The 72089-nt window shown below is 31.0% G+C and overlaps 2 protein-coding genes across 2 annotated transcripts; both read right to left on the bottom strand.

Moving 5' to 3' along the window:
- Positions 1-33922: 33922 nt before the first annotated feature.
- Positions 33923-43510, bottom strand: LOC139485965 (uncharacterized). Its single transcript, XM_071270641.1, has 8 exons — positions 42925-43510; positions 41517-41697; positions 41039-41124; positions 39199-39399; positions 37609-37748; positions 36716-36891; positions 34974-36079; positions 33923-34559 (listed from the first exon to the last, which is right to left on the bottom strand). The coding sequence occupies exons 1-5, from the start codon at positions 43364-43366 to the stop codon at positions 37744-37746; spliced, it is 915 nt and encodes a 304-aa protein (XP_071126742.1). The 5' UTR covers positions 43367-43510; the 3' UTR covers positions 33923-34559; positions 34974-36079; positions 36716-36891; positions 37609-37743.
- Positions 35289-37540, bottom strand: LOC139484254 (protein PML-like). The gene is made up of 3 exons (XM_071267989.1): positions 37458-37540; positions 36716-36891; positions 35289-36079 (listed from the first exon to the last, which is right to left on the bottom strand). Exons 1-3 carry the CDS (start codon positions 37538-37540, stop codon positions 35289-35291), a joined length of 1050 nt encoding a protein of 349 aa, XP_071124090.1.
- Positions 43511-72089: the final 28579 nt, after the last annotated feature.

The following is a 72089-nucleotide window of genomic DNA, read 5'->3' as shown; positions in this document are numbered from 1 at the left end:
GTCGACATTCATGATTGGAAAATAATGATTTTCCTATAGTTTGCACACACATTTATCCGTGTGTTACCCGTTAACTTAAAATCGTTAACTAGCCGTCTTTTTCCATTCTGGACACCCTACTGTATTGGAAGTAATCAGGAACGGACGAATTGATATACAAGGCACGATGTGGTAAAACGAACATATTTAACAGAACTGAAATGACTCCCCGTTCATATCAAACAAATCATACCGTAAATATTCTTGTTTTTATTGTATATTTCCAACAGACTAAGAATTAAAAAAAAGTGAATATTTTTTTTCTTCTTCAAAACAACACGCTGACGCAAGCATACGATAATAATTGAAGTGGTAATACAATTTAATATGCATATAGGTCGTATTTTGATATTTGGAAAACTTATCTTAGAACAAACAAATCGACTCTCGTATGAAATAAGTATCCACCGAAAAGATATGCATGAAAGTGCCAAATATGCACATCACTCTATCAGAAAAGGATAACAAAAAATGTTGAATAGAAATTCTGTCTTAAAGCAATAACGATTTCTTAAGAAATCCACAAAATAAACTCTAGCAGTATACTTAACAAGCTGAGAAAATGGAAATGTGAATGTGCATTTAAAAAACCCAAATGAAAGTTATTTTTAGCAATAAGAAAACAAAAACCCATAAAAACCTCCATTTGTAACATACATTAATGGATGATTGCTATGTTGGATTACATGGAGAAGTCAACAGGACAAACAATCAATATTAACTACTTTAAATATTTTCTGTCCATTGAAATTGAAATGAATTATTAATAGTTTGTCAGGAACATATATCTTATGCTTGCAGCAATCAGTTTCCATACTGAAACTATCATTGAACCATCAAGATGTTTTTCATTTTATCTGCACGATTTCCATTTGTGATAAATATTGTAGTTGGACCAGCGATTTCTTATCTTGCTATTATAATGAATATAATTGTGTTTATTGCGCTTTTTGACAAAAGCATGAAACGGCCGTTCGCCATTCTTTTGCAAGCACTTGTTATAGCAGATAGTTTAACAGCCTTGTGCATTTACGGACTAGAGCCCGTGTTTGCTGTATTGTACAGTTCAATTGGAAGCACCAGTAATGTATCTAATTTAACAGATCAATTAGAACCAATACATAGAATCCCTTCAAACAGCTTTAAGGAAATTCAAACATTTGTAACACTACACTATCCTTTTTGTGTCATGCATTATTACAGTACACAACTAGTTGATACGTTCCATTTCGTTTTAGTTTTCCTTACAACTTCTTTGGGATTACAAAAAGTGAGCGTAATATTTTTTCCAATTTGGAGCAATATTAACCTCAAGGCACGAGGGTCTTATATAGTTGGTTTTGTGTGTTTCTTTATATCTGTGGCGTTCCATTTTCCGCGGGCGTTTGTAATCTCATTCGAAACGGATGGTAATAGTACATGTATGATCTCCGAACCACTCTCTATGTGGGAGAACTATATTTTAGCTTATTACCCAATGATTGCGACAGGCATATTAATCATTGCCTTAGGAATAATGCTAGTTTCCACAGACTACATCATCACCAGCCTGTGTAACAGGAAAGGGATACGGGGACGGTCAACTATTTCAGTAAACGAAAAAAGATCCTGCGTGCTAACAGTAATTTTAATGGTCGTCTTTCTTCTATCTGAAATACCAAGAGTTTATATAAATACTGCATTATTTAACACTTTTAAGTCAGACATCGGTCAGAAAGATGTTGTATGGAACCACATTAAAACAACAATGGAAAGGAACATTTTTTATACTTCAATTATGGAACAGAGAAGTTAACGAAATCAACAGAACTTAGATCTAACTATTCAATTATATTAGAAATAGAGCAAGAAGAAGAAAGTAATATGTGTGGTCCTTATAACATGACTGGTATTATGTCAGTGACTAAATTAGAATGGTATTTGAATCCAATAGAACTTTATTTTAAAGAAGTTACAGATATTGTCAACCTATCAATGAAAAACGCTTATTTGGACACTTACGATGTTTACAAAGATAATCTTTATTCAAATCAAAAAGAATTGTTTAAACAATTGTTTGAAAAAATCAGCAATATGACCATGGAACCAGGACACACTTTTATGCAGCTCGCATTTAAAACTTTTAAAGTAGTCATTTGTTATTCATTGTTCTACAAATTAGATTTGACATGGATAAATGGACAATTCGATAATTATATTGACCTTCCTATTAACTGCTCGTTAAAACGCATGACGTCGTCGCTCTTTAACTTGCCGGCTCTGACATTAATTTCCACTCCATACAGTGAGCCGATGAATTATATACTTACAACCATCTGGGGTCGAATAGACATGACTTTGAACGGTTTGAAAGTTTTAATTGAGATTTTGAAGCTGTTTACTGTATTGGCTTGTGCGTCAAATTTCATGATATATATAGCAATGAGTGAACAAATGAGAAAATTACTTTTGAAGAAGCTTTTGTTTTGGAGAGGCCACTCGGAAAGCATTGAGAATGTTAAAACAACAAAAAACATCGAGTTAAAATTCCATCAAGGATGAACCAACCTTAACGATATCTTGATCGCAATCAAAGAAAATTTCGGGCCAATCATACCAATATTTCGGACCTAATTTCTATTTCAAAAAACAACGGCAGACATTATCTGTTAACAAAACTCTGTTCGTTACCGGTTAATAAGTTAAATAAAATTTTGGAGGATTGCAACACAATTTCATATAGCAGTCCTAAGTATGAAATTGTTCAAATTATTATGGAATATTGTTATTCTAAATTATTTCCCAAAATTGATCGCCCTGAAGATCATAAAAAACATTTTATTAAAATTAAGTATGTCAATAAAGGCTTTGATTTTGTAAATATTGCCGGTATATTTAACGACCATTCTGTTAAAGAACAAATTCCTGGATATTTTGACAATACTGAGCTACCTCTTATTTGTTATATTTACAAGAAATCTACCCGGAAATTTGTGTTTAATTATAGTCAATTGTGTAAAGATGTTAATATTAGTGAAAATACACCTATATCATGTAATTGCAGTAATTCCGAATATATTTATGGACCCATTTCCCATGTCATAACAGGAGATCTTAACATCGTTCAAGACCGAGAGTTAAAATCATTCCTCAGTAAAGGACCTAAATATCGTCCCCCGTAAATTATTAATTGGAATGAGTGTCGTAATATCATCCACGACTCACTCCATACTTACTGTATGAAATGGATAAAACGGGAAAAAGCTGACAAAAAATCTTTGGACTCTTTTTTTAATTCAGTAATTAAGATAGTTGATATACGTATTCAACATTTTAAAGAACATTTTACTATAAACAATAACCACAATAAACCTATTTCTCGTATCAAACATAAACTAAAAGAACTAGCCAAGGAATTTGTTTTTGTCCCGGCCGATAAAGCTGCTAATAATATTATTATTGTTTGACGTAAATTTTACATTGAGGTTCTGAAAAAGGAAATCACCAATTCACCAACATTCCAACTGACTCCATTTTTAGAAAACGAAATCTGTAACAAACATAAACTTTTAGCCACCGCTTTACAAGCAGAGCCAAATACAATGAAAGTCCCAACTATGTATTGGCTTCCGAAGCTACACAAAACCCCTTACAAATGTAGATTTATTTCGTCTTCAAGCCATTGTTCAACTACTAAATTGTCTATTCTTCTTACCAGCACACTTGGTACAATTAAAAACCTGATAATAAATTGTTCAAATAAGGCCTTCGAAAATAGTGGAATAAATTACTTTTGGAGTGTCCAGAACTCGTTGGAAGTACTTGATAAATTGCATGCTTATATTGGTGATTTTGAATCTGTTCAAAGTTTTGATTTTTCTACCCTGTATACCACATTGCCTCACATTCTCATTAAGAAAAAATTCACACACCTAATTAAATGGGCATTCAAAAAATCAGAATGTGAATATATATGTTCAAACTCTTTTAGGTCATTTTTTAGTAGCAATAAACAAAAAAACTATGTTAATTGGACATGCTTTGATACTATATATGCCCTTGAATTTTTACTAGATAACATTTTTGTTCGCTTTGGGGATTCCGTATATCGTCAGATTATCGGAATTCCAATGGGGACTAACTGTGCACCACTTATTGCGGACCTGTTTTTGTATTGTTATGAGTTACAATTTATGACAAAATAAGCAAAGACCCATCGAAACAACATCTGATAAACAAATTTAATAATACTTTTAGATATTTGGATGATATTTTGGCTCTCAATAATGACGACTTCAGTATGTATATTAATGAAATTTATCCTGTTGAACTTACTTTAAATAAAGCTAATACTAATAATGACCACTGCCCTTTTCTCGATCTTGATATATATATCACTAATGGAAAGCTGAATACTAAAAGTTATGATAAAAGGGATGATTTTTCATTTCCTATCGTTAATTATCCGTTTTTAGATGGTGACGTTCCCTTGTCACCATCTTACGGTGTTTATATATCCCAACTTGTACGATTCGCTCGTGTATGTAACAATGTTTTAGATTTTAACGAGAGAAATTTATGTATTACTGAAAAATTATTACACTAGGGTTTTCGATATCACAAACTAGTCAAAACATTTACTAAATTTTATCATCGGTATAAAGACATCATTCGTAAATATAGCTCAACATGCAGACTTCTAATACGTTCAGGTATTTCACATCCAATTTTTTATGGAAATATTCTTTATAAAGCACAAAGTTGTCAGTATTCACCTCAGAAACTTACAAAACCTTTGAATAGACTTATTAAGAAAGGATATAATTACGATACTGTTGTCAAGTCATTAAAGATTGCATATTTTGGCCTTAATATTGAGTCACTGATAAGGTCTTTGCATCGGAACTAAACACATTTATTCTAAAAACAGTTATTGGCATGACACGGGTTATGTTATTCTCATATATGTTATGATGGTATGATACTAAACCCCTAACGGGAAGGATTGTGCCTGATGTTCATATGATGAAATCATAATCTTTCAGTCAGTTTAATTGAAGTCTGGAGCTGGCATGTCAGTTAACTGCTAGTAGTCTGTTGTTATTTATGTATTATTGTCATTTTGTTTATTTTCTTTGGTTACATCTTCTGACATCAGACTCGGACTTCTCTTGAACTGAATTTTAATGTGCGTATTTTTATGCGTTTACTTTTCTACATTGGTTAGAGGTATAGGGGGAGGGTTGAGATCTCACAAACATGTTTAACCCCCCCCACCCCCCCGCATTTTTGCGCCTGTCCCAAGTCAGGAGCCTCTTGCCTTTGTTAGTCTTGTATTATTTTAATTTTAGTTTCTTGTGTACAATTTGGAAATTAGTATGGCGTTCATTATCACTGGACTAGTATATAATTGTTTAGGGGCCAGCTGAGGGACGCCTCCGGGTGCGGGAATTTCTCGCTAAATTGAAGACCTGTTGGTGACCCTCTGCTGTTGTTTTTTATTTGGTCGGGTTGTTGTCTCTTTGACACATTCTCCATTTTCATTCTCAATTTTAAGACATATACTATTTTTCGAAGAAGAGAGTCTCCTCAATTTACCATATCATTTATGTGAAGAATCAGTGTTGCACACATCCAGTGTTTGATATAGTTATGTTTTATTGAACATTAATCTTAGTGTTAACCTTTTATTCTGACATGTAGTATTTTAGAAAAAATGTTTGAATCCTTCTATTATGAGAGTCTGAATGGGGAAGGATCTTTTATGTCTATGTTTTTTTACTTTTATGGCATTTAACTTTAACATTCTCATGAAAATATTTTCAATATTAGATCAATCTGTAATAATAGGATTTTGTTTTCTGTGAGACGTTAATTTCTGTATTCTGAATGGTACTACTTAATTCTTTTATTTTGCATAGTTATTGTTTATTAATGATCCATCGATCTCTATTCGTTATATTTTTGACTCTTTTTCTCTTTGCATACTGTTTTCTAGTTATGCTCAATTCTGATTTTTCTGGAAAGACAATAAAGATTGATTTTTAATACGATTGATGACAAATTGTTGTAGATTCTGTTTTATATATGGATTGACTTTTTATAATTAAATAAAGCTAGATAAATTGTATACACATCTACGTATTTGTCTTATAAGACATAAAAAGGATAAAAGGAGTTTCCAAAAATGTAGGTCTGGATTTAGTTAACAGGAAAGAGAGTAACAGGCCAATAGTGGATAAAAAATGGACAAAAAAACAGAATAGAGAAAAATAGATAAAAAAGAATAGAGAATAATTGGGTGCTAATAATAGTCAAAATTTATAAAGAATAGAGGTAAATGGCTTAAAATAAAAAAAAAGTACATCTAAGGACACATAAAGCACCTCCTTAAAATATTGCAGAGTTTGCTAGACCAATAAAACCACCAACAATCAACTCCTTCTAAAAAAATAGACATACAAACAACGACGACCAATAACGAACAAGAACGAACAATAACGAACAATTACGACCGGTAACGACCAACACATTATGCAGATAGACAGTTTTTGTACAAACACACACTGTGGTTGGGATAAACAGACTTATCCCCTGTATCCACTTTGTAGAATATTGCCTTCTAGATGTCCTTTGCTTATTTGTGCCAGGAGGTTGCATTCTTATTGAAATAAATCCCCTTACCTACATTCCCACTTACTGATATGCCAATAAATGAAGTTTGTACAGATGACAGTCATTTAATCGATTTGATGAGTTTCATCAGATAATGTGTATCGGTTTCATTGTTGTCCTAGCAACATTCAAGGCAAAATCTGACTTTTATTACGATTTCTTCCAATGAAAGAAATGAAAAAAAGCACTTTATAAGTTAGTTGGTTAGTCCCACAGATGTTTCTGGATTTACTTTAATCAGGGATGCTTAAATTCAAAATTTTGAAAGCATAGGATGTGGGCGTACTTGAAAATGTGAGAAACTATATGTGAATGAAAAAAACAACGAGGACACACAGAGAATAGTCAAATACACCAAAGGCCAACTTTGTCAAGGGGAGTTCAAACAGTAGATTTTATATTATTTCTATATTTATGAACGAAGAATTGAAGAAAATATTAGTTATTAATAATACCAGTAGTGAAGCATATATATTTGTACTCCATCTTTGTGTATTTTCAACTTCGATTAATGATTTTTTTTTCGAAAGTAAAATCTGATGCATTAAAATAATTTCGGAATACTGCGATTTGGTATAATCCAATAGAAAAATGAGTCATTTGTTAATTTGATAATGCTATTTAGATATTTAGATATTTTTTTAATAACAAATATATATTTTATATTATTCATATTGCATGTTACAGTTTGACTGTCCCTTTGGTATATTTCGTCCTTCTTTTATACTGCACTGGTCAAGCTCCAGAGACGTATTCATGTGACATGCTTTCTGGGTATGATTTAGAATATAATACAGAGAAATTACACAAACTTTGTTCATGTTTTTTAAAATTCTTTTATATAAATCTTTCAAATTTATGTAAAAGATTTTTTTGAGAGAACGTTTTGTTTTCCTTCATAGCCCTTCTTAGTTCTTTTAAACACAAATCATACATATCTAAGAATTTTTGCTCTAAAACATATTATAACTTGTAAATACAAAAGACTAAAACTGTCAAAGAAAAAAGGTAAAACCTTATTGCCCATGCTCCGATATTTTGTATCCAAATACTGATATCTTGTTTTTGAAATTGATATTTGTTAGAAGATAGTGTATTTTCTCACAAAAAGATTTCTAAAAACAAACATGTAATTAAAAAATGTAAATATTCTTCCTCTTATGTTTTACAAAAATAACAGTACTATAGGTTGTAGGAATACTATATTGTTGCAGGTTCCATCTACAAATGTTCAACTTGTTGTTTTTTTTTATAAAATTTTGAACACAAATTCGTTTACAAATGACACATGTGGTGTGTATTCTTATCTTAAATGTCTTGTCTAAATACCTTTACCAATTGGCATTGTATAATTTGATTAATGAAATATTGTAAAACAGAAAAAAACAAAGGATATGGGGGGGATAAGTGGTGTCCATTCACAACAAAGAATCAGTACATGCACAGAAAAAAAAAACAAAAAAAACCAAACAAACAAACAAACTCAGACATAAATCAAAGGAACATCGCTTTTATTGCTGTTCTTCATCTCAAAGTCACAATGAGGTCTTAAACACAGCCTTTTAAACATTCTATGCTTCAATTTGTTTATGGTTCGTTCTCAAATTGTACTTACATATATTGATTTTACTCTTTATAGTGAGTAAATTTGTTAAAAGTCCTCCTGTTTTTACTAGAACAAACCTTATAAATTATCACTGAATCAGTGATTATCGTATTCCCTTTTCTAATTCTATAATACAATCAGTAATATTATCTACCCTAGCAGAGACCTACCAGTGAAAGGTTTGAATACTTAAAACGTAACCTAAAGATAATGCCACGAGGAGAACTCTTACGTTTAATCCACAGAGAAACATTTTTCATCCAAATATACATTCAGGAATATTGTCGAGCTGATCAGAGATCAACCAAAAATTTGAAAACTTAATTGGTAACCTCAAGATAAGACCACAAGGAAAACACTTACGTCTATTCCACAGAGAAACAGTAAACACTTTGGTTATAATGAAAATAACGAGACTAAGTCCCAATTTAAACATAATACAAGACCATAGCTTAAGAATCTACTTAAATTCTATTTGAAAAGTTATCATTGAACTATGTCCAGAGGGAGAGCTCAATGACAAGATTCTAACAGAAAGTTAACTACTTATTATGTACTTTATTTCTTTATTTAAATATATTTTATAGTTCATCAAAACATTATATATTTTACTTGCAGTAAGGATCGGTTCTAACTTCTCTTTAAAACTGTAAGAATAATATGTCATAAAACACTACACTAGGACGGTTCTGCCTTTTACCTGCTTAAGAGTATAACTGGTCAAAATCAGTTCTAGGTTAGAAATGTCAGTACCAGTCGAGGATAAGACTGTCAAAAACTGTTCTAGGGTAAACCTATTAGAATTAGTTCACACAATCAGTAAAAGGGTGAAAATGTCACTATTATTTCTAGATAAAATCATCATAGACACCAGGCTTAAAAGTGTATACGCCTTTAGAGAGTAGCTCTCAGATCGTGATTAACCCTTCCGGAGCACCTGAGATCACCCCCAGCTTTTGTTGGGGTTCGTGTTGCCGAGTCTTAAGTTTTCTGTGTTGTGTTTTGTGTACTATTGTTTGTCTGTCTTTTTCTTTTTTAGCCATGGCGTTGTCAGTTTATATAATTCGACTCACGAGTTTGAATGTCCCTTTGGTATATTTTGCCTCTAATTTAGAACATGGTCGGCTAGCTGAATTTTCCCTGTAAGTAATTATTTCCATATAAAAAGGATTAAGTAATAAATTTAGGTACAGTCTTTGATGCATGTTAGTTCTTTTATTTCTCAATATTTATGATTCATTTAACATTTTTTATATTTAGGTTATAACTAGCATTTGAGTCATTGTATCATCCAATGGGAAAACCGTTTAATATTTATAATTCAGACTTACTAAACGGACTCTGCATATTTTGGAAGCTTTAGAGAAATTTGTAGAACTAAAATATCCATTTGTATTCTGCATTATTACAGAGCACAATTGGTGGATACATATCATTTCGTATCTGTTAACCTTTCATAGTTATGGAAATGCCACCAGTATTGCATGTACATTTATATCTAATTCAGCAATTGTTAGTGAAAACTTCATCCAATAATTTGCGTTGGGGATTCTGTGTGTATCATAAAAACCCTATGTACTGTCGATTTATCATTTTTCATGGGAAAGCAATTTTTGTTGATTTCATGGTTACGGCTGAACCATGAATTTAAAATTTCGACGAATTACAAATCTTTTATATGCTTGTTTGCAATTTGTGGCAAAACCAAGAAATAAGATTACAAAAATGTAAGTTTTCCTCAACCCCCGAAAGTTGGTACCCACAAAAAAAAAAAACAACGAATCCACAGTAACCGAAAAACACGTCAGAGTACATTCATCGATTTCGAATTAAAGCAATCATTATAGCTAACAGTTATCATGGTTATTGTAATCATTGTACCTTGTTATCCTCTCTGAAAACTTAAATAGAGAATATAATCTTTATATAAAAACTTATATATTAAAGAAATTCAGTTTACATCCAGTATTGATAAACATGGAAGTTTTGTATAGTTTTATTGAATAACGCCACAATAGAATATCTATAATCCACAAAGTAATCAGAATATCAAATAAAATGATATTGTACTACACGTTAATAAATTCTTTCAACGACTTGTTGTTTTATATTCACATAATCCCGATATCAACACAAACAAATATGAAAACACACAAACGTAGGATGGCAATCGCTTTTTCATAAGTTATTTTTAAATCAGTTAAAAATGTGGGTTACTATACTATCAGTTTTGTTGAACCTATAAATGTTTACGTTTTAGGCTTTCCAAAATATTGGCACTGATTGTTTTTGAATGCAGCAGATTTCTTTTTTATCAAATCAACTGGTTTTTATTCTGGAAGAAGCAGAAACATAAATATCAAATCGGGAGATTAAAAGGGTAAATGTTTTATCGGATCAGAAGGATATAAGAGGAAATTAGTTAAAGATATCAAAATGAAAACTCCAAATGATAAGAAAAAGTTAAAATATTTCTTAAAAAAATTGTGACCAATTAATGATACATATAGGAATATATAGATATAAGAATATTCTAACAAGCATATTTTAATAGTTGTTTTTGCTTTAAATTTAGTAACCACGAAGAAACATTTCTCTATCTTGAAATCTGTAATATGGTGAAGCAGCATACTTGAATCCATCATATATGTAAATGGAAGAGAGTACTGACCATTTATTTTGTTTTCTTCTCTTATTTATAATTCTGTATTCCAAAAATTAAGACAAAATATCAAAAGTACTTAATTTCAAGGTTTATTCTAAAAATATCAATGTCCATATACACTGCCATGTATGGGAAACATCCCTTCAAAGGATCCTTTCGGAAAAAATTGGCAATTAACTTTCATTTTTACGGGCATTTATCGAATGAAATTGTGAAGTTGTCTCTTTCCATTCTACGGAACTTCATACGTTCATGAGGACGATGATCCTTCATAAAACAAATAATCTGTGCACAATACGTTCTTTGATATCCGTATTTGCATGACTGACCGAAATACTGAGTCCAACAACAAATACACCGAATATGCTATCAACAAAATACTGAACTTTCTGATGGACAACTTATTGTTGAGATTTGTGTATTGATATTTCAGCAGATATTTCGAACTCGTGTAGAGTCATAGCCAATCGGTTTGCAATGGGTACTTATTAAGCATTTTTAGTACTCATAAAAAGTAGATATCATGTAAAACCTTCTCAAATACAGAAAACAAAAAGTAGCTTGCAATGTTCTTTACTTTTGTCTTGAGATATATTAAGAATGTTCTTTCACTGAACTACCCAGATGTTAATGAAGCTTACATCTCATATTTCCTACTGAACTTCAGAATTAGAATACTAATGAAAGTAGAAGATCTGCTTTATATCTTGATCTTTTCGTCGATATTTACACTGATGAACCTTCAAACTTGAATCTATGCAACCGTGATGATTCAACTTTCCAATTGTCAACTTTTTCATTTGCTCAACAGTAACAAACCATCAGTTCCATCGTAAGGCGTTTACATAATAAAAATTATTTAAGTTAATACGTAACACTCGTTCATTTTTTCACTGTTTGGACTTCATTAACACGGGCATACTCCTTACATAAAAACGCAGTTATGAATAAGTACGATTGAAATCGAAACTCAATACGTTTTATGGTCACCTTGAGGACTTGGTTGACCGATACGATGTTGCGGTGTCTTAACTCACTAGAGAATGGTTTTGCACAGACATAGATCTTTAGATACACATGTACAAGTATAGTCGTCTGATTTGTAATTTTACCGAATATGTCCTTTTCCCGGTTATGACATTTTTACTGAGTGTTTGAAATACCGTTTGGTATATTTAGTATCACTTTTAATTGGAATAGCAAGTGATACATACAAAGCAGGAGACGCTTACATTGTCGACGTAACCGGTATCGCCTCTTTTGGATTTATGCGATTATATCAGTATATGCTTGTCAATGAAATCAGACGCCAAGATAAATATCATAGCCAAATGCTATGTGTAATAAGTTTTTATAAAACTTTTCGTAAATGATTTATTTTTCGAATGTAAGCTCATAACTTGTGTTGGAGTTATCATGAACTTTTAAAAGCCGAATATATTTCTTTGGAGTTCAGTGTGATGTCCATTTTTACTGAACTAGCACACAATTGTTTTAGGGGCCAACAGAGACTACCTCCGGGTGCGGGATTTTCTCGCTGCATTGAAGGCCGCAGTCATGTTTTATTTGAAAGTTAAATATTGGAACAAAAATTCTTTAAGTGAAATTGATTCAGACATTCTTTTACTCTATAAGAAATATCAGGAGATGTGGAATGATTGCCAATGAGATAACGATCCCAAGATTTAATATCGGCATACTTCATTGGCCTGCAATAATGAGAAAAACAAACATACCAAAAATAAAAACAGAATATAGATATTTATTATTCCAATATCTTATCTAATATATATTATGTAACTGAATACTCTGATATTAAAACATTTAAGCAATGTCAATGATTTGTAAATAGAAAATTTAATGAGCGGTTAGACATACACGCGTAATTCTTAAAATTCTTTGAAAGCTGGATATTATGATCATATTTAAGGAAGAACAAATGGTTTGTCAATATTTAAAGTTTTACATGTAAACCAATACCGCATAGTCAGCTATGAAAAAAAACCAAAATAATATATGTTGTAAATACTTTCAAGTGAGAAATCTACACAGTTACATGGAACTGTGTATTTAAGTATGTAACGATCGGAGACCTCTGTGAAATTATTGCTAGTAAATTAGCAATTTCTCATTTTTAAGAAAAACATAATTTCAGACGGAACTCTGATTATCTAGTATATATATCAGAGGAGAGTCGAAACACTGCACACGGCACGCAGATTTGTCTTATATTATCAATCGGTCGCGGTGAAAACGTGTAATTTATTACAAGCAGTTCGTGGTATCAACATCAAGTTAACATAAAATTTGTTAACTGAGATTATAAATATAAACAGTTTTATACATTTCTAATGGTTATACAATAAAAGTCGATGTACAAATTAAACACGAATTTTGTAATTAACATTATTTGTCGGGAATATACATACTTGTCATTCTTATCCCTGAGGGCTTATTTCATACGGCATGGACATTAACTGAATTCAATAGATTGATGTTAAGTTTTATTTGGTACCGAATTCTATTTATTACAAAATTATGAATATGTTTTCATTCTTCACTTATTTTAACAAAACTAAAAAAAAAAAAACACGCATGAGAAAACACAATTAGAGAACGAAACTGACCAATACACAAATTCTAAACTATTTAAAAAAATATTTAAATTTAAAAAGTTATTTTATTTCATAGTTTTTCGGGTGAAGCATTTTCATTTTATCTTGAACATAATCAAAATACACCAAAAAGGTAGTTTTTATGCCTTAGGATTACTTATTAACTCACGTATTTGACTAATATATTTGGACATTTTATTTGAAAATCGCAGTGCGTTTTTAACATTGTACTATGCAGCAACGTATGGAGACTTAAGGAGACCTAAAATGTAAACTAACCATTTTCCGTTCATCGTGTATCGTGCGTGTTGCGTGCGTGTTGCTGCGTGTTGCGTGCGTGTTGCTGCATGTTGCGTGCGTGTTGCGTGCGTGTATCCTGCGTATACCAATCGTACGCTCATCATTCATCATTTTGTGTGTTTTCCGTTCAACGTGCGTTCATCGTTCATTCTTATATTCAACGTCAGTGTCAATAACGATTCTTTAAGAAATTCACAAAATTAACTCTAGCAGTATACGTAACAAGCTAATAAAATGAAAATGTGAATTTGCATTTATAAAACCCAAATGAAAATGATATTTAGTAATAATAAGAAAAAAAAGAGATAACCTCCATTTGTAACATACATTAATAGATGATTGCTATGAATTGGGTAACACGGACAGGTTAACAGGACAAACAATCAATAATAATTACTTTAAATATTTTCTGTTCATTGAATTTGAAACTAATTAGTAATAGTTTATCAAGAACATTTATCTTATGCCTGCAGGAAATATATTTCATACTGAAACTATCATTGTACCATCAGGATGTTTTTCATTTTATCTGCACGATTTCCATTTGTGGTAAATATTGTAGTTGGACCAGCGATTTCTTATCTTGCTATTATAATGAATATAATTGTGTTTATTGCGCTTTTTGATAAAAGCATGAAACGGCCGTTCGCCATTCTTTTGCAAGCACTTGCTATAGCAGATAGTTTAACAGCCTTGTGCATTTACGGACTAGAGCCCGTGTTTGCTGTACTGTACAACTCAATTGGAGGCACGAGTAATGTATCTAATCTGACAGATCAATTAGAACCTATACATAGAATCTCTTCAAACAGCTTTAAGGAAATCCAAACATTTGTAACGCTAAACTATCCTTTTTGTGTCATGCATTATTACAGCACACAACTAGTTGATACGTTCCATTTCGTTTCAGTTTTCCTTACAACTTCTTTGGGATTACAAAAAGTGAGCGTTATATTTTTTCCAATTTGGAGCCATATTAACATTAAGGCACAAAGTTCTTATATAGTTTGTTTTGTGTGTTTCTTTATATCTGTGGCCTTTCATTTTCCACGGGCGTTCGTAATCTCATTCAAAACGGATGGTAATAGTACATGTCTGATATCCGAACCATTGTCTATGTGGGAGAACTATGTCTTGGCTTATTATCCAATACTAGCCACAAGCGTATTAATTATTGCCTTAGGAATAATGCTATTTTCCACAGTCTACATCATCACCAGCCTGTGTAACAGGAAAGGGATACGGGGGCGGTCAACTATTTCAGTAAACGAAAAAAAAATCATGCGTGCTTACAGTAATTTTAATGGTCGTGTTTCTTCTATCCGAAATACCAAAAGTTTATATAAATACTGCATTATTTAACACTTTTAAGTCAGACATTGGTCAGAAAGATGTTGTATGGAACCAAATTAAAACAACAATGGAAAGGGACTCTTTGTTATGCTTCGATTATGAAACAGAGAAGTTTAGGAAATCAACAGAACTTACATTTAACTATTCGATTATATTTGAAAAACAAGAAGAAGAAGAAAAGGGTCTGTGTGGTCCCTATAACATGACTGGTATTATACCAGAGAGTGATTTAAAAGGGTTGTTTGATGTAGTAGAACTTTCCTTCAAACAAGAAACAAATGTTATCAACTTATTAATGAAAAACGTTTACCTGGAGATTTACGATGTTTACAAAGATGATCTTAATTTAAATCAAAAGGAAATGTTTAAACAGTTGTTAGAAAAAATTAGCAATACGACCATGGAACCAGTACAAACGCTTATTTCGTACGCATTCAAAACCTTTAAAGTAGCTTTTTGTTATTCATTTTTCTACAAATTAGGTTTGACAAAGTGGATGAGTGCACAATTGGAAGATTATCTAATATCTTGTACTAATTGCATGATAAAACACATGACGTCATCGCTCTTAAACTTGCCGGCTCTGACATTAAGTTCCACTCCATACAGTGAACCGATGAACTATATACTTACAATCATTTGGGGTCGTGTAGATATTACTTTGGATGGTTTGAAAGTGTTAATTGAGATTTTGAAGCTGTTTACCGTATTGGCTTGTGCGTCGAATTTCATGATATATATAGCAATGAGTGAAAAGATGAGAAACTTACTTTTGAAGAAACTTTTGTTTTGGAGAGGCCAATCAGAAAGCATTACAACAGGAGAAAACTTCTCGAATTAACATTTCATTCAGGGTAAAAAAACGTTGACGACATCTGAACGGATCAGAAATTTACTCTTTAAAAGATTTTGTTCTGGAGAAGCCACTCAGAAAGCACTACAAATTTTCTAAAGAAAAAACTTCTTGACTTAACATTTAATTTAGAATAAACCAACGTTTACGGTAAACTAACGTTAACGACATCTGAAAAGATCAAACATTTACTCGTTAAAAAAAATAGTTTTGGAGAGTCAATCCGGAAAGCACAACAATGTTTCAATCAAGGGAAAACTCGTCGAATTAACATTCTATTAACGATAAATCAATGTTGCACACATCCAGTGTTCAATATAGTCTTGTTTCATTGAACAGTGATCATATTGTTAACCTTCTATTCTTAAATGTAGTATTTTAGAATAAATTTTTGAATCCTTGTATAAGAGTTTGAAAGGGATTTGTTTTTAAATTTCTGTATTCTTCTACTTTGATGGCATATATATATATTTTTTTAAATATAACACTTATTCTGTAAAATTCTTTTGAAAGTATTTTTAATATTAGATCATTCTGTAATAATATGATTTTGTTATTCTGTTACATCGTTCATTTTTGTAATCTGAATGGCATTACGTAATTTTTTTATTTTGCATAGTATTTTTTTTAATGTTACACTCAATCAACCTTATCCTTTATATGTTTTGCTCTTTTTTTCTATTCATTATACTGTTTTCTAGTTTTTCATAATTCTGTTAATCTCGATCATCCAGACCCTCGTTTATGGAAGATAGATAAGCGCAACATGTATACGGTCGTTTTCCTTTTTTAATATTTAAACTAAAATTAACATTTTTACATTTGATATCCTATTTGTTTCAATGATTTTGAGACCTATTAAAAGTCCGAACTTTATTTATTGTACTCTAATAGACATTATTTTAGCTCCATTTTTCATGTTCATTCATTCAATTAAGTTCCAATATACCATCTAGGAACGATAGCGGGGCAAAATGAATACACATATTAATGTATATACATTTTTGTTTAGGGACTAGCTTAAACACGCCTCCGGGTGCGGGAGTTTCTCTCTGCATTGAAGACCCATTTTGAGATTTGAACACAAGTAATGGTCGGTTACCTTAAACAATAAATGCTTAAGAAATCTTAAGGCTTGATTAATACTTTTCTATATGACAAACCATCGTAAAAATAGGCAAAACGCTTGTTTTATAAGCTCTTTAATTTTATATCTGAAAAAGCTTTCTAGCTGTTTTGATTTGATCGTCACTAGTTTTGTATGTTGTGTTTTAGAAATGTTTGTTTTTTCTGTCCTATTCTTTTTTAGCCATGACATTGTCAGTTTTTCTTCGTCTCACTAGTGTGAATGTCCCGTTAGTATCTTTCGACTCTAACGGAGAAAATAAGCAGCTAGCTGTAAGTAACTATATTTACATATAAAAAGGTTTAAGTAGTAAATTTGATTACAGTCTTGGATGCATGCTAGTTCTTTTATTTCTCCATGTTTATAATTCATTTATCATTTTATACATATGTTTGTAGAGCTAAATTGTCCATTTTATATACTGCATTATTAGAAAGCAGAATTGGTGGATACATTTCATTTCTTTCCTATAAGGGGGCCTCGGTGGCTACGTGGTCTAAGTAGTTTATATACACAGCTTTCAAACGAAACCTTCCGACATTTCCCCCTACTGTTCTTTGTATTTCATCAACAAATTTTTCTGTTGGATTTTTGGTCTATTCAATATATTTTTTGGTCATTTTTTGACCATCAATACCATTTAAAAAATATATTTATAAAGCAAAGACTTTTTTTAAGGGGTTGGGAGTGGTATGGTTATGTTTCAGCTATGGTCAGTTGTTATTTATTAAATGTCCTTTTTCAAAGGGTTTACATACAAGTACAGTACTACCTGTGACATTATCTTATTCATGGTGGCCATAAAAATTATGTCCACCATGGTGGCCCTAAATGTCCATCATTATACCCCCTGTCGCTTAATTAATACACAAGGTATTAATCAAAAACTAGTCAAGGATAAAGGGAAATCTTGACTGCATTGAAGTGTTAAAATTATATAACTTACAGGTCATGTGTCTCAGGTAAAATATACATGTATGCGTTTGTGAAATTTAATTACTGTGATTATGACAAGAAAATTCAAAAATAAAATGAAATAATATAACTAGTTGAATAAATAGCTGATTTTTTTTTTTAATTTGACTCGTGACTATTTGTTTTGACATTATACTTTTTTAATCAATTTAAGTTATTTTTTACATAAATTTTACTTTATGGTAAGTGAAGAATAAATGAATATCATCTTCTAATATAATGCCAGCTTTCCCAATGCCTGCCTTTTTCTATTGAAAAGTTGTTTCTCAAATTAATTTTCGTAAATCAAAATGATTTATACTTTAGTTAAATCATAGTAGATAGACTTATCTGCATTCAATAGTGTTTTACAAATGTTAAAAATTCCTTATTTCTCTGTTGAATAAATATCTTCAAAATATTCATTAATTCAACAAAATTTGATAATATTTGTATTGTCCTATAAACATATGGTATTTAGTTTGTGACAAAAAAAAAACACCAAACAAACAAAAAAACAATTATAATGCAAAGAATTAACAATTCTATAAAAAATTAAAACACATGGATTTTTTTAGGTTTCTGTCCTCAGTTCTAATAATGACTATTTTATAAGGGAGCCAATATTTTCAACATATTCATGTTATAAAGGTTTAGCATTTCTTTCACTTTTTGTTCTTGGGTAAGAGACAATATTATGAGAAGGTAAACAATTTTCAAATAGATTATCTCAAGTTGTTTTGTTAATTTTACAATTAAGGAAGGAGTGTTCTTCATTGTCCAGCAAGTGGCACAGTTTACATATTCTATCTTTTCTAGGAATTTTATATTGTCCATTATTTTCTATTTCTAAATTATGACCACTAACTCTCTATGTGACACATTTGAGTATACAGTCTTTACCAAAGTTTTTATTCTTAAATCTATTTTCAAAAATGTTCTTATATTTTTCTTTAAATTGATTTTTCATCAAGGGTTTAAAAGTCTTAATTCATTCAAGTCCCTGAAATTGTTAACTTTATCTAAAAGGCCTGGGTTTAGGGAAATATTTGCAAATGTATACCAGGAATATGTATCATACCAGTCCAGCACTTCCAACAATATAAATGTACACAGAAAAAAAATGGTTTAATTAATAGACCATAAAAGTGTAACCATCTATATAAGTGTATTTTGTTAAATTTTGGTTTTTAACTGACAGATATTAGCCAAACTGAAGATGTCATATTTAATAAGTTCACATTTGTTTCAAAAAGGCAAAGCAAGACAGTTTTTTTCTTTCAATATTTTTTTGGAAAATAAGTCTCTTCAACATGCAATGACATGTCCATTATGTTAACTCCTGATTTCAGATTTTTAAAAAAGATAGACAAAAATAGTTTTTTCCTATTAAAACTGTATAATGATATTTGCAGTTTTCCTGAATAATAATAGATGTTATAAAAATTTATTATAAGAGGATTGATATTGTCTGATCCTTTTATTTTGTTAAGAAACAGGCTTGCTAAAATTTACTTCCTTCATGGTTTCTTTAAAAATAGCATTTCCTTGATTATTAGTTATTATTAATAATGATTCATTAAATAATGCAAATAAACAATTAAATACAATGAACATCATGTACATTAATTTTTTGTTTTACTTTAAAAACAAATTTATTAAAGTCTGTTGTCTTTCAAATGCTATTCAATAACTTTATCTGTGACATTTTTGTCTTTTTGCTTTTCAAGATTCTTACTAAAAAGACATTAAAAGAATAAGAAACAAAATCATACAAAAATGAATAAAAACAAATAAAAAAATTAAAAACATAAATTTGAATAAATTCAAAAGACAGAAAAATCAAAAATAATATTAATTAACAAAGACTAAAACAATGTCTTATTCTATATTTTCAAAAAAGGTGAAATGTCAATTTTGAAAAAAAAACTAAGTTACCTGTACAGGTAAATTTTAAAGAAACATACAAGTTGAAAACTTCAACACTGATTGATTACAACATGTAACATTATTAGATAAAACATCAACCTATGTTTTATGACCCCAATAAATGGCCAACATCTCAAGATTGAATACCCCAATAAATGGCCACCATTGGATGTTGCCCATGCAAGAGGGTGGACATAATTAAGAGAATGTCACAGGCTGTACTGTAATTGATTCAGGGACTAGTAATAGTATAATAGTACATATATTACATATTTGACCAACTTGTAGATGCCCACTGTGTAGATTTTCCCTTCTTTATTTATTATCCAAGATGTGTGTATTTTCAAAGTCTTCAAATGAAGCTATTTTTTCTGATTTATTGGCGTATGAATGTTGAATTTCTCCGGCTTTCTCTTCATTTGAAAGAACCCTAAAATTGACGTCTAGATTTACATACATCTGTATAAGTCTCTGTGCAATTTAAAAAAAAAAAAAGCAATACTAAAAAACGCCTTCATTATTTTTTTGGTGCATAGCAAGAGTGCCAAAGCTATATACTCAAAAACATATATTTTAATCTACGAGTTGCATAAAATTGTAGCCACCCCTCCTTCCTTTTTTATGAAAAAAACTCGGATATTTCTCTTGGTGTACCTTCTGTGCGGATGTTTCAATGCTTAGAATTTGTTGCTCTTGCAAATTCGTGTTCAGTAATTTTATCTTCTACTTCTTTAATTGAATTTAAAATTACGACTGGCATATATTTGGATCTGTTTTTAAAAATTTCCCGCTTGTGTAACTTTGGTGCTTAACAACGACGTGATCACGTTTAAGACGTTATCTCGTTTCCCGCGATACTTAAGATAATGAATATTCATACTACCCTTGACTGGTGATACGTAGAGCTTATCGATAGTAACACGTAATACATTTGCTTTCGTTGAAAATGTGGTAAATTTCAGGTACAAAAATAGTCTTACTAAAAACTGGAAATACTTATACTTGAATTATATAAATATCTTCAGCTTTGTTATATGAATAATTTGATATTTAAGCTAAATGCTCAGTACCATTTGAACAAATAACACAGAGAGCAATAATTTTATTTTTCATGTTGAAGATGACCTGTACGGTGTGGTATGTTTGGGTACCCTGAGAAACCACAACATTTTGAAAAACGTGACCATGGGAGCTTACGTTGACATTCATGATTGGAAAATAATAATTTTCCTATAGTTTGCACATACATTTATCCGTGTGTTACCCGTTAACTTAAAATCGTTAACTAGCCGTCTTTTTCATTCTGGACACCCTACTATATTGGAAGTAATCAGGAACGGACGAATTGATATACAAGGCACGAAGTGGTAAAACGAACATATTTAACAGAACTGAAATGACTCCCCGTTCATATCAAACAAATCATACCGTAAATATTCTTGTTTTTATTGTAAATTTCCAACAGACTAAGAATTAAAAAAAAAGTGATTTTTTTTTTCAAAACAACACGCTGACGCAAGCATACGATAATAATTGAAGTGGTAATACAATTTAATATGCATATAGGTCGTATTTTGATATGTGGAAAACTTATCTTAGAACAAACAAATCGACTCTCGTATGAAATAAGTATCCACCGAAAAGATATGCATGAAAGTGCCAAATATGCACATCACTCTATCAGAAAAGGATAACAAAAAATGTTGAATAGAAATTCTGTCTTAAAGCAATAACGATTTCTTAAGAAATCCACAAAATAAACTCTAGCAGTATACTTAACAAGCTGAGAAAATGGAAATGTGAATGTGCATTTAAAAAACCCAAATGAAAGTTATTTTTAGCAATAAGAAAACAAAAACCCATAAAAACCTCCATTTGTAACATACATTAATGGATGATTGCTATGTTGGATTACATGGAGAAGTCAACAGGACAAACAATCAATATTAATTACTTTAAATATTTTCTGTCCATTGAAATGAATTATTAATAGTTTGTCAGGAACATATATCTTATGCTTGCAGCAATCAGTTTTCATACTGAAACTATCATTGAACTATCAAGATGTTTTTCATTTTATCTGCACGATTTCCATTTGTGATAAATATTGTAGTTTGACCAGCGATTTCTTATCTTGCTATTATAATGAATAAAATTGTGTTTATTGCGCTTTTTGACAAAAGCATGAAACGGCCGTTCGCCATTCTTTTGCAAGCACTTGCTATAGCAGATAGTTTAACAGCCTTGTGCATTTACGGACTAGAGCCCGTGTTTGCTGTATTGTACAGTTCAATTGGAAGCACCAGTAATGTATCTAATCTAACAGATCAATTAGAACCAATACATAGAATCCCTTCAAACAGCTTTAAGGAAATTCAAACATTTGTAACACTACACTATCCTTTTTGTGTCATGCATTATTACAGTACACAACTAGTTGATACTTTCCATTTCGTTTCAGTTTTCCTTACAACTTCTTTGGGATTACAAAAAGTGAGCGTAATATTTTTTCCAATTTGGAGCCATATTAACCTCAAGGCACGAGGGTCTTATATAGTTGGTTTTGTGTGTTTCTTTTTATCTGTGGCGTTCCATTTTCCGCGGGCGTTTGTAATCTCATTCAAAACGGATGGTAATAGTACATGTATGATCTCCGAACCACTCTCTATGTGGGAGAACTATATTTTAGCTTATTACCCAATGATTGCGACAGACATATTAATCATTGCCTTAGGAATAATGCTAGTTTCAACAGTCTACATCATCACCAGCCTGTGTAACAGGAAAGGGATACGGGGACGGTCAACTATTTCAGTAAACGAAAAAAGATCCTGCGTGCTAACAGTAATTTTAATGGTCGTCTTTCTTCTATCTGAAATACCAAGAGTTTATATAAATACTGCATTATTTAACACTTTTAAGTCAGACATCGGTCAGAAAGATGTTGTATGGAACCACATTAAAACAACAATGGAAAGGGACATTTTGTTATGCTTCGATTATGGAACAGAGAAGTTAACGAAATCAACAGAACTTAGATCTAACTATTCAATTATATTAGAAATAGAGCAAGAAGAAGAAAGTAATATGTGTGGTCCCTATAACATGACTGGTATTATGTCAGTGACTAAATTAGAATGGTATTTGAATCCAATAGAACGTTATTTTAAAGAAATTACAGATATTGTCAACCTATCAATGAAAAACGCTTACCTGGACACTTACGATGTTTACAAAAATAATCTTTATTCAAATCAAAAAGAATTGTTTAAACAATTGTTTGAAAAAATCAGCAATATGACCATCGAACCAGTACAAACTTTTATGCAGCTCGCATTTAAAACTTTTAAAGTAGTCATTTGTTATTCATTGTTCTACAAATTAGATTTGACATGGATAAATGGACAATTCGATAATTATATTGACCTTCCTGTTAACTGCTCGTTAAAACGCATGACGTCGTCGCTCTTTAACTTGCCGACTCTGACATTAATTTCCACTCCATACAGTGAGCCGATGAATTATATACTTACAACCATCTGGGGTCGAATAGACATGACTTTGAACGGTTTGAAAGTTTTAATTGAGATTTTGAAGCTGTTTACTGTATTGGCTTGTGCGTCAAATTTCATGATATATATAGCAATGAGTGAACAAATGAGAAAATTACTTTTGAAGAAGCTTTTGTTTTGGAGAGGCCACTCGGAAAGCATTGAGAATGTTAAAACAACAAAAAACATCGAGTTAAAATTCCATTAAGGATGAACCAACGTTAACGATATCTTGAAAGACAAGACATATACTATTTTTCAAAGAAGAGAGTCTCCTCAATTTACCATATCATTTGTGTGAAGAATCAGTGTTGCACACATCAAGTGTTTGATATAGTTATGTTTTATTGAACATTAATCTTAGTGTTAAACTTTTATTCTGACATGTAGTATTTTAGAATACATTTTTGAATCCTTATATTATGAGAGCCTGAACGGGGAGGGTCTTTTATTTCTGTGTTTTTTTACTTTTATGGCATTTAATATTTTGAAAATATAACACTTATTCTGTAATATTCTCTTGAAAATATTTTTGATATTAGATCAATCTGTAATAATAGGATTTTGTTTTCTGTGAGACGTTAATTTCTGTATTCTGAATGGTACTACTTAATTCTTTTATTTTGCATAGTTATTATTTATTAATGATCCATCGATCTCTATTCGTTATATTTTTGACTCTTTTTCTCTTTGCATACTGTTTTCTAGTTATGCTCAATTCTGAAAATCTCGTCCAGACCGTCGTGTATGGAAGATAGATAAGTGCAACATGTAGAAAGTCGTTTTATTTTTTAATATTTAAACTGACATTAACACTTTAACATTTGTTAACTTATTTGAAACTTATTTGTTTCAATAATTTTGAGACTTATTTAAAGTCCGAACTTAATTAATTGTACTACAATAGACATTTATTCTAGCGCACTTTTTTTCATAATCGTTCATAAAATTAGATTCCAAGCTACTATTGGGTAAAGGTCTACGGTCCAAACGATGACATATATAAATGTAAATGTTCGTGTTCGAGTTCCTTTCTGAACCTAGCTATCATGCATTTTGAGTGGAATAATACATTTAGCGTTTAAGCAAAATACAATCTTCGACGAAAGACAACCAAATTACTAAATATAACAAAAAACAAAATAACAACAAACCAGTAAACTTCTTACGCAAAAAATAGCAGCACGATTAAAATTAAAGCAGGTAGTGAATCAATGTCGATCGGTAGGATAAGCACCAATTGTTAGAGAAAATACGATTCTCTCAACGTTAGTTTGTTCCCTCGATTTGTATCGATTCCTCGTTTACCTTAAACAATAAATGTTGGTCTAGATGAAATTTACCTAATAGGAAAAAGGGGACAAATAATAGAGAACAGAGAATAATCGAGTATCTTTATATGAGAAATATAAAAATAGATAAAAAGAATAATTAAAAAATATAAAATTAAAAGACTGAAAATGAAATAATACACAATTTAATTTTCCCTGCTAGAATTTCATCCATGGAAAATTACAATGATTCATCAAAACCATCGATAAGATATCTAAATTGTTTGATAAGTATATCTTTATTCCTCCCCATTCAAAATGTCGTACATAATAGATAACTTCTATCAATTTCTCTAACCCTAATGAATATATGGTCAAAAGTGAAAGCATTTGAAAAAGAGACGAAAATATTACCAAAAAGGGAATGACATATACTGAAAACCCCACTGTTCGTAAATCAAACCACAATGAAACAATTAAGTATACTGAAAAAATAAATATACTTTTGTTTTATGTAGCAGTAGTAAAAGATGATATATCCAGTTTATTTACCAAAAAAAAAATAAAGATACCATAATACCGCACGGAAAACAAGACTAAGAAAAACGTTTTGATGAATTTTCTTGGAGAAAATGCTATGACAGTTCCAAAGAGGGGCTGTGGGTCATTATAACTCGCTATAAATTAAAACGAATATAAATGACAACTTGTGGAAACACCATCATGGTTCCCTCGATATTTTCATTGAGAGCCATTTGTAACGTTGTGTATTTCAAAGCATGTGTGAATATATTTTTTTTCTAAAATATTTGTTATTAATTAAATATCATCTTTTTGGTATACACTGTTGATGATTGTACGAGCAGTTATATCGTTTCTTTAATATTTTATATATATATTTTAGCTATAGTGTTATATAAAAAATAATTTGTATAGGTACTGGCTGATGACAATAAATTTTGCAACACTTCAATTCGTTTACATATATCTCATATGTGAAAAGAAATGTTAAGGCCTGATTTGTACTGATCTATAAGACAAACCATCAAAAAGGATAGGCAGACCCTGATTTCATAAGTTCTTCAATTAATATATGAATTTATTTTCTAGATGTTTTGATTCGATCGCCACTGATGAGTAGCTCCCTAAGTTCCCTAAGTTCCCCGCTTGCAGTCATCTTGAATTATTGATTGATTTCAAAGTAAAAACAAACTTGGTCAGCATCTCGTACGGAACATTCATGCCATGATTTGTATCATTCTATTCACTAGTTCCTTAAAAGACGACATTTGTATGTATTGTCCATAAGGTCTTAAGGTAAAATCAGTCACCGCTGGTGGTCATCTTGAATTATAAATTTGCTACAAAGTAACAACACTTGGTCAGCACCTCAGTAATAACATTCATGCCGTGTTTGGTTTCATTCCATTCAGTGGTTCTTCAAAACATTCAGTGGTTCTTCAAAACAAGACTGTTTGTCATTTTGTTTATTTTCTTTGGTTACATCTTCTGACATCAGACTCGGACTTCTCTTGAACTGAATTTTAATGTGCGTATTGTTATACGTTTACTTTTCTACATTGGTTAGAGGTATAGTGGGAGGGTTGAGCTCTCACAAACATGTTTAACCCCGCCGCATTTTTGCGCCTGTCCCAAGTCAGGAGCCTCTGGCCTTTGTTAGTCTTGTATTATTTTAATTTTAGTTTCTTGTGTACAATTTGGAAATTAGTATGGCGTTCATTATCACTGGACTAGTATATATTTGTTCAGGGGCCAGCTGAAGGACGCCTACGGGTGCGGGAATTTCTCGCTACATTGAAGACCTGTTGGTGACCCTCTGCTGTTGTTTTTTATTTGGCCGGGTTGTTGTCTTTTTGACACATTCCCCATTTCCATTCTCAATTTTATGTTGTATGTATTTCAAATAAAGTCCCTTGTTATACTAAGTTCCCCGCTGGCAGCAATCATGGATAATTGATTGGCTACAAAGAAACCACACTTATTCGTCACGCCAAAAGAAACATTTATTCCATCAGGTCAGGTCAGGTCATTAAAGATTGCATATTTTGGCGTTGATATCGATTCACTTATAGGGTCTTTTGCATCGGAACTAAACACATTTATTCAAAAACCAGTTGTTGGCATGACACGGGTTATGTTCTTCTCATATATGTTATGATGGTATGATACTAAACCCCTAACGGGAAGGATTGTCCCTGATGTTCATATGATGAAATCATAATCTTTCAGTCAGTTTAATTGAAGTCTGGAGCTGGCATGTCAGTTAACTGCTAGTAGTCTGTTGTTATTTATGTATTATTGTCATTTTGTTTATTTTCTTTGGTTACATCTTCTGACATCAGACTCGGACTTCTCTTGAACTGAATTTTAATGTGCGTATTGTTATGCGTTTACTTTTCTACATTGGCTAGAGATATAGGGGAGGGTTGAGATCTCACAAACATGTTTAACCACGCTGCATTTTTGCGCCTGTCCCAAGTCAGGAGCCTCTGGCCTTTGTTAGTCTTGTATTATTTTAATTTTAGTTTCTTGTGTACAATTTGGAAATTAGTATGGCGTTCATTATCATTGAACTAGTATATATTTGTTTAGGGGCCAGCTGAAGGACGCTTCCGGGTGCGGGAATTTTTCGCTACATTGAAGACCTTCTGCTGTTGTTTTTTTCTATGGTCGGGTTGTTGTCTCTTTGGCACATTCCCCATTTCCATTCTCAATTTTATTCCATGTTTGGTTTCATTTCATCAGTGGTTCTGTAAAACAAAACCTTTGTATGTATTATCAATATGGTCCTTTGTAAAACTAAGTTCTCCGCTTGTAGCCATCTTGGATGATGTGTCTTCCTCAAAGTAACAATACTTAGTCATCTCCTTATAAAGAACACTCATACAATTTTTGGTTTCAATCCAGTCAGTCGTTACGTAAACGAATACATTTGTATGAATTGTCCATAATATGGTCCTATGTTACACGAAGTCCTTCGCTGGCGTCAATATTAAATGATGAATCGCCTACAAAGTTAAAAGAAACTTGTTGACGTCCCATAAAGAACACTCATGCTATGTTTCATTTCGTTTCATTTAGTGGTTCTCTAACAGATAACATTCGTATGTATTGTCCATAGGTTCAGGTGAGCTAAAAAACAAATGTGTTGAGGTATACAGTCACTGCCCTTACATATAAAACCCTTCGTGAATGCAACAGAATACCTCGAATTTAAGACACAATGGTGGTTGAACTTCCACTAATTCTATCAATACGTTCTACTTTGTACTTGTTTGGCTTTATAAATATTTTGATAAAAACATGTATTAGTGTTTGAATGATTTTTGAATTCTCAGATACAAAATAAAAGATGAATTTTGGTGTGTTTTATAGGGCTTTTATATCAACTCAATTTTCCACTTGTTATAGACTTTGCATAGATATTTTTCTACCCGAAATTAGTTAAAATATGTTTTTTATATTCATTTTCATAAGGTCGATTTCTATCCGACGCAGTACATATTTGATAAATTATCTTTATATCTATACATCTTGGCAGTGTATATTTTTTATTTACTACATTATTATATAGAATTGTATTAAAAGTTTCTTATTCTTCAAATTGTTTGTAAATACAATTTGTACCATCTGAATATATACTTCAGTTTATTAAGTGTACTCATACCAGAGTTTTTTGTATTAGAACTTGCATTGAAAACCCCAAATTTGGAGAGATTGTGCTTAATACAGCTACGGTAATATATTCCTGTGGCATTACAACGGAGATACTGCATTGCATTTTCAGTTTGGACTTTGAGAAACTTGGTGCTATTGTCGGAAATCACCGTTTACCTAGCTCCCCAAGCTTTAAATACAATCCAGTTATCTCCTAAAGTTTATTTCTGTTCTTTTTGCTACACGGTAGTATTACAGAAAGTCCTCATAGTTTTTTCAATGTGGTTCATATTACCAGTAGGCTATTGGTTCTAATGATATTTGTTGTTTTCCGTTTACAGCACTGATTCAAGTTCCGTGGTGACAATAAAACATGTATTACATGTACAAGTATATCAAACTTTACAATTGTCTAGGAAACTTTGTCCTGACATACCATCCAATAATTTCCAAGCGATCATATTGGTTTTTACGTCTGGAAATCTGTTATTTTGTACAGTGTAATTATGGTAAGACCACTTTGTAATCGAGAAAGACGATAGATGATAGTCATCAATTTCAATGTACGAAAAGCCATCATGCATGCAAGCAGCTAAAGTAATGGCACTTTCGTTGATCCTCTCCGAAATATCAAATTCAAAAATAAAGTAGAAAATGCAATCTTCACATAAACATTTACATAGTAAAGAAACTTAATCTACATCCATTATTGATAAACATAGTAGTTTTATATGAATAAAGATTCAAATGAACAGATATAAACCACAAAGTAACCAGAATACCAATTAAAACTATATTGTACTACATGTACATAAATTCCTTTCTAGAACCTGTTTTGTTATTTCCATAATCCCGATGTCAACACAAACAAATAGAACACACACAAAAGTATGGTGACAATTGATTTTTTATACTTTATTTTTTAATAAATTGAAAAAAAGTTGGGTTACTTTAATATCAGTTTTGTTGAACATTTAAATGTATACATTTAAGACTTTCTTAAGGTGATACCTAACACTACAGGGAGTAAATCTGTAAAACCAGCTAAACGTTTTAAAAAAGTTGATGTGTTAAGGGAATATAAGCTTCTCAATGGTCAAAATTAGTGTTTGTCAAACTGCTATATAACCAATGTAATTTAACTGATAAAATGGTTGGTTCAAATGTTTTGAACTTTTTTTATTTTTGTCAAAGGGTCAAAGTCAAACAATTTGTCAAAATTTCATGAAAAGTAAACGAGCCAAATTAATTTTGGCGAAAGTATTGGGTACCACCTTAAGTATAAGCGTTGATAGTTCTTGAATACAGCAGATATTTGAATGGTGAACTGATTGATTCATCAATGCAATTGTATGTTCAAGCTTGAAGATGCATGCATAGAAATGAATATCTGTTCGGGCCATTAAAAAGATAAATGTTTTATTAGGATTAGAAGGATATTAGAGGAAACCCATATGAAAGTTCACAATAAAAATTCCAAACGATAAGAATCAGCCAAAATATTTCTAACACAAAAGCCCATTAAACCAATGCATGATATTTATAGGGATAACAAGACTATCTGACAAGTAAAATATCAACATTGTTGTTATTGCTGTAAACCCCGGCAACCACAACGAAACATTTATCTAAACCTTTAAATAGACTTATTAAGAAGGGATATAGTTACGATATTGTTGTCAGGTAATTCAAGATTGCATATTTTTGCGGTGATATTGATTCACTTATAGGGTCTTTGCTTCGAAACTAAACACATTTTTTTTAAAAAACCAGTTGTTGGCATGACACGAGTTATGTTCTTCTCATATATGTTATGATGGTATGATACTAAACCCCTAACGGGAAGGATTGTTCCTGATATTTATATGATGAAGACATAATCTTTGAATCAGTTTAATTGAAGTCTGGAGCTGACATGTCAGTTGACTGCTATTAGTTTGTTTTTATTTATGTATTATTGTCATTTTGTTTATTTTCTTTGGTTACATCTTCTGTTATCAGATAGGACTTCTCTTAAACTCAATTGTAATGTGCGAATTGTTATTCGTTTATTTTTCTGCATTGGCTAGAGGTATAGGGGAGGGTTGAGATCTCATAAACATGTTTAACCCCGCCGCATTTTTGCGCCTCTGGCCTTTGTATGTCTTGTACTATTTTTAATTTTAGTGTCTTGTGTAAAATTTGGAGTTTAGTATGGCGTTCATTATCACTGACCTAGTGTACATATTTGTTAAGGTGCCAGCTGAAATAAACCCGTGTTCTAATTAATAAAACATATTTTTGACACATGCGCACAATCTGATTGCTAACAGTTTCGTAATTTTCCTTTTTATCCTAAAAATATAAATACTTTAGCTGGCTACAACATTGTTTTATATATTGTTATTATATACCAATCTGCCTAAGAATCAGACAGTGGGAAAAACATGACAAACAAAACCAACTAAACTTTTTATTAAATAAAGTTCAGAATGTATATGATGCATGATTATAACATTCGTTTCCTTTCCCTGTCCTGGTAATACAACATATGATTTGGTTGAAATGCACTTGAAATTAACAATTAAGGGAAGGTAACTCAGTTAATTGCTATAATTCCAACCAACGTTTTTCTTGATACTTGTTGTTACTACAATTTCTAACATATGACATGGGTGCTTTCAAAAAAGTTGGCTAGGTCAGTGTTTTATTTTTCGGTCATGTTTATAATTTGTTTACATTGCCTGATTCTTACAAAGATTGAAAATTAAAATATCAAATATTTACCCTGTTATTATTTTTAAAACTTATACGTAATATGGAATTGCCGTACGCTTCAACTCATGGAAATACCGTACTGTGGCTATTTGAATAGGAATCAGTCGTTCATGTGATGGTCTATGGTCATTTTGTCATTGGTAAATAAAGGCATTAGTAGTATACTACTTTTTAAAAGTCGTAGTTCGACAAGAAAAAAATAATCCGGGTTACAAACTAAAACCTAGGAAAACACATCATTATAAGAGGAAAGGCTCGTTGTAAAATATTGAAAAATATATTGCCTTCTAATGTAGAAAAAGAGCACATAGCACACCGTGAAGTTTTCATTTATTTAATTTTGTTTCTTCTCTGATTTCGAAAAACAAAAATACATAATTGTAATGTTTATTCTAAAAATTTCGTTGACCATATATCCTCATAGTTTATGGAGCAACCATTCAAAGTATCCCACTGACACAAATGGCGATAAGCTTTCATTATCACATTGGGTTCATGTAATTATTTCAATATTTGCTTGATACCTTGATGTGTCTCCAAATAACCGATTTCCCAGATTTAAACATCATCGAAATAACTACTAGCACCTTAATTTACTGCACTGTTCTGTGCTTTGTGACTAAATGTATGGGTCAAGTAAAAAAAAAGGAAATTATAATCTGAGAAAACGCTAAATAATTCATACATTTTTCCATGGCGGTGACAAGGCTTAGCTAGTATATAAAAAAGGTAATAATGGTAATTATCCTTGCAAATAATTTATTCTACAGCATCCTACATGCTATTAACACAGATAAAAACAGAAGAAAAATTTGGTTTCTAAAAATTCAATGGCTATCCAAAGAAAGACTAATCGCTGGAAGTTTAAAGTTCAATTACCGGTAACGTTACCTATACGAATTCAATTGCGGTAAACATTTCTCAAATTGTAACTCATCATTGTTCATATTCTCTCAGGGAGTGTTTTATGATTTATATTGCCAATGTTTCTACTCGTTGATATGTGGAAAACTTATCCAAAAACAAACATATCGACTCTCGTCTAAAATAATTATCCACCGAAAAGATATGCATGAAAGTGCAAACATGCACATCACTCTCAAAAAATATGAATATCAAAAAAATATCGAAAAGATTAATTTTCTTTTAAAAAGCAACAACGATTCTTTGATATATTCACAAACTCTACTCTAGCATTATACTTAACAAGCTGAGAAAATGGAAATGTTAATGTATATTTATAAATCTAAATGGAAGTGATGTTCAGCTAAAAAGAAATTAATTAGAGAAAATCTCCATTTGAAACATATTTTAATAAATACGTGTTATCTATAGGGTACACTGAGAGGTCAACAGGAAAGTAACTCACTAGCAATTACTTAAATATTTTCTGTTTATTGTATTTGAAATTAATTATTAATAGTTTATCAAGAACATTTATCTTCTACCTGAGCAACCAGATGTCATATTGAAACTATCATCAGACTATCAAGATGTTTTTCATTTTATCTGCACGGTTTCCATTTGTGGTAAATATTGTAATTGGACCAGCAATTTCTTATCTTTCTATTATAATGAATATGATTGTGTTTATCGCACTCTTTGATAAAAGCATGAAGCGACCGTTTGCTATTCTTTTGCAAGCACTTGCTATATCAGATAGTTTAACAGCCTTGTGCATTTACGGTCTAGAGCCCGTGTTTGCTGTATTGTACAATTCAATTGGAAACACGAGTAATATATCTAATCTGACAGATCACTTGGAACCTATATATAGAATCTCTTCAAATAGTTTTCAGGAAATCCAAACATTTGTAACACTGGACTACCCTATGTGTGCCATGCATTATTACAGCACCCAACTAGTTGATGTGTTCCATTTCGTTTCGGTTCTTTTAACAACTTCTTTAGGACTACAAAAAGTATGCGTTATAATTTTTCCCATTTGGAGTCATATCAACATTAAGACACGAAGTTCTTACATAATTTGTTTTGTGTGTTTCTTCATATCTGTTGCGTTCCATTTTCCGCGGGCATTTGTTATCTCATTTGACACGAATGGTGATAGTACATGTATTATTTCCGAACCACTGTCTATGTGGAGGAATATGTCTTAGCTTATTATCCCATGATTGCCACAAGTATATTAATGTTTGCCTTAGGATTAATGCTTTTTTCCACAATCTACATTATCACAAGTCTGTGCAACAGGAAAGGGATACGGGGGCGGTCAACTATTTCAGTAAACGAAAAGAAATCCTGCGTGCTAACAGTGATTTTAATAGTCATCTTTCTTCTATCCGAAATACCAAGAGTTTATATAAATACTGCTTTATTTAACACTTTTAAGGATGTTTGCTCCTCAAATTCAAAATAACAAGAAAGTTTTCCTGAGTGTTTTTTTTTAAAGTTCATTCATAGGCAAGTAAAAAAATAAAAAAAAATATATAGGTCCGTGTGCTTATTTTTCCGTACCGCAGCTCTTTATTGTTCATGAAAATGGCTTTTTCATAAATATCAGCCTTTTCCAGAAATCAGTATATGTCCATTAGAAGAAACAAAAAACAATCATTTCAATAAGTATGAACTCTTTTTATTGAAATAATGCTGAAAAACATGTCATTGTTTCATTTTACACAAAAAAAATCGTAAACAAGTCATTTTTCACAGTTATTGACCTGTTTGAATTTATAAAAAACAAGAAAGTACGGGAAAACATATGACATCCAACAAAACTGTTTGAAACATGGTTTAAAAATAACAAGAAATTTACAATAATTTCTGAAATTTTTTATTTGGTTTTAACCTTGAAATTAAAAAAGAAAAAAGTATAGGTCTGTGTGCAAAATTTTGAATTAGAGCCAAAAAATAACAAAAAGTACGGGAAAATGTCTAATTTTTAAATAAATTCTTTCTAAAGTACCTTTTTAACCAATAATAAATATACAATTATTTCAGAAATTGTGTATTACATCATATTCTTGATATTTATAAAGAAAAAAGTATATATCTGTGTGCCTAATTTTGATTTTGAGCCAAAATTTTACAAAAAGTACGGGAAATTGTATATCATTGAACTAAATTCTTTAAAACACACCTTTTATTCAAAGAAGAAATTGAAACTTATTACAGAAATTGTGTATTAACTCTTATTCTCCAATTCTATGGAGAAAAAAAAAAGATTGGTATGGAAAATTTTGAATGATGCCTATCAAAACCTACAATATGAAATGAAAAAGTACGGGAAAATTATAAAAAATTTTCTTTTTCAACTTTTATAAGAATAATCAAAACTCACTTTAGTGAGTAGTAATTCAGAATTTATCCTATATTATATATATATAATAATTAATGTGAACAAAATTTCTTTCAAGTATATTGCCTCATTTCATTATTATAATTCTACTATTATGGTGGTCATAGAGAATTTTTAATTTGATGCCAAATTTACAAATACACAAGTTATTAGTAGATTTCTTAGCATAACATATCAGTATGAGTTAATCTGACTAGTAATTAAACACACCATTCATGTTAAAGCAAGAGTATAACATTGTTCTTCAATAACCATTCCTTGTCAGAAATGCAAATCATCAGGGTATGTTCATAATAATGATTCAACAAATATCAAGAAAGATAACTCTTTGTCAAGTTTGATGTTATTATAAACAAGCAATAACAATTATCTATAGTTATACATATAATTAAGACCCAGCATAGATAACAGTATAAATAAAATCTTGACCCTGATTTAAACAAACACATGTATGCACAGTGACACATAATTTATTTGACATGGGTACAAACACTCTAACTAGGTTGCATAAAATTTTGAACTTGTAATTTTATAAAGAATTCATTACATTCTATTTTGATAACATGCATACTTTTATATTACAAACATGAATATTTAATCAATCTGTAAAAATGGGAGATTTCAGAGTGTTTGTAAAAACTCTGAAACTTTGTTTATAATCTTCTGAGATTTTGTAACCCGTACACCTGATCCAGAGCTCTCTGTGAAAATATCTCGTATCCCTTTTGCTCCATTCCTTGTAAAGGCTAGCTTTAAATGCTTCAAGGAAAGACCACTCTTTGCAACAATTCTTGCCATACCAATAGACAGTATTTTATTGTCAACTAACAATTTCAATGAAGGCAGATTTTTCTGAAGCTCTTTCATAGATAAGTATTTTTCTAATATAAATTTTTTTGACAAGTATGTTTTTTCAAAATGACAATTATCTACAACAGTTTTATTTACAAGTGTATATAGTGCATCTACATCTTCATCAGCTCTGTGAGCATCATAAGTTTGACCCAATAATGTTTGAAATAAATTAGGTTGAGAATAGGAACTTAGGCCTGGATGAGATGATTTAAATAATAATAATGTATCTACAAAACCGGAAATACTGGTCATAAATTTATCAAGTAAGCTACATTTTTCTAAAGCTGTGTATAATACCATACAATCATAATTACATATATTATGGCCTATAATAACATTATTATGTGATTTATCAAGAAAAGAAATGAAATCGTTCAAACACTTTTTGATACCAACAGCTGGCATAACATTTCCTTTAAACAAGAGCTGACCATTCTCAAATGTAATTCCTGTGATTTCAGCGGCCTTCGGTGTCACTTGGCATGATGGTAATACAAATGAATTATACATCTCCTCATCCATTTTGGCAGATAACTGTAATATGTGTGATGTTCTACCTGCAAAGATAAAATATGTTATCATAAACATAGAAAAATTTGTGCTGCATAATAATAATAATGGTATTCAAGCAATAAATGAATGACATGAGATTATAACTTGTATAAATTACTTAGAACAAATCTTTGACATTGTTGACTGTTATAGCAGACCTAAATAATTTATTTCATCTTTCACAAGTTGTTGAAATGCAACAAGACTGATTATTGTTTTTGAGTGCTATCAACAAACAGACTTTCGAAAAGAGTCAACACTACAGAAAATTTGATCTTTGAAGTTGACTCACTAGCTGACCTTGATGGAAAAAAACCTATGGTATTCTATAATAATCTGATACATATAGAATAATAAATATGGCAAAATCTGTATCACATGCTGTATCACCAGGAGGAACCAATATCAATACATAGGGCCAATGGTTATACAGCATGTGATACAGATTTTTACATGTATTGATCTGTTTATCCTACATTTTTATAGAATTGGATTCACAATTAATAACAGATCCATTTCATACATTTCAAACTAAGGGTTTATATTCCCTTTCAATTTGGAACAGGTAATATAGCCCTTAGCTGAAAATGCTACATTATAATCCCTGTCCAGACCTAAAAACATGTACTTATTATACTTACTAAGACCAGTAGCTTCTATGTCAAAATATATTCTAGACAAATTTGGAGGCATGGACTGATTGGTCACTGTTTGAACTGGTGCAGGTATTTCTGTAATATCCTGTTCAATTCCTAGTGCCGTGCTCTCTTCATAACACACCCCTTCTCTTACTTCACAACTTGAAGTATTTTGGTGACTAAAATGAAAGAAATGAATAAATTTATAAAAAAGAAATAAGATAAAATAGATTGATCATTCAAATATCAAATATACAGCAACCATAAGTTGGGTTTCAACTTTTATATGCAGAACCCTTATTTATATTACAAATGGAGAATGTGTCTTATCGATGGTCCAGAGATGTCACCGCTTATAAATATGCATTAGTAAATGTACTAATTATTGACATTTTATATTTTTAAAAAGTTAATGAAACATATTTCTACTGATTTGGTCGAGGAAAACTAATTTAGTTGAGAATGAGGATGACATATTTATCAAATTTTCTATTTTTAACTATATAAATAAGCACTTAGCTCAAGAAAGGTATAAAAGAGACACCACACAATTTCTAACTTGATCTGTGTTTTGTGGTAATATATATATATATATATATTTATAAGCATAATGTGTAAAAATCTCTAACATTTGGATGAGGCAAACTAAAGTTTGAAAACAGTGGTTAAATTCAGCAATTTTTATGTTTATAAAGGGGCATAACTCATGAAGGGTAATATTCATGCCATTGTGTAGAAGTTTCACAACACACTTGGTTGAGGCAAACGAAAGTTAGAGAGAAGTGTTGACCATTTTTTTAAGGACTGGTTATTTTGATTCAGCGTCATGGCTGTCAAGTATAATGTGAGATTCTGTCTCCTGCATTTTTGATGAATTGTGAAATAAAATATTATACCGCTTTGACTTTAACTGGATTCTATGAAGTTTTGCTTTCTTTGTCACTGCTATTGCCTTTCTTTTCTTTGCCTGTAAGTCCCGTAATGTGAACAGTTTTTTTGTGTGGACTCCGGGTGATAGGCCTGCAGATACATTAGCCTGAAAAAAGAAATTTTTATATAAAATAATATGTTTTATCTTCATTTTGTGTCAAATAATTTTGTAAGTAAATGTATTGCAATGCGTATTTGTGTTAATTACTTCTTTTTCATTGAAGTTTATTGACCAACATTTCAAACACTTAGTAAGACTAAGAGTAATAAACTGTCATAATAAATCATGAATGAACAGTTATTTAGAGAATGATCATAAAAAAGAACTTTGATAAAGAAAAAAATATTCCATATCTTTCAACAAGTGATAATGCATGATTTTCAACACATTATAGTTTTAAGCAGTTTCATGTATTTTCAGAAAGAAAAAAAAGCATTTTCTCAAAATGTATTGCTGTATTTAATCATTAGACAAGAACAAAAATATGAAAAAAAAAGTAAACAATTTTCAAGAGCCACTCTTTCAAAGAATCATGCACTTTTGCGTTTGAATTCAATTAGAAATAATGCCAGGCTTTGGAGAGAAAAATGCAATTGAGTATATTCTAAAGAAGTGAAGAGAAGTTGAAAAAATATTTTACAATGAAATGCAATGTATCTTTAATACAGATCTATGACTGTAACAATAACCAATCTAGGGTACATCTAATAAACTTTTTTTTGAATTGTAAATAATTCTAACTTAGCAATCGGGACTGCATGAAACTTAGATAGAGTAACATTTAAATGTAACAATGTCCTTTCTTTCTTTTCTGGACAGTACAAGACTTTGAACAGATGCTAAGTAATGACAAAATGGCCTTATAATTTATGTCATTGAACAGAAGCCAGAAAGAAATTGTACTTCATTTTAATTTTGTAACCAACAGCATGCATTAAAAAAAATCAAAAACAGAATTTTCTTACATCAACTGTGTATATTTGACCTCTATTTTTTTGGACAACACTTGCAGCTATTCTGTAACCTAGGCTTCCTGAGCCACCATAATGTTTTGACTTTGGTGCCTTTGAAGCAACAGTTTTATTGAAACTCTCATTTCCTTGAGTACTTTCTAAGTTAGCCAGTTTGTTTGAATGTTCAGCATAGCTTGAAAATATTTGTTGCAATGATGCCTGTAGTGACTTATCAGATAGTGGTTTGCCATAAGGCAATGACCTGTACTTCATTCCAGTCTCCTCTATAAACCTACACCAATCAGTATGACAGTCACTGTGATCTCCAAATGGATGCTTGGCCAATGCTGGAAGACTCTTACAAATTTTTTCTGGTTGACCTTTTCCTTGAGCCACCAAGAAGTTAAAACATTTAATGACATAATTTATCACTTTTGTTGATAATGATTGATGTTTGTTTTTTAAGTCGTAAAGCTTTTTGCCTAATGTTTTTTTCATGTGATTACTGTCGGACAGCTTTTTTATGTCTTTATCGACGTTAGATCTTATTCTAGCAATTGTGGTTGAGTCTTCATCACCAACAATAGTACAGATGTTAGTACCTTTTAATCTTGCTTCTCTGACTAGGTCTATTACCATATCAGGTTCCATGGCTTTTGCACTCCCACCAAATTTTTTTCTACACTGATGTATTTTTGGTATTTTACCCTTTCGACTGGCTACCTCACATATCCTGCATGTTTTTGACCTCCATTTGTAACCAATTATCTTGCGGGACTTTGATCCTATCATTGAACAATGTCCTGTTAAACAAAAATATTCAAGCTTGATATTCATAACAAAGCCTCAGAAGCATATTTTATATTAAGACAAGAGTGCACACACTGAAATGTCTCGCCTTCTTTACTAATCATTGATATTATGTTGATAGTCCTAAGTATAAAGCTTTATTACAATGGTCACATAAACTTAACATTAACAAAGATAGCTAAACATAGACCAATGAACCATGAAAATGAGGTCAAGGTCAGATGAACCATGCCAGGCAGACATGAACAGCTAACAAAGTTTCCATACAACAAATATAGTTGACCTATTACTTATAGTTTAAGAAAAATAGACCAAAACACAAAAACTTAACACTGTGCAATGAACCGTGCAATTGAGGTCATGGTCAAATAAAACCTGCCGGACTGACATTTAGATCATAATATATTTCCATACACCAAATATATTTGACCTTTGGCATATAATATTAGATAAAAAGACCAAAACTTAAAAACTTAACTTTGACCACTGAACCATGAAAACGAGGTCAAGGTCAGATGACATCTGCCCGCTAGACATGTACACCTTACAATCATTCCATACAACAAATATAGTAGACCTATTGCATAAGGTATGAGAAAAACAGACCAAAACACAAAATCTTAACTATAACCACTGAACCATGCAACTGAGGTCAAGGTCAGATGACACCTGCCAGTTGGACATGTACACCTTCCAGTCCTTCCATACACCAAATATACTATCCCTATTGCTTATAGTATCTGAGATATGGACTTGACCACCAAAACTTAACCTTGTTCACTGATCCATGAAATGAGGTCGAGGTCAATTGAAAACTGTCTGACGGGCATGAGGACCTTGCAAGGTACGCACATACCAAATATAGTTATCCTATTACTTATAATAGAAGAGAATTCAACATTACAAAAATTCTGAACTTTTTTTTCAAGTGGTCACTGAACCATGAAAATGAGGTCAAGGACATGGGACATGTGACTGACTGAAACTTCGTAACATGAGGCATCTATATACAAAGTATGAAGCATCCAGGTCTTTCACCTTCTAAAATATAAACCTTTTAAGAAGTTAGCTAACACCGCCGCCGCTGGATCACTATCCCTATGTAGAGCTTTCTGCAACAAAAGTTGCAGGCTCTTTAAACATAAGATATCTTCTATAATATATCAATCACAAATAAATTCCAAGTTCAAATATTTCTATCGAGCCAAGAAATATTTTAAATAACTAATTTGGAAAATTTTAAGCAAAAAAACTTCAATTTAAATTCTGTAATGTGTCAACATTGGACCCAAAAATTTAAGAACTGGTATAAGGGGGAAACTTTGAAGTAATATATCAATTAAGCTTTCTTTACAGAATATAATCTTCATATTTATGGACTATTCATGGACATCTAAAGGTTATTTTAGAAAACTTATTTAAATATTATTATATTAAAACTAACAAACAATCAAGACTTATTACTAAATCAAATCCACATCTGAAATATGAAAATGAGGGAGTTGTCTCTCTTTGTCAAAATCTAGCTTAATTGATATCACTGGAATGTAGGCATATATGTTCCATTCATGTCTTTTCTTTAAATACTATACATTATATTTCAGGGATAATTTTTGTATATGTAAAAAGTACCTGTGAGGCTATCATATGCCCTGCCACTTCCTCTTTTCTGCCAACCTGCATCTACACATACTGTTATGCTTTCATCTCCACCACATCTAAAATTGAATTAAATTTGTAAATTAAACACTAATCATAATTTGTAGCAATGAATAATTTAATTGATAAGTCCAACATGAAAGTTGACTTTTTGTTATTGTATGTGTTTTTCTAGAAATAGAATGATATGCCCTTCTGAAAAAAAAACAAGTTGCATAGATAAGGGTTTAAATTTACCTTAAGTTAGCCACCATATTGAATCCTTAATTTTGTTTAGTAGATCAGTCCATTTTACAGTGATAATGATTATATTACAATTGATGACAATATTATATCCAATTTTTTAAATTCAAAATTCATTAATGCATGTCTTAGTTTTACTTTAAAATGTCAATAATTAATAAAATAGTTCATTTTGTTTTTGTATAAATCAATAATAACATGTACACACTCTTTAGTCAAAGTCTTTTCCTTTTCTGTCCATTCTACCATTGACTCTTCTGCAAGTGATTCTAACACTTCTCCAACCTCTTTTGATCTTTGGTCAAACATCTTGTGGCTAACTGTTGGCATATTCAAAATGGATAAAAATGCATTCAGTTGATGTTCTCCAAGTCCAATATGTATGGCAGCTAAAAGATACAAAAAATGTTTATTATGATTTAATGATTGCTTACACATTGTTTACATCAGTTAATATATATATACATGTAAGTCCAAAATTGTATTCAACTAAAATTTAATAATAATTTATGCACCAATGTGAAATAAGAATTTGTTGTAAAGCAATTAGTTTTAGTATAATATACACCCTTTGTCAATAACTAGTCTGTGAAACTCAAGATAACAATATGCATGGCCTTTTATAGAAGAGATGTCAGTGTCATAATTGAAAATTTATTGCACACAAATATAAATGGTTAAAATTAGACAATTTTTTTTCAAATATCCAATTATCCTCACAGAAATTTTTCAAATGTATGCCTTTCTGAATAGTGATGCAATTAATTAAACATATATGTGTTGTACATGAGTAAATACAAACAAATGAAATAGAATTAGGTAGATGGTCATTTACATTCTTTATTCTTTTTATGCTGATCAATTATAAAGTTTGTGTCCTTTTATTGAAAATAGTTACAAACTTGATGTCATTTAACTTATATAACTTTCAGAACTTTCCTGTTTGAATGGTTTTACACTAGTAATTTGGTGTGAGCAAAAGCTCCTTGTTGAAGGCCGTACATTGATCCAATAATGGTTTACTTTTATACATGTACAATGTACATTGTTACTTGGATGAAGAGTTGTCTCATTGGCACTCATACCACATCTTCCTATATTCAATTAGGTTTGATGTACATACATGTATATGTATACCCTGCTAACCAGTAAACTGGACCCCTGTTGTGTTCACTTATAGCTACAGTTTAGTGTGTAGATTAATTAGATGAAATGGTGGGCCAGTTTACTGATATTTAACCTGCAATGCCATTATTTTAAGCCCGGTTGAATGGCAAATTAAACAATCTTTAAAGATGTGTATGTGCAAAGTGCAGATTTATAAGCCCCAGAAAATACATTATATAAATATGATAAACCAAGTGATTGGTTAGTCCAAATAACTAAGACGTCTGGCAAGGTTATTTTTTTTTCTGGGACGCCTTCCTGTCCTTCCTGTCGTAGGAAGGCGTCCCAGAAAAAATAAAATAGCCTTGCCAGACGTCAAAATAATTTGGACTTTGGTCCGAAATTAGTCTGAAATTAGTCTGGTACATGTACATGTATGCCCCAATAATTATCAAGATTTATCTGTACATTTGAAGTTTTTTTTCATGAAGTACTAATCATAATATTACCTAGCGCAACTTTACTGTTAATATCCCAAATTCTTCCATGTCTCTTGCCAGTTGGTACATTGTTTAGATGGTTACAATTTCGGTTCATACACATAATTTTCAGAATGGATCCCAAACCACACTCATTTATCTTTACTGCATGTTTTAAATGTAAAGGAAGGCCACACAATTTACAATCAAGATTGTCAGCTAAAACCCCCAACTCAATTACTCTCCTGCCTTTTCTCCACTCATCCGTATCTGGTGTTATATTTATATCATCTTCGTCAATTACTTCCTCATGAATCACGTTTGATATGTCTGGTGTTGTACGAAAATTGGAGGCATACGGATGGTCCAACTCTAAATTCCGACAAAATGTCCGTCTGAGTTGCCCTTTTCTGATAGCTTTAAGTTTCATTTTGTTCCTTGACGAATTAAACCCAGACTTGAGTTTCCCCATTCTTAAAACGATATAAAATTCAAGTATGTAAAATAGTTCTAAAACATGTATAAAAGATAGAAAAAGTATCAAAACGCTATAGAAAGTACGAGTGGCAATCGTCTGCTAAGTGCAACTCCCGTCGGCAATGTAAACAAACAGAAATACCGGAAGTTGCGGAAATGTACGTTTCATTGTCGATTAATTACTTATTTGTCAAAGAAACATTAAGGAAAAATCTGAAAACTAAAATAAAGCATTTATTTCTTTTTTATTACTGAAAAACTATTAATCTTTTTACGACATACTATTTTGCATTTACGGTGCGCCAACTATGCCAAAACCGTGACTAGCGAACATCCTTAAGTCGAACATTGGTCAGAAAGATGATGTATGGAAACAAATCAAAACAACACTGGAAAGGGACTCTTTATTATGCTTCAATTATGAAACAGAGAAGTTTAAGATATCAACAGAACTTAGATTTAACTATTCACTTATATTAGAAATAGAGCAAAAAGAAGAAAGTAATATGTGTGGTCCCTATAACATGACTGGTATTATATCAGTGAGTCATTTAGAATTGTTGTTGGATGTAGTAGAACTTTCTTTCAAAGAAGATACAGATATTATCAACTTATTGATGAAAAACGTTTACCTGGACATTTACAATGTTTACAAAGATTATTTTACTTCAAATCATATGGACTTGTTTACCCAATTGTTTGAAAAAATCAACAATATGACCATGGAACCAGTACAAACTCTTATCCAGTACGTATCTAAAACTTTTAAAGTAGTCATATGTTATTCATTGTTCTACAAATTAGGTTTGACAAAGTGGATGAATGGACAATTAGCAAATTATCTTGACTCTACTTCTAACTGCATGTTTAAACACATGAGGTCGTCACTCTTTAACTTGCCGGCTCTGACATTAAGTTCCACTCCACACAGTGAGCCGATGAATTATATACTTACAACCATCTGGGGTCGAGTAGACATGACTTTGAATGGTTTGAAAGTTTTAATTGAGATTTTGAAGCTGTTTACCGTATTGGATTGTGTGTCGAATTTCATGATATATATAGCAATGAGTGAAAAAATGAGAAACTTACTTTTGAAGAAGCTTTTGTTTTGGAGAGGCCACTCGGAAAGCATTGCGAATGTTCAAACAACAAAAAACTCACAGAGTTAAAATTCCATTAAGGATGAACCAACGTTAACGATATCTTGAAAGACAAGACATATATTATTTTTCAAAGAAGAGAGTCTCCTCAATTTACCATATCATTTATGTGAAGAATCAGTGCTGCACATATCCAGTGTTTGATATAGTCATGTTTTATTGAACATTAATCTTAGTGTTAACCTTTTATTCTGACATGTAGTATTTTAGAAAAAATGTTTGAATCCTTTTATTATGAGAGTCTGAATGGGGAAGGATCTTTTATGTCTGTGTTTTTTTACTTTTATGGCATTTAACTTTAACATTCTCTTGAAAATATTTTTGATATTAGATCAATCTGTAATAATAGGATTTTGTTTTCTGTGAGACGTTAATTTCTGTATTCTGAATTGTACTACTTAATTCTTTTATTTTGCATAGTTATTATTTATTAATGATCCATCGATCTCTATTCGTTATATTTTTGACTCTTTTTCTCTTTGCATACTGTTTACTAGTTATGCTCAATTCTGATTTTTCTGGAAAGACAATAAAGATTGTTTATTACTACGATTGATGACAAATTGTTGTAGATTCTGTTTTATATATGGATTGACTTTTTTAAAATTAAATAGAGCTAGATAAATTGTATACACATCTACGTATTTGTCTAATAAGACATAAAAAGGATAAAAGGAGTTTCCAAAAATGTAGGTCTGGATTTAGTTAACAGGAAAGAGAGTAACAGGCCAATAGTGGATAAAAAATGGACAAAAAAAAAAACAGAATAGAGAAAAATAGATAAAAAAGAATAGAGAATTATTGGGTGCTAATAATAGTCAAAATTTATAAAGAATAGAGGTAAATGGCTTAAAATAAAAAAAAAGTACATCTAAGGACACATAAAGCACCTCCTTAAAATATTGCAGAGTTTGCTGGACCAATAAAACCACCAACAATCAACTCCTTCTAAAAAAATAGACATACAAACAACGACGACCAATAACGAACAAGAACGAACAATAACGAACAATTACGACCGGTAACGACCAACACATTATGCAGATAGACAGTTTTTATACAAACACACACTGTGGTTGGGATAAACAGACTTATCCCCTGTATCCACTTTGTAGAATATTGCCTTCTAGATGTCCTTTGCTTATTTGTGCCAGGAGGTTGCATTCTTATTGAAATAAATCCCCTTACCTACATTCCCACTTACTGATATGCCAATAAATGAAGTTTGTACAGATGACAGTCATTTAATCGATTTGATGAGTTTCATCAGATAATGTGTATCGGTTTCATTGTTGTCCTAGCAACATTCAAGGCAAAATCTGACTTTTATTACGATTTCTTCCAATGAAAGAAATGAAAAAAGCACTTTATAAGTTAGTTGGTTAGTCCCACAGATGTTTCTGGATTTACTTTAATCAGGGATGCTTAAATTCAAAATTTTAAAAGCATAGGATGTGGGCGTACTTGAAAATGTGAGAAACTATATGTGAATGAAAAAAACAACGAGGACACACAGAGAATAGTCAAATACACCAAAGGCCAACTTTGTCAAGGGGAGTTCAAACAGTAGATTTTATATTATTTCTATATTTATGAACGAAGAATTGAAGAAAATATTAGTTATTAATAATAACAGTAGTGAAGCATATATATTTGTACTCCATCTTTGTGTATTTTCAACTTCGATTAATGATTTTTTTTTCGAAAGTAAAATCTGATGCATTAAAATAATTTCGGAATACTGCGATTTGGTATAATCCAATAGAAAAATGAGTCATTTGTTAATTTGATAATGCTATTTAGATATTTAGATATTTTTTTAATAACAAATATATATTTTATATTATTCATATTGCATGTTACAGTTTGACTGTCCCTTTGGTATATTTCGTCCTTCTTTTATACTGCACTGGTCAAGCTCCAGAGACGTATCCATGTGACATGCTTTCTGGGTATGATTTAGAATATAATACAGAGAAATTACACAAACTTTGTTCATGTTTTTTAAAATTCTTTTATATAAATCTTTCAAATTTATGTAAAAGATTTTTTTGAGAGAACGTTTTGTTTTCCTTCATAGCCCTTCTTAGTTCTTTTAAACACAAATCATACATATCTAAGAATGTTTGCTCTAAAACATATTATAACTTGTAAATACAAAAGACTAAAACTGTCAAAGAAAGAAGGTAAAACCTTATTGCCCATGCTCCGATATTTTGTATCCAAATACTGATATCTTGTTTTTGAAATTGATATTTGTTAGAAGATAGTGTATTTTCTCACAAAAAGATTTCTAAAAACAAACATGTAATTAAGAAATGTAAATATTCTTCCTCTTATGTTTTACAAAAATAACAGTACTATAGGTTGTAGGAATACTATATTGTTGCAGGTTCCATCTACAAATGTTCAACTTTTTTTTTATAAAATTTTGAACACAAATTCGTTTACAAATGACACATGTGGTGTGTATTCTTATCTTAAATGTCTTGTCTAAATACCTTTACCAATTGGCATTGTATAATTTGATTAATGAAATATTGTAAAACAGAAAAAAACAAAGGATATGGGGGGATAGGTGGTGTCCATTCACGACAAAGAATCAGTACATGCACAGAAAAAACAAAAAACAAAAAAAAAAACAAACAAACTCAGACATAAATCAAAGGAACATCGCTTTTATTGCTGTTCTTCATCTCAAAGTCACAATGAGGTCTTAAACACAGCCTTTTAAACATTCTATGCTTCAATTTGTTTATGGTTCGTTCTCAAATTGTACTTACATATATTGATTTTACTCTTTATAGTGAGTAAATTTGTTAAAAGTCCTCCTGTTTTTACTAGAACAAACCTTATAAATTATCACTGAATCAGTGATTATCGTATTCCCTTTTCTAATTCTATAATACAATCAGTAATATTATCTACCCTAGCAGAGACCTACCAGTGAAAGGTTTGAATACTTAAAACGTAACCTAAAGATAATGCCACGAGGAGAACTCTTACGTTTAATCCACAGAGAAACATTTTTCATCCAAATATACATTCAGGAATATTGTCGAGCTGATCAGAGATCAACCAAAAATTTGAAAACTTAATTGGTAACCTCAAGATAAGACCACAAGGAAAACACTTACGTCTAATCCACAGAGAAACAGTACATACTTCGGTTGTACCAGTCGAGGATAAGACTGTCCAAAACTGTTCTAGGGTAAACATATTAGAATTAGTTCACACAATCAGTAAAAGGGTGAAAATGTCACTATTAGTTCTAGATAAAATCATCATAGACACCAGGTTTAAAAGTGTTTACGTCTTTAGATAGTAGCTCTCAAATCGTAATTAACCCTTCCGGAGCACCTGAGATCACCCCCTGCTTTTGTTGGGGATCGTGTTGCCGAGTCTTAAGTTTTCTATGTTGTGTTTTGTGTACTATTGTTTGTCTGTCGTTTTCTTTTTTAGCCATGACGTTGTCAGTTTATTTAATTCTACTCACGAGTTGGAATGTCCCTTTGGTATCTTTTGCCTCTAATTTAGAACATGGGCGGCTAGCTGAATTTTCCAGGTAAGTAATTATTTCCATATAAAAAGGATTAAGTGATGAATTTAATTACAGTCTTGGATGCATGTTAGTTCTTTTATTTCTCAATATTTATAATTCATTTAACATATTTTATATATAGGTTATAACTAGCAAAAATTTTAAATTTCAACGAATTACAATTTTTTTATAACGAATCCACGGTAACCGAGAAACATTCATCAATTTCGAATTAAAGCAATCATGAGTGCTAACAGTTATTGTAATCATTGTACCTTTGTATCCTCTCTAAAAACTGAAATAGTGAATATAATCTTTGTATAAAAACTTATATATTAAAGAAAATCAGTTTACATCCAGTATTGATAAACATGGTAGTTTTGTATAGTTTTATTGAATAACGCCTCAATAGAATATCTATAAGCCATACAGTAATCAGAATATCAAATAAAAGGATATTGTACTACATGTTAATAAATTCTTTCAACGACTTGTTGTTTTTTTATTCACATAATCCCGATGTCAACACAAACAAATATGAAAAGACACAAACGTAGGATGGCAATCGCTTTTTCATAAGTTATTTTTAAATCATTTAAAAATGTGGGTTACTATACTATCAGTTTTGTTGAACCTATAAATGTTTACATTTTAGGCTTTCCAAAATATTGGCACTGATTGTTTTTGAATGCAGCAGATTTTTTTTATCAAATCATTTGGTTTTTATTCTGGAAGAAGCATAAACATAAATATCAAATCGGGAGATTAAAAGGGTAAATGTTTTATTCGGATCAGAAGGATATTAGAGGAAATCAATTCAAGATATCAAAATGAAAATTCCAAATGATAAGAAAAAGTCAAAATATTTCTTTAAAAAAATGTGACCAATTAATGATACATATATATATATATATATATATATATATATATATATATATATATATATATAGATATAAGAATATTCTGACAAGCATATTTTAATAGTTGTTTTTGCTTTAAATTTAGTAACCACGAAGAAACATTTCTCTATCTTGAAATCTGTAATATGGTGAAGCAGCATACTTGAATCCATCATATATGTAAATGGAAAAGAGTACTGACCATTTATTATATTTTCTTCTCTAAATTTATAATTCTGTATTCCAAAAATTAAGGCAAAATAACAAAGGTACTTAATTTCAAGGTTTATTCTAAAAATATCAATGTCCATATACACAAAGGATCCTTTCGGAAAAAATTGGCAATTAACTTTCATTTTTACGGGCATTTTTCGAATGAAAATAAGAAGTTGTCTCTGTCCATTCTACGGAACTTCATACGTTCATGAGGACGATGATCCTCATTAAAACAAATAATCTGTGCAAAATTCGTTCTTTGATATCCGTATTTGCATGACTGACCGAAAAACTAAGTCCAACAAAAAATACACCGAATATGCTATCAACAAAATACTGAACTTTCTGATGGACAACTTATTGTTGAGATTGGTGTATTGATATTTCAGCAGATATTTCGAACTCGTGTAAAGTCACAGCCAATCGGTTTTCAATGGGTACTTATTAAGCATTTTTAGTACTCATAAAAAGTAGATATCATGTGAAACCTTCTCAAAGACAGAAAACAAAAAGTAGCTGGCAATGTTCTTTACTTTTATCTTGAGATATATTAAGAAGGTTCTTTTACTGAACTACCCAGGTGTTAATGAAGGCTTAAATCTCATATTTACTACTGAACTTCAGAATAAGAATACTAATGAAAGTAGAAGATCTGCTTCATATCTTGATCTTTTCGTCGATATTTACACTGATGAACCTTCAAACTTGAATCTATGCAACCGTGATGATTACAACTTTTCAATTGTCAACTTTTTCATTTTCTCAACAGTAACATACCATCAGTTCCATCGTAAGGCGTTTACGTAAAAAAAATTAGTTAAGTTAATACGTAACACTCGTTCATTTTTTCACTGTTTGGACTTCATTAACACGGGCATACTCCTTACATAAAAACACAGTTATGAGTAAGTACGATTGAAATCGAAACTCAATACGTTTCATGGTCACTTTGAGAACTTGGTTGACCGATACGATATTGCGGTGTCTTAGCTCACTAGAGAATGGTTTTGCACATACATAGATCTTTAGATACACATGTACAAGTATCGTCGTCTGATTTGTAATTTTACCGAGTATGCCCTTTTCCCGGTTATGACATTTTTACTGAGTGTTTGAAATACCGTTTGGTATATTTCGTATCACTTTTTATTGGAATTGCAAGTGATACATACAAAGCAGGAGACGCTGACATTGTCGACGCTATCGGTATCGCCTCTTTTGGATTTATGCGTTTATATCAGTATATGCTTGTCAATGAAATCAGACGCCAAGATAAATATCATAACCATATGCTATGTGTAATAAGTTCTTATAAAACTTTTCGTAAATGATTTATTTTTCGAATGTAAGCTCATAACTTGTGTTGGAGTTATCATGAACTTTTAAAAGCCGAATATATTTCTTTGGAGTTCAGTGTGATGTCCATTTTTACTCAACTAGCACACAATTGTTTTAGGGGCCAACCGAGACCACCTCCGGGTGCGGGATTTTCTCGCTACATTGAAGGCCGCAGTCATGTTTTATATGAAAGTTAAATATTGGAACAAAAATTCTTTAAGTTAAATGGATTCAGACATTCTTTTACTCTATAAGAAATATAAGGAGATGTGGAATGATTGCCAATGAGATAACGATCCCAAGATTTAATATCGGCATACTTCTTTGGCCTGCAATAATGAGAAAAACAAGCATACCAAATATAAAAAACAGAATATAGATATTTATTATTCCAATATCTTATCTAATATATATTATGTAACTGAATACTTTGATATTAAAACATTTTAGCAATGTCAATGATTTGTATTGTAACATTTTGGAAATTATTGATATGAGAGTAAAGCTTTGTCGACGTTAGTTGCTAAACATCGAATGTCGCTATTCTATAACAATTTGATATACTTTTCTTCTTCTTTTTATTCCGAATGATTGCTTTTGTGAGGGAGGGGTAGGGAGTTGTCCTTATGGTATAGCCTTGCTAACAAACGATAGATCTTCTTTAGTTTTCTTTGCAGAGGCATTTATTTAGTGGAGTTGGTTGCTGAATCTGATACTCGAAAAACGTTGACACGTTATACACTACTGGTATGAATATTTGACTGAGAGGAGAGTATTTGCTTTCGCTCTGTCATGATTTGTAATACAGAACAATTTATAAATAGAAAATTTAATGAGCGGTTAGACATACATGCGTAATTCTTAAAATTCTTTGAAAGCTGGATATTATGATCATGTTTAAGGAAGAACAAATGGCGTGTCAATATTTAAAGTTTTACATATAAACCAATACCGCATAGTCAGCTATGAAAAAAACCAAAATAATATATGTTGTAAATTATTTAAAGTGAGAAATCTACACAGTTACATGGAACTGTGTATTTAAGTATGCAAAGATCGGAGACCTCTGTGAAATTATTGCTAGTAAATTAGCAATTTCTCATTTTTAAGAAAAACAGAATTTCAGACGGATCTCTGATTATCTCGATTATGTATCAGAGGAGAGACGAAACATTGCACACGGCACGCAGATTTGTCTTATATTATCAATCGGTCGCGGTGAAAACGTGTAATTTATTACAAGCAGTTCGTGGCATCAACATCAACTGGATATTTGAAATTTGTTAACTGAGATTATAAATATAAACAGTTTTATACATTTCTAATGGTTATACAATAAACGTCGATGTACAAATTAAACACGAATTTTGTAATTAACATTATTTGTCGGGAATATACATACTTGTCATTCTTATCCCTGAGGGCTTATTTCATACGGCATGGACATTAACTGAATTCATTAGATTGATTTTAAGTTTTATTTGGTACCGAATTCTATTTATTACAAAATTATGAATATGTTTTCATTCTTCATTTATTTGAACAAAATTAAAAAAAACACACACATGAGAAAACACAATTAGAGAACAAAACTGACCAATACACAAATTCTAAACAATTTAAAAAAATATTTAAATTTAAAAAGTTATTTTATTTCATAGTTTTTCGGGTGAAACATTTTCATTTTATCTTGAACATAATCAAAATACACCAAAAAGGTAGTTTTTATGCCTTAGGATTACTTATTAACTCACGTATTTGACTAATATATTTGGACATTTTATTTGAAAATCGCAGTGCGTTTTTTTAACATTGTACTATGCAGCAACGTATGGAGACTTAAGGAGACCTAAAATGTAAACTGACCATTTTCCGTTCATCGTGTATCGTGCGTGTTGCTTTCGTGTTGCTGCGTGTTGCGTGCGTGTTGCTGCATGTTGCGTGCGTGTTGCGTGCGTGTATCCTGCGTGTACCAATCGTACGCTCATAATTCATCATTCTGTTTGTTTTCCGTCCAACGTGCGTTCATCGTTCATTCTTATATTCAACGTCAGTGTCTATAACGATTCTTTAAGAAATTCACAAAATTTACTCTAGCAGTATACGTAACAAGCTGATAAAATGAAAATGTGAACTTGCATTTATAAAACCCAAATGAAAATGATATTTAGTAATAATAAAAAAAAAAAGAAAGAGATAACCTCCATTTGTAACATACATTAATAGATGATTGCTATGAATTGGGTAACACGGACAGGTCAACAGGACAAACAATCAACAATAATTACTTTAAATATTTTCTGTTCATTGAATTTGAAACTAATTAGTAATAGTTTATCAAGAACATTTATCTTATGCCTCCAGCAAATAGATTTCATACTGAAACTATCATTGTACCATCAGGATGTTTTTCATTTTATCTGCACGATTTCCATTTGTGGTAAATATTGTAGTTGGACCAGCGATTTCTTATCTTGCTATTATAATGAATATAATTGTGTTTATTGCGCTTTTTGATAAAAGCATGAAACGGCCGTTCGCCATTCTTTTGCAAGCACTTGCTATAGCAGATAGTTTAACAGCCTTGTGCATTTACGGACTAGAGCCCATGTTTGCTGTACTGTACAACTCAATTGGAGGCACGAGTAATGTATCTAATCTGACAGATCAATTAGAACCTATATATAGAATCTCTTCAAACAGCTTTAAGGAAATCCAAACATTTGTAACGCTAAAGTATCCTTTTTGTGTCATGCATTATTACAGCACACAACTAGTTGATACGTTCCATTTCGTTTCAGTTTTCCTTACAACTTCTTTGGGATTACAAAAAGTGAGCGTTATATTTTTTCCAATTTGGAGCCATATTAACATTAAGGCACAAAGTTCTTATATAGTTTGTTTTGTGTGTTTCTTTATATCTGTGGCGTTCCATTTTCCGCGGGCGTTCGTAATCTCATTCAAAACGGATGGTAATAGTACATGTATGATATCCGAACCACTGTCTATGTGGGAGAACTATGTCTTGGCTTATTATCCAATACTAGCCACAAGCGTATTAATTATTGCCTTAGGAATAATGCTATTTTCCACAGTCTACATCATCACCAGCCTGTGTAACAGGAAAGGGATACGGGGGCGGTCACCTATTTCAGTAAACGAAAAAAAATCATGCGTGCTTACAGTAATTTTAATGGTCGTGTTTCTTCTATCCGAAATACCAAAAGTTTATATAAATACTGCATTATTTAACACTTTTAAGTCAGACATTGGTCAGAAAGATGTTGTATGGAACCAAATTAAAACAACAATGGAAAGGGACTCTTTGTTATGCTTCGATTATGAAACAGAGAAGTTTAGGAAATCAACAGAACTTACATTTAACTATTCGATTATATTTGAAAAACAACAAGAAGAAGAAAGTGGTCTGTGTGGTCCCTATAACATGACTGGTATTATACCAGAGAGTGATTTAAAAGGGTTGTTTGATGTAGTAGAACTTTCCTTCAAACAAGAAACAGATGTTATCAACTTATTAATGAAAAACGTTTACCTGGAGATTTACGATGTTTACAAAGATAATCTTAATTTAAATCAAAAGGAAATGTTTAAACAGTTGTTAGAAAAAATCAGCAATACGACCATGGAACCAGTACAAACGCTTATTTCGTACGCATTCAAAACCTTTAAAGTAGCTTTTTGTTATTCATTTTTCTACAAATTAGGTTTGACAAAGTGGATGAGTGGACAATTGGAAGATTATCTAATATCTTGTACTAATTGCATGATAAAACACATGACGTCATCGCTCTTAAACTTGCCGGCACTGACATTAAGTTCCACTCCATACAGTGAGCCGATGAACTATATACTTACAATCATTTGGGGTCGTGTAGATATTACTTTGGATGGTTTGAAAGTGTTAATTGAGATTTTGAAGCTGTTTACCGTATTGGCTTGTGCGTCGAATTTCATGATATATATAGCAATGAGTGAAAAGATGAGAAACTTACTTTTGAAGAAGCTTTTGTTTTGGAGAGGCCAATCAGAAAGCATTACAACAGGAGAAAACTTCTCGAGTTAACATTTCATTCAGGGTTAAAAAACGTTGACGACATCTGAACGGATCAAAAATTTACTCTTTAAAAAGATTTTGTTCTGGAGAAGCCACTCAGAAAGCACTACAAATTTTCTAACAAGAAAAAACTTCTGGACTTAACATTTAATTTAGAATAAACCAACGTTTACGGTAAACTAACGTTAACGACATCTGAAAAGATCAAACATTTACTCGTTAAAAAAAATAGTTTTGGAGAGTCAATCCGGAAAGCACAACAATGTTTCAATCAAGGGAAAACTCGTCGAATTAACATTCTATTAACGATGAATCAATGTTGCACACATCCAGTGTTTAATATAGTCTTGATTCATTGAACAGTGATCATATTGTGAACCTTCTATTCTTAAATGTAGTATTTTAGAATAAATTTTTTAATCCTTGTATGAGAGTTTGAAAGGTTTTTTTTTTTTAATTTCTGTATTCTTCTACTTTGATGGCATATATATATATTCTTTTAGATATAACACTTATTCTGTAAAATTCTCTTGAAAGTATTTTTAATATTAGATCATTCTGTAATAATATGATTTTGTTATTCTGTTACATCGTTCATTTTTGTAATCTGAATGGCATTACGTAATTTTTTTATTTTGCATAGTATTTTTTTTAATGTTACACTCAATCAACCTTATCCTTTATATGTTTTGCTCTTTTTTTCTCATTATACTGTTTTCTAGTTTTTCTTAATTCTGTTAATCTCGATCATCCAGACCCTCGTTTATGGAAGATAGATAAGCGCAACATGTATACGGTCGTTTTCCTTTTTTAATATTTAAACTGAAATTAACATTTTTATATTTGATATCCTATTTGTTTCAATGATTTTGAGACCTATTAAAAGTCCGAACTTTATTTATTGTACTCTAATAGACATTATTTTAGCTCCATTTTTCATGTTCATTCATTCAATTAAGTTCCAATATACCATCTAGGAACGATAGCGGGGCAAAATGATTACACATATTAATGTATATACATTTTTGTTTAGGGACCAGCTTAAACACGCCTCCGGGTGCGGGAGTTTCTCTCTGCATTGAAGACCCATTTTGAGATTTGAACACAAGTAATGGTCGGTTACCTTAAACCATAAATGCTTAAGAAATCTTAAGGCTTGATTAATACTTTTCTATATGACAAACCATCGTAAAAATAGGCAAAACGCTTGTTTTATAAGCTCTTCAATTTTATATCTGAAAAAGCTTTCTAGCTGTTTTGATTTAATCGCCACTAGTTTTATATGTTGTGTTTTAGTAATGTTTGTTTTTTCTGTCCTTTTCTTTTTTAACCATGACATTGTCAGTTTTTCTTCATCTCACTTGTGTGAATGTCCCGTTAGTATCTTTCGACTCTAACGTAGAACATAAACAGCTAGCTGTAAGTAACTATATTTACATATAAAAAGGATTAAGTAGTTAATTTAATTACAGTCTTGGATGCATGCTAGTTCTTTTATTTCTCCATGTTTATAATTCATTTATCTTATTTATACATATGTTTGTAGAACTAAATTGTCCATTTTGTATTCTGCATTATTAGAAAGCAGAATTGGTGGATACATTTCATTTCTTTCCTATAAGGGGGCCTCGGTGGCTACGTGGTCTAAGTAGTTCATATACACTGCCTTCAAATAAAACCTTCCGACATTTCCCCCTACTGTTCTTTGTATTTCATCAACAAATTTTCTGTTGGATTTTTGGTCTATTCAATATATTTTTTGGTCATTTTTTGACCATCAATACCATTTAAAAAAAATATTTATAAAGCAAAGACTTTTTTTAAGGGGTTGGGAGTGGTATGGTTATGTTTCAGCTATAGTCAGTTGTTATTTATTAAATGTCCTTTTTCAAAGGGTTTACATACAAGTACAGTACTACCTGTGAAATTATCTTATTCATGGTGGCCATAAAAATTATGTCCACCATGGTGGCCCTATATGTCCATCATTATACCCACTGTCGCTTAATTAATACACAAGGTATTAATCAAAAACTAGTCAAGGATAAATGGAAATCTTGACTGCATTGAAGTGTTAAAATTATATAACTTACAGGTCATGTGTCTCAGGTAAAATATACATGTATGCGTTTGTGAAATTTAATTACTGTGGTTATGACAAGAAAATTCAAAAATAAAATGAAGTAATATAACTAGTTGAATAAATAGCTGATTTTTTTTTAATTTGACTCGTGACTATTTGTTTTGACATTATACTTTTTTAATCAATTTAAGTTATTTTTTACATTTACTTTATGGTAAGTGAAGAATAAATTAATATCATCTTCTAATATAATGCAAACTTTCCCAATGCCTGCCTTTTTCTATTGAAAAGTTGTTTCTCAAATTAATTTTCGTAAATCAAAATGATTTATACTTTAGTTAAATCATAGTAGATAGACTTATCTGCATTCAATAGTGTTTTACAAATGTTAAAAATTCCTTATTTCTCTGTTGAATAAATATATTCAAAATATTCATTAATTCAACAAAATTTGATAATATTTATATTGTCATATAAACATATGGTATTTAGTTTGTGACAAAAAAAACCAACCAAACAAACAAAAAAACAATTATAATGCAAGGAATTAACAATTCTATAAAAAATTAAAACACATGGATTTTTTTTAGGTTGAAAATATCGGCTCCCTTATAAAATAGTCATTATTAGAACTGAGGGCAGACTCAGTTCTAATAATGACTATTTTATAAGGGAGCCGATATTTTCAACATATTCATGTAATAAATGTTTAGCATTTCTTTCACCTTTTGTTCTTGGGTAAGAGACAATATTATGAGAAGGTAAACAATTTTCAAATAGATTATCTCAAGTTGTTTTATTAATTTTACAATTAAGGAAGGAGTGTTCTTCATTGTCCAGCAAGTGGCAGTTTACACATTCTATCTTTTCTAGGAATTTTATATTGTCCATTATTTTGTATTTCTAAATTATGACCACTAACTCTCTATGTGACACATTTGAGTATACAGTTTTTACCAAAGTTTTTATTCTTAAATCTATTTTCAAAAATGTTCTTATATTTTTCTTTAAATTGATTTTTCATCAAGGGTTTTAAAGTCTTAATGCATTCAAGTCCCTGAAATTGTTAACTTTATCTAAAAGGCCTGGGTTTAGGGAAATATTTGCAAATGTATACCAAGAATATGTATCATACCAGTCCAGCACTTCCAACAATATAAATGTACACAGAAAAAAAAATGGTTTAATTAATAGACCATAAAAGTGTAACCATCTATATAAGTGTATTTTGTCAAATTTTGGCTTTTAACTGACAGATATTAGCCAAACTGAAGATGTCATATTTAATAAGTTCACATTTGTTTCAAAAAGGCAAAGCAAGACAGTTTTTTTCTTTAAATATTTTTTTGGAAAATAAGTCTCTTCAACATGCAATGACATGTCCATTATGTTAACTCCTGATTTCAGATTTAAAAAAAAGATAGACAAAAATAGTTTTTTCCTATTAAAACTGTATAATGATATTTGCAGTTTTCCTGAATAATAATAGATGTTATAAAAATTAATTATAAGAGGATTGATATTGTCTGATCATTTTATTTTGTTAAGAAACAGGCTTGCTAAAAATTACTTCCGTCATGGTTTCTTTAAAAATATCATTTGCTTGATTATTAGTTATTAATGATAATTCATTAAATAATGCAAATAAACAATTAAATACAATGAACATCATGTACATTAACTTTTTGTTTTACTTTAAAAACAAATTAATTAAAGTCTGTTGTCTTTCAAATGCTAGTCAATAACTTTATCTTTGACATTTTTGTCTTTTTGCTTCTCAAGATTCTTACTAAGAAGACATTAAAAGAATAAGAAACAAAATCATACAAAAATGAATAAAAACAAATAAAAAAATTAAAAACATAAATTTGAATAAATTCAAAAGACAGAAAAATCAAACATAATATTAATTAACAAAGGCTAAAACAATGTCTTATTCTATGTTTTCAAAAAAGGTGAAATGTCAATTTTGAAAAAACCTAAGTTACCTGTACAGGTAAATTTTAAAGAAACAAACAAGTTGAAAACTTCAACCCTGATTGATTACAACAGGTAACATTATTAGATAAAACATCAACCTATGTTTTATTACCCCAATAAATGGCCAACATCTCAAGATTGAATACCCTAATAAATGGCCACCATTGGATGTTGACCATGCAAGAGGGTGGACATAATTAAAAGAATGTCACAGGCTGTACTGTAATTATTTCAGGGACTAGTAATAGTATAATAGTACATATATTAAATATTTGACCAACTTGTAGATGCCCACTGTGTAGATTTTCCCTTCCTTATTTATTATCCAAGATGTGTGTATTTTCAAAGTCTTCAAATGAAGCTATTTTTTCTGATTTATTGGCGTATGAATGTTGAATTTCTCCGGCTTTCTCTTCATTTGAAAGAACCCTAAAATTGACGTCTAGATTTACATACATCTGTATAAGTCTCTGTGTATAACAAGAGGGCTAGTGCAATTTAAAAAAAAAAGCAATACTAAAAAACGCCTTCATTTTTTTTTTTGGTGCATAGCAAGAGTGCCAAAGCTTTATACTCAAAAACATATATTTTAATCTACGAGTTGCATAACATTGTAGCCACCCCTCCCCCTTTTTTTTATGAAAAAAACTCGGATATTTCTCTTGGTGTACCTTCTGTGCGGATGTTTAAATGCTTAGAATTTGTTGCTCTTCGTGTGATAAATTTTGTTGTGCTTGCAAATTCGTGTTCGGTAATTTTATCTTCTACTTCTTTAATTGAATTTAAAACTACGACTGGCATATATTTGGATCTGTTTTTAAAAATTTCCCGTTTGTATAACTTTGGTGCTTAACAACGACGTGTTCACGTTTAAGACGTGATCTCGTTTCCCGCGATACTTAAGATAATGAATATTCATACTACCCTAGACTGGTGATACGTAGAGCTTATCGATAGTAACACGTAATACATTTGCTTTCGTTGAAAATGTGGTAAATTTCAGGTACAAAAATAGTCTTAATAAAAACTGGAAATACTTATACTTGAATTATATAAATATCTTCAGCTTTGTTATATGAATAATTTGATATTTAAGCTAAATGCTCAGTACCATTTGAACAAATAACACAGAGAGCAATAATTTTATTTTTCATGTTGAAGATGACCTGTACGGTGTGGTATGTTTGGGTACCCTGAGAAACCACAACATTTTGAAAAACGGGACCACGGGAGCTTACGTCGACATTCATGATTGGAAAATAATGATTTTCCTATAGTTTGCACATACATTTATCCGTGTGTTACCCGTTAACTTAAAATCGTTAACTAGCCGTCTTTTTCCATTCTGGACACCCTACTATATTGGAAGTAATCAGGAACGGACGAATTGATATACAAGGCACGATGTGGTAAAACGAACATATTTAACAGAACTGAAATGACTCCCCGTTCATATCAAACAAATCATACCGTAAATATTCTTGTTTTTATTGTATATTTCCAACAGACTAAGAATTAAAAAAAAGTGAATATTTTTTTTTTCAAAACAACACGCTGACGCAAGCATACGATAATAATTGAAGTGGTGATACAATTTAATATGCATATAGGTCGTATTTTGATATGTGGAAAACTTATCTTAGAACAAACAAATCGACTCTCGTATGAAATAAGTATCCACCGAAAAGATATGCATGAAAGTGCCAAATATGCACATCACTCTATCAGAAAAGGATAACAAAAAATGTTGAATAGAAATTCTGTCTTAAAGCAATAACGATTTCTTAAGAAATCCACAAAATAAACTCTAGCAGTATACTTAACAAGCTGAGAAAATGGAAATGTGAATGTGCATTTAAAAAACCCAAATGAAAGTTATTTTTAGCAATAAGAAAACAAAAACCCATAAAAACTTCCATTTGTAACATACATTAATGGATGATTGCTATGTGGGATTACATGGAGAAGTCAACAGGACAAACAATCAATATTAATTACTTATAAATATTTTCTGTCCATTGAAATTGAAATGAATTATTAATAGTTTGTCAGGAACATATATCTTATGCTTGCAGCAATCAGTTTTCATACTGAAACTATCATTGAACTATCAAGATGTTTTTCATTTTATCTGCACGATTTCCATTTGTGATAAATATTGTAGTTGGACCAGCGATTTCTTATCTTGCTATTATAATGAATATAATTGTGTTTATTGCGCTTTTTGACAAAAGCATGAAACGGCCGTTCGCCATTCTTTTGCAAGCACTTGCTATAGCAGATAGTTTAACAGCCTTGTGCATTTACGGACTAGAGCCCGTGTTTGCTGTATTGTACAGTTCAATTGGAAGCACCAGTAATGTATCTAATTTAACAGATCAATTAGAACCAATACATAGAATCCCTTCAAACAGCTTTAAGGAAATTCAAACATTTGTAACACTACACTATCCTTTTTGTGTCATGCATTATTACAGTACACAACTAGTTGATACGTTCCATTTCGTTTCAGTTTTCCTTACAACTTCTTTGGGATTACAAAAAGTGAGCGTAATATTTTTTCCAATTTGGAGCCATATTAACCTCAAGGCACGAGGGTCTTATATAGTTGGTTTTGTGTGTTTCTTTTTATCTGTGGCGTTCCATTTTCCGCGGGCGTTTGTAATCTCATTCGAAACGGATGGTTATAGTACATGTATGATCTCCGAACCACTGTCTATGTGGGAGAACTATATTTTAGCTTATTACCCAATGATTGCGACAGGCATATTAATCATTGCCTTAGGAATAATGCTAGTTTCCACAGTCTACATCATCACCAGCCTGTGTAACAGGAAAGGGATACGGGGACGGTCAACTATTTCAGTAAACGAAAAAAGATCCTGCGTGCTAACAGTAATTTTAATGGTCGTCTTTCTCCTATCTGAAATACCAAGAGTTTATATAAATACTGCATTATTTAACACTTTTAAGTCAGACATCGGTCAGAAAGATGTTGTATGGAACCACATTAAAACAACAATGGAAAGGGACATTTTGTTATGCTTCGATTATGGAACAGAGAAGTTAACGAAATCAACAGAACTTAGATCTAACTATTCAATTATATTAGAAATAGAGCAAGAAGAAGAAAGTAATATGTGTGGTCCCTATAACATGACTGGTATTATGTCAGTGACTAAATTAGAATGGTATTTGAATCCAATAGAACGTTATTTTAAAGAAGTTACAGATATTGTAAACCTATATATGAAAAACGCTTACCTGGACACTTACGATGTTTACAAAGATAATCTGTATTCAAATCAAAAAGAATTGTTTAAACAATTGTTTGAAAAAATCAGCAATATGACCATGGAACCAGTACAAACTTTTATGCAGCTCGCATTTAAAACTTTTAAAGTAGTCATTTGTTATTCATTGTTCTACAAATTAGATTTGACATGGACGAATGGACAATTCGATAATTATATTGACCTTCCTATTAACTGCTCGTTAAAACGCATGACGTCGTCTCTCTTTAACTTGCCGGCTCTGACATTAATTTCCACTCCATACAGTGAGCCGATGAATTATATACTTACAACCATCTGGGGTCGAATAGACATGACTTTGAACGGTTTGAAAGTTTTAATTGAGATTTTGAAGCTGTTTACTGTATTGGCTTGTGCGTCAAATTTCATGATATATATAGCAATGAGTGAACAAATGAGAAAATTACTTTTGAAGAAGCTTTTGTTTTGGAGAGGCCACTCGGAAAGCATTGAGAATGTTAAAACAACAAAAAACATCGAGTTAAAATTCAATTAAGGATGGACCAACGTTAACGATATCTTGAAAGACAAGACATATACTATTTTTCAAAGAAGAGAGTCTCCTCAATTTACCATATCATTTATGTGAAGAATCAGTGTTGCACATATCCAGTGTTTGATATAGTTATGTTTTATTGAACATGAATCTTAGTGTTAACCTTTTATTCTGACATGTAGTATTTTAGAAAAAATGTTTGAAGCCTTCTATTATGAGAGTCTGAATGGGGAAGGATCTTGTATGTCTGTGTTTTTTTACTTTTATGGCATTTTATTTTTTGAAAATATAACACTTATTCTGTAATATTCTCTTGAAAATATTTTTGATATTAGATCAATCTGTAATAATAGGATTTTGTTTTCTGTGAGACGTTAATTTCTGTATTCTGAATGGTACTACTTAATTCTTTTATTTTGCATAGTTATTGTTTATTAATGATCCATCGATCTCTATTCGTTATATTTTTGACTCTTTTTCTCTTTGCACACTGTTTTCTAGTTATGCTCAATTCTGATTTTTCTGGAAAGACAATAAAGATTGTTTATTACTACGATTGATGACAAATTGTTGTAGATTCTGTTTTATATATGGATTGACTTTTTTAAAATTAAATAGAGCTAGATAAATTGTATACACATCTACGTATTTGTCTAATAAGACATAAAAAGGATAAAATTAATTTCCAAAAATGTAGGTCTGGATTTAGTTATCAGGAAAGAGAGTAATAGACCAATAGTGGATAAAAAATGGACAAAAAAACAGAATAGAGAAAAATAGATAAAAAAGAATAGAGAATAATTGGGTGCTAATAATAATCAAAATTTATAAAGAATAGAGGTAAATGGCTTAAAATAAAAAAAAGTACATCTAAGGACACATAAAGCACCTCCTTAAAATATTGCAGAGTTTGCTGGACCAATAAAACCACCAACAATCAACTCCTTCTAAAAAAATAGACATACAAACAACGACGACCAATAACGAACAAGAACGAACAATAACGAACAATTACGACAGGTAACGACCAACACATTATGCAGATAGACAGTTTTTGTACAAACACACACTGTGGTTGGAATAAACAGACTTATCCCCTGTATCCACTTTGTAGAATATTGCCTTCTAGATGTTCTTTGCTTATTTGTGCCAGGAGGTTGCATTCTTATTGAAATAAATCCCCTTACCTACATTCCCACTTACTGATATGCCAATAAATGAAGTTTGTACAGATGACAGTCATTTAATCGATTTGATGAGTTTCATCAGATAATGTGTATCGGTTTCATTGTTGTCCTAGCAACATTCAAGGCAAACTCTGACTTTTATTACGATTCCTTCCAATGAAAGAAATGAAAAAAAGCACTTTATAAGTTAGTTGGTTAGTCCCACAGATGTTTCTGGATTTACTTTAATCAGGGATGCTTAAATTCAAAATTTTGAAAGCATAGGATGTGGGCGTACTTGAAAATGTGAGAAACTATATGTGAATGAAAAAAACAACGAGGACACACAGAGAATAGTCAAATACACCAAAGGCCAACTTTGTCAAGGGGAGTTCAAACAGTAGATTTTATATTATTTCTATATTTATGAACGAAGAATTGAAGAAAATATTAGTTATTAATAATAACAGTAGTGAAGCATATATATTTGTACTCCATCTTTGTGTATTTTCAACTTCGATTAATGATTTTTTGTTCGAAAGTAAAATCTGATGCATTAAAATAATTTCGGAATACTGCGATTTGGTATAATCCAATAGAAAAATGAGTCATTTGTTAATTTCATAATGCTATTTAGATATTTAGATATTTTTTTAATAACAAATATATATTTTATATTATTCATATTGCATGTTACAGTTTGACTGTCCCTTTGGTATATTTCGTCCTTCTTTTATACTGCACTGGTCAAGCTCCAGAGACGTATCCATGTGACATGCTTTCTGGGTATGATTCAGAATATAATACAGAGAAATTACACAAACTTTGTTCATGTTTTTTAAAATTCTTTTATATAAATCTTTCAAATTTATGTAAAAGATTTTTTTGAGAGAACGTTTTGTTTTCCTTCATAGCCCTTCTTAGTTCTTTTAAACACAAATCATACATATCTAAGAATTTTTGCTCTAAAACATATTATAACTTGTAAATACAAAAGACTAAAACTGTCAAAGAAAGAAGGAAAAACCTTATTGCCCATGCTCCGATATTTTGTATCCAAATACTGATATCTTGTTTTTGGAATTGATATTTGTTAGAAGATAGTGTATTTTCTCACAAAAAGATTTCTAAAAACAAACATGTAATTAAGAAATGTAAATATTCTTCCTCTTATGTTTTACAAAAATAACAGTACTATAGGTTGTAGGAATACTATATTGTTGCAGGTTCCATCTACAAATGTTCAACTTGTTGTTTTTTTTTATAAAATTTTGAACACAAATTCGTTTACAAATGACACATGTGGTGTGTATTCTTATCTTAAATGTCTTGTCTAAATACCTTTACCAATTGGCATTGTATAATTTGATTAATGAAATATTGTAAAACAGAAAAAAACAAAGGATATGGGGGGATAGGTGGTGTCCATTCACGACAAAGAATCAGTACATGCACAGAAAAAGAAAAAAAACCAAACAAACAAACAAACAAACTCAGACATAAATCAAAGGAACATCGCTTGTATTGCTGTTCTTCATCTCAAAGTCACAATGAGGTCTTAAACACAGCCTTTTAAACATTCTATGCTTCAATTTGTTTATGGTTCGTTCTCAAACTGTACTTACATATATTGATTTTACTCTTTATAGTGAGTAAATTTGTTAAAAGTCCTCCTGTTTTTACTAGAACAAACCTTATAAATTATCACTGAATCAGTGATTATCGTATTCCCTTTTCTAATTCTATAATACAATCAGTAATATTATCTACCCTAGCAGAGACCTACCAGTGAAAGGTTTGAGTACTTAAAACGTAACCTAAAGATAATGCCACGAGGAGAACTCTTACGTTTAATCCACAGAGAAACATTTTTCATCCAAATATACATTCAGGAATATTGTCGAGCTGATCAGAGATCAACCAAATATTTGAAAACTTAATTAGTAACCTCAAGATAAAACCACAAGGAAAACACTTACGTCTAATCCACAGAGAAACAGTAAATACTTTGGTTGTAATGAAAATAAGGAGTCGAAGTCCCAATTTAAACATAAACAAGACAATAGCTTAAAATCTACTTAAATTCTATTTGAGAAGTTATCATTGAATTATGTCCAGGGGGAGAGCTGAATGACAAGGTTCTAACAGAAGCTAAACTACTTATTATGTACTTCATTTCTTTATTTAAATATATATTTTATAGTTCATCAAATCATTATATATTTTACATGCAGTAAGGATCGGTTTTAACTTCTCTTTAAAACTGTAAGAATAATATGTCATAAAACACTACACTAGGACGGTTCTACCTTATACTTGCTTAAGGGTATAACTGGTCAAAATCAGCTCTAGGTTAGAAATGTCAGTACCAGTCGAGGGTAAGACTGTCCAAAACTGTAAACCTATCAGAATTAGTTCACACAATCAGTAAAAGGGTGAAAATGTCACTATTAATTCTAGATAAAATCATCATAGACACCAGGCTTAAAAGTGTATACGCCTTTAGAGAGTAGCTCTCAGATCGTAATTAACCCTTCCTGAGCACCTGAGATCCCCCAGCTTTTGTTGGGGTTCGTGTTGCCGAGTCTTAAGTTTTCTATGTTGTGTTTTGTGTACTGTTGTTTGTCTGTCTTTTTCTTTTTTAGCCATGGCGTTGTCAGTTTATTTAATTCTACTCACGAGTTTGAATGTCCCTTTGGTATCTTTTGCCTCTAATTTAGAACATGGATGGCTAGCTGAATTTTCCATGTAAGTAATTATTTCCATATAAAAAGGATTAAGTGATAAATTTAATTACAGTCTTGGATGCATGTTAGTTCTTTTATTTCTCAATATTTATAATTCATTTAACATATTTTATATTTAGGTTATAACTAGCAAAAATTTTAAATTTCAACGAATTACAATTTTTTTATAACGAATCCACGGTAACCGAAAAACACGTTAGAGTACATTCATCAATTTCGAATTAAAGCAATCATGAGTACTAACAGTTATTGTAATCAGAATATCAAATAAAATGATATTGTACTAAACGTTACTAAATTATTTCAACGACTTGTTGTTTTTTATTCACATAATCCCGATGTAAACACAAACAAATATGAAAACACACAAACGTAGGATGGCAATCGCTTTTTCATAAGTTATTTTTAAATCAGTTAAAAATGTGGGTTACTATACTATCATGTTTACAGTTTAGGCTTTCCAAAATATTGGCACTGATTGTTTTTGAATGCAGCAGATATTTTTTTATCAAATCAACTGGTTTTTATTCTGGAAGAAGCAGAAACATAAATATCAAATCGGGAAATTAAGAGGGTAAATGGTTTTTTTCGGATCAGAAGGATATTGGAGAAAATCAATTCAAGATATCAAAATGAAAATTCCAAATGATAAGAAAAAGTTAAAATATTTCTTAAAAAAATTGTGACCAGTTAATGATACATATAGGAATATATAGATATAAGAATATTCTGACAAGCATATTTTAATAGTTGTTTTTGCTTTAAATTTCGTAACCACGAAGAAACATTTCTCTATCTTGAAATCTGTAATATGGTGAAGCAGCATACTTGAATCCATCATATATGTAAATGGAAGAGAGTACTTGACCATTTATTTTGTTTTCTTCTCTTATTTATAATTCTGTATTCCAAAATTAAGAAAAAATATCAAAGGTACTAAATTTCAGGGTTTATTCTAAAAATATCAATGTCCATATACACTGCCATGTATGGGAAACATCCCTTCAAAGAATCCTTTCGGAAAAAACTTTCATTTTTACGGGCATTTATCGAATGAAATTGTGAAGTTGTCTCTGTCCATTCTACGGAACTTCATACGTTCATGAGAACGATGATCCTTCACAAAACAAATAATATGTGCACAATACGTTCTTTGATATCCGTATTTGCATGACTGACCGAAAAACTGAGTCCAACAACAAATACACCGAATATGCTATCAACAAAATACTGAACTTTCTGATGGACAACTTATTGTTGAGATTGGTTTATTGATATTTCAGCAGATATTTCGAACTCGTGTAAAGTCATAGCCAATGGGTTTTCAATGGGTACTTATTAAGCATTTTTAGTACTCATAAAAAGTAGATATCATGTAAAACCTTCTCAAATACAGAAAACAAAAAGTAGCTTGCAATGTTCTTTACTTTTATCTTGAGATATATTAAGAAGGTTCTTTTACTGAACTACCCAGGTGTTAATGAAGGCTTAAATCTCATATTTACTACTGAACTTCAGAATAAGATTACTAATGAAAGTAGAAGATCTGCTTCATATCTTGATCTTTTCGTCGATATTTACACTGATGTACCTACAAACTTGAATCTATGCAACCGTGATGATTACAACTTTCCAATTGTCAACTTTTTCATTTTCTCAACCGTAACATACCATCAGTTCCATCATAAGGCGTTATCAAATCTTTCAAAGTTAGAACTGTTTAAAAATGTTCTAGGTAAGAACTGTCCAAAACTATTTTAGGGTTGCCTCTGTAATAAACTGTTCTTAACATTCAAACGGTGGCAACAGAACTATTCTACAGATTGTTCTAGAACAGTTCTCCTGATAGTTTTTAAGAGAGGTTAAAACTGATCACAACTGCTTGTCCACAATTATGTTTAAGACTTGATATTGAAATATTTCTTCATTCAAATGTAATACTTTAGATCAGTGTGAAAACATAGAATACGATTGCTATAATACAGTATTGAAAGGGTATAAGATTTCTTTTAAATGATTCGTATCAAATGAAGGTGAAATTGAAGAAAAAAAAAACCACCAGAATAAACTACCATTGCACGTTTTTTTTAAAATGGAATGCAGGTTTATAAAATAAACAAATATAACATGTTTCTGATAAAATTTTGAACTGACCATCAAAACAATCCGTTGGGTGTGTGACTATATAAGTTCTTCAATGTTAAATAACTCGTATAACATTAATTAAAGAGTGCTTATTTGCATTTCAAGTTACTATTATTATGTTTACTAGTAGACATTCTAATTCATAACAGTGCTTACATGTATCTTTGTAGTTATGGTTATAGAAGTAATTGATTAACTCAAAGTCCCCTAAAGACAAAAAGTCCCAACTTATCCAACAAAAAAGCCATGGGACGTCATAGAAATCTCGGTCCACCTAATATTTGAAATAACCAGGAACGGACGAATCGATATGCAAGGACATGGTAATAACAAACACACTTAACAGAACTGAAATGACTCCCCATTCATATCAAATTTCAAATCATACAGTACATATTCTTGTTCGTATTGTATATTTCCATCAGACTAAGAATTAAAAAAAGTTAGCATATATTAATAATTGAAGTGGTAATACTATTAATTATGCATAGACGACATATTTTGATATGTGAAAAACTTATCTTAGAACAAACAAATCGATTCTCGTATGAAATACGTATCCACCGAAAAGATATGCATGAAAGTGCCAAATATGCAAATCACTCTATCAGAAAAGGATGACAAAAAATGTTGAATAGAAATTCTGTCTTTAAGCAATAACGATTCCTTAAGAAATTCACAAAATATACTCTAGCAGTATACTTAACAAGCTGAGAAAATGGAAATGTGAATGTGCATTTATAAAACCCAAATGAAAGTGATATTTAGCAATAAACAAAAAGAAAACCCATAATAACCTCCATTTGTAACATACATTAATGGATGATTGCTATGTTGGGTTACACGGTGAGGTCAACAGGACAAACAATCAATATTAATCACTTTAAATATTTTCTGTCCATTGAAATTAAAATGAATTATTAATAGTTTATCAAGAACATATATCTTATGCTTGCAGCAATCAGTTTCCATACTGAAACTATCATTCAACCATCAAGATGTTTTTCATTTTATCTGCACGATTTCCATTTGTGATAAATATTGTAGTTGGACCAGCAATTTCTTATCTTGCTATTATAATGAATATAATTGTGTTTATTGCGCTTTTTGATAAAAGCATGAAACGGCCGTTCGCCATACTTTTGCAAGCACTTGCTATAGCAGATAGTTTAACAGCCTTGTGCATTTACGGACTAGAACCCGTGTTTGCTGTATTGTACAGTTCAATTGGAAGCACCAGTAATGCATCTAATCAGTCAGATCTATACGAACCTATATATAAAATCCTTTCTAACAGCTTTAAAGAAATCCAAACATTTGTAACACTGGACTATCCTTTTTGTGTCATGCATTATTACAGCACACAACTGGTTGATACGTTCCATTTCGTTTCAGTTTTCCTTACAACTTCTTTGGGATTACAAAAAGTGAGCGTTATATTTTTTCCAATTTGGAGCCATATTAACATTAAGGCACAAAGTTCTTATGTAATTTGTTTTTTGTGTTTCTTTATATCTGTGGCTTTCCATTTTCCGCGGGCGTTTGTAATCTCATTCAAAACGGATGGTAATAGTACATGTATGATATCTGAACCACTGTCCATGTGGGAGAACTATGTCTTGGCTTATTATCCAATACTAGCCACAAGCGTATTAATTATTGCCTTAGGAATAATGCTGTTTTCCACAATCTACATCATTACAAGCCTGTGTAACAGGAAAGGGATACGGAGGCGGTCAACTATTTCAGTAAACGAAAAAAGATCCTGCGTGCTAACAGTAATTTTAATGGTCGTCTTTCTTCTATCCGAAATACCAAAAGTTTATATAAATACTGCATTATTTAACACTTTTAAGTCAGACATCGGTCAGAAAGATGTTGTATGGAACCAAATTAAAACAACAATGGAAAGGGACTCTTTGTTATGCTTCGATTATGAAACAGAGAAGTTTAGGAAATCAACAGAACTTACATTTAACTATTCGATTATATTTGAAAAAGAGCAAGAAGAAGAAAGTAATCTGTGTGGTCCTTATAACATGACTGGTATTATATCAGAGAGTGATTTAAAATGGTTGTTTAATGTATTAGAACTTTCCTTCAAACAAGATACAGATGTTATGAACTTATTAATGAAAAAGGTTTACCTGGAGATTTACGATGTTTACAAAGATAATCTTAATTCAAATCAAAAGGAAATGTTTAAACAGTTGTTAGATAAAATCAGCAATACGACAATGAAACCAGTACAAACTCTCATTTCGTACGTATTCAAAACCTTTAAAGTAGCTATTTGTTATTCATTGTTCTACAAATTCGGTTTCACAAAGTGGATGAGTGGACAATTGACAGATTATCTAATCTCTTGTACTAATTGCATGATAAAACACATGACGTCATCGTTCTTAAACTTGCCGGCTCTGACATTAAGTTCCACTCCATACAGTGAGCCGATGAACTATATACTTACAATCATTTGGGGTCGTGTAGAGATTACTTTGGATGGTTTGAAAGTGTTAATTGAGATTTTGAAGCTGTTTACCGTATTGGCTTGTGCGTCGAATTTCATGATATATATAGCAATGAGTGAAAAGATGAGAAACTTACTTTTGAAAAAGCTTTTGGTTTGGAGAGGCCATTCAGAAAGCATTGCAACAGTAGAAAACTCCTCGAGTTAACATTTCATGCAGGGTTAACAAACGTTGACGACATCTGAACGGATCAGAAATTTACTCTTTAAAAATATTTTGTTCTGGAGAAGCCACTCAGAAAGCACTACAAATTTTATAACAAGAGAAAACTTCCTGACTTAACATTTGATTTAGAATAAACCAACGTTTACGGTAAACTAACGTTGACGACATCTGAAAAGATTAGAAATTTACTCGTTAAAAACACATGATTACACATATTAAAGTATATACATTTTTGTTTAAGCACGCCTTCGGGTGCGGGAGTTTCTCTCTGCATTGAAGACCCATTGGTAGGCTTCGGCCGTTGTTTGCTCTTTAGTCGAGTTGTTGTCTCTTTGACACATTCTCCGTTTCCATTCTCAATTTCATATGTTCGTGTTCTTTTCTAAACCTGAACCAAAAAAAAAAATAAAAAAAAAAATAACATCAATCCGGTAAACACTTTACGAAAAAAGAGTAGCACGATTAAAACAAGAGCAGGCAGTGGACCTATGTCCATCGGTAGGATAAGCAGTGTTTGTCCAAATTGTTAGAACAAAATGCGATTCCCTCAATGTTTGTTTGTTTCCTTGATTTGTATGAGATTTGAACACAGGTAATCGTCGGTTACCCTAAACAATAAATGCTTGTGTAAATGAAATTAACCTTATACATAATAATGAACTGATACTTAGAAAAAGGGGACAAATACAAAAGATCAGAGAATAATCATGTATCTAAATATAAGGAATAGATAAAAAGAATAAAAATAAAAGGCTGAAAATCAAATAATACAGAATATAATTTCCTCTGCAAGATCTTCATCCTGGAAAATTGTAATGAGTAATCAAAACCATCATTACAATATCTTAATTGGTAGATA

This window comes from Mytilus edulis, chromosome 8, assembly GCF_963676685.1.
Source record: "Mytilus edulis chromosome 8, xbMytEdul2.2, whole genome shotgun sequence".
NCBI lineage: Eukaryota > Metazoa > Mollusca > Bivalvia > Mytilida > Mytilidae > Mytilus > Mytilus edulis.
Note: the sequence above shows the minus strand (reverse complement) of the source record. Positions and strands in the feature narration are given on the sequence as shown.

Coding starts and splice junctions, on each gene's coding strand:
- LOC139484254 (XM_071267989.1), bottom strand. CDS start 37,540: ATGACGCTGAATCAAAATAACCAGTCCTTAAAAAAATGGTCAACACTT. Junction 36,892..37,457: donor TTGCCTCAACCAAGTGTGTT/GTGAAACTTCTA, acceptor CTTTCATTTTAG/TCACCAAAATACTTCAAGTT. Junction 36,080..36,715: donor CATAGAAGCTACTGGTCTTA/GTAAGTATAATA, acceptor TTATCTTTGCAG/GTAGAACATCACACATATTA.
- LOC139485965 (XM_071270641.1), bottom strand. CDS start 43,366: ATGGGGAAACTCAAGTCTGGGTTTAATTCGTCAAGGAACAAAATGAAA. Junction 41,698..42,924: donor TAACAGTAAAGTTGCGCTAG/GTAATATTATGA, acceptor TGTATCTTTTAG/CTGCCATACATATTGGACTT. Junction 41,125..41,516: donor GAAAAGACTTTGACTAAAGA/GTGTGTACATGT, acceptor ATTCAATTTTAG/ATGTGGTGGAGATGAAAGCA.